This window comes from Microtus pennsylvanicus, chromosome 5 (assembly GCF_037038515.1).
Source record: "Microtus pennsylvanicus isolate mMicPen1 chromosome 5, mMicPen1.hap1, whole genome shotgun sequence".
Taxonomy (NCBI): Eukaryota; Metazoa; Chordata; class Mammalia; order Rodentia; family Cricetidae; genus Microtus; species Microtus pennsylvanicus.
The window spans coordinates 83,555,809-83,624,997 of NC_134583.1; the positions used below are offsets into that span (position 1 = coordinate 83,555,809).

Genomic DNA, 69,189 nt, shown 5'->3' on the forward strand with positions numbered 1-69,189 from the left:
AAGTGTCCATCAGTTTGTGGGGTCCAGGTAAAGAAATTACACCCTTTCCTTGGTGTGGCATGTCTGATAAGTCCTTGGGCTTGGTTTTCTTGATACGATTTTAATACTCTCACTTGTCACTACGGCTTCAATTCACCCCAACATAGTTACGTGTGGCTCCCTTTCTGTTCTCAGGAATAAATCACCTGCCAGTCTGTACCAGGTAGGTGGTATCTGATGAATGGTGCAGTTCCCAAACCCACCGAGGGGTTGTGGTCTTTCTTCTCCATCAAAATGGAGTCAAAAGCAAGGTTGCTTGTGAAATAGTGTCGTCCAGAGCACTGCTCGGCCACCCCTGCTCTATACAATGTGGAGTCACTTAGAGTAGGGCACAACCTGACCTCAACAGAGGCTGGCTAGAAAGTAGGAAAAAAAAACAGCCCCGAGACAAAAGCAGTGGGGGCCTGGAAAGCTCTGCCCTTACTGACCTACTTCTGCCAGAGACGGCCCCTCCTCCCAAAGGCTTCATAGTCTGTGTGGGTAGTCTGCAAGAACATCCTTCAAAATTAGCACCGCAAAGGGCTGGGGGTGTAGCTCAGAGGTAGATCACCTGCTTAGCTTGTTTAAGGCCCTGGGTTTTATTACAACAACAACAACAACAACACACAGAGAGAGAATTTCACTAATTAGGGACCTAGTATTCAAAACAAGAGCCTGTGAGAGACACTTTCGATTTAAACTCTAAGAATGATGAACACATTGCTCTCATTCTAGACAGGTAGAGCAGGCACTGCTGGGCTAAGTGGCGGCGGGGGGGTAGGGTGGCGGGGGTGGCGGGGGGATCTTTGCAGCCTGTCTCAGCTTCTGTGGAACTGGTGACCCCTGTCTTGTAGAAACATCACCGATTTCTGCCTTTTTCCCCCACTGGTGTGTTCTCTCTCTCTCTCTCTCTCTCTCTCTCTCTCTCTCTCTCTCTCTCTCTCTCTCTCTCTCTCGTGTGTGTGTGTGTGTGTGTGTGTGTGTGTGTGTGTGTGTGGTGTGTGTGGTGTGTGTGGTGTGTGTGGTGTGGTGTGTGTGTGTGGTGTGTGTGTGCCCAAATTTCCTCTTTTTGTTAGGACACCAATCATTGGAGCAGGCCCTTCCCCTCAATGACCTCATCCTAACTGGTTACATCTGCAACAAACCAATTTCCAAATAAGGTCACATTCTGAAGTCCTGGGGTTTAGGACTTCAACATATGCATCTTGGAGTATGCAATTCAATCCTTAATGGGAGGGCTCAGCCTCTGCATCTGCCTGGGAAGATGGAGACAGGCCAAACAGTCAGGGGCACCCTCTTTGATGGCTGGGGTCTGGGTGAAAAATCAGAGAAGGCAAAATCTCCCAATTCAGGTGGAACTAGAACAGTGAATGAGGCAGCTCACATAGCACCCACGTGTCCCAGGCATCTTGTGTACTCTCCACTGCTACACAGTACCCCTGAGGCAGGGTGACTTACAAAGAATAAAGATTTGCTTAGCTCTCAGCTCTGAAGGCTGGACATACAGGAGCATGGGGTAACTCCTGCTGAGGCCATCCTCCTGCCTGCCCATCAAATAACAAGACAGCAACCCTGTTAGAGAGACTCATGTTTAAAAAAAAAAAAAGCGTGGAGGGGGGGGTGGCGCACGCCTTTAATCCTAGCACTCGGGAGGCAGAGACAGGCAGATCTCTGTGAGTTCAAGGCCAGCCTGGTCTATAGGAGCAAGTTCCAGGACAGGCCCCAAAGCTACAGAGAAACCCTATGTGTGTGTGTTGGTAGGGCCTGAATTTCCCTTTGGAAGATGCTAGCTGATGAACAGGAGGCCTGAAAATTAGGAAGCCAGCCCAACCTACAGATAACCAATGGCCTCCACTTGCCCATCCCCCAGCCCTAACGCCCAGCGGGCCAGAGGAAGGTCATACATAGTAGTTGCTGAAATCCACATAAAAAGTGTGTGTATATGCCCAGGCCTGTATGTGGAGATCAGAGAAGAATCTGTGGGAATCATTTCTCTCTTTTTACTAAGTGGGTCCCAGGGATTGAACTCAGATTATCAGGTTTGGTCTCACGAGTACCTTTGCCCATGAAGCCATCTTACCAGCCCAGAATTCACATTGACAGCAAAGTCATTTCCGTGATATGACTTGGGTATAATACCCACGCCCTTTTCAGGAGTCCTGCCCTCCACACAGCTACTCTTGGGGCAGACTTTATAACACTTCCGCTTTGGGAGACCCAGACTGGGACTTCCCCTCGGGCAGAAGCTGCTTTTGCAGGCCTGAAGGGTCTGTGCTAGCAGGATATGAATTTCCCTCTGGAAGATGTTGGGTGCTAGATCAGAGGCCCTGAAGATTGGGAAGTCAGTCCAGCATACAGACAGCCTCCACCTGCCCATCCCCCAGCCCTAAGGCCCAGCGGGCCAGAGGAAGGTCGTACAGAATGGTGGCTGGGCTAAGCAGTGGTGGCACACACCTTTAATCCCAGCACTCAGGAGGCAGAGGCAGGCGGATCTCTGTGAGTTCGAGGCCAGCCTGGGCTACAAGAGCTAGTTCCAGGACATGTTCCAAAGCTACAGAAAAACCCTGTCTCGAAAAACAAAAACAAACAAGCAAACAAAAAGAATAGTGGGTGGAATCCACAGAAAAGGTGCCTGGATGGAGGAGCCCCGTGGCAGGCATAGGAACCTATGGGAACCCCTTAAGAGGAGTCACAGCAGAGCCGCCGTCACAGCTCTGTCACCTGCCACATGCGCTCCCAGCCATTCATCAACAGAGTACTTGGGAGGCTCCCAAGGAAGCAAAGTACAAAAAGGGACGGGACAGGAGGCAAAAGAAGAAGCAGGCAGGGGTCTGGCCCAGCCTACTGGACACTGCTCACCTGGGTCTTCTTTGTGTCTCTTCCTCAGGATTGGGACAGAGTGAGCCAGGCTTTGCCACTGTTAAGCCACGTGGGTAAGAAAGGACTCATGGCCTCCAGGCAGGTTTGCAAGCACTGGTCTGCTTCTGGATGCCACTCTAGGGTTCCACTGAGTTTCCCAACACTCCCAAGCTCTCTTCTACACTCTTGTCCCTCTTCCCCTGAAAGACTTCAGAGCTGGGTTCCCGAGTTACCCACTGGCCAGTGCTGCCTGAGATGGCACTGGCTTTTTTCTTTCTATCTCCTGGGCCCACGGATCTGAAGCAGGGAGTCTCTACCATTCTATGACTGCCCCAACTTGGCCCAGTGACACCTCAACCCAAGTCCTGGAGCTTTAGAATCTGGTCTTCATACTCTTCAACATTCCTTGATGACCCAGAGTCCTTTTGGTTTCCTCCCAAAAGCCTCGGTCCATCCCCTGGTCCTGCTACTGTCCTGGTTATCTCAGGATAACTCATGACCCACCCCATCTTGGCTGGGAACATCAACCAACTCCAAGGTTGGTTCCAAATACCTAGAGCACAAAAACAGGATTAAAGAGAACTGAACTGACAGCGCAAGAAGGAGACGCAGGTGTCCGGCAGCTAGGCATGGGGACAGATTGGGGCAAGCTCTAGACCTACAGAGCACCATGTGTAGGATCCTGGACATGGCTGGAAAGCAAAGACGAGTTAAGAGTGTCCAAGGCCTTGAAGTATCAAGAACTGATTCCACCATGTTCTGTGAGCACACATGGAAGCACAGAGAATGTCCATGTAAAGCAGTTGAAAGCAGAGTCCACAGATGCTGAAGGGACCATGGATTCTGGACACTGGGAGAGCTAGCTACTCTCAGAACTGCTGGTAGAAACCCCAGAGAAACACAGGGTGTCCCAGCTACGTGAGCCGGAACTGTGAGGAGCATCCTTACCCACCTCTGCCCCAGCCCTTTTCTGTCACCCCAGGCGGCGCAGCTTGCTCAACACTTCCTGATAAGTGGTTTGGGTTTAGTTTTTTTTCTTCTTCTTCTCTTGCAACAACATAGTCAAAAAACAACACCCCAACCCAAGTCCCAATAGGTTCCAAACCTCAACCTGCTGCCGGAAGGAGGAAGTGAAACCTGCTGGGGTGGGGGCTCTAGGCACGGCCCATCTACAGAGAAGCACTAGGAGCCACAAAGAGTGCACCCACACCAAAGACATCAGGCCCATGGCGGAGGCTGCCAGCGATCCAAGCTGCGAGGAGCAGGAAGAACTGCATGCAGAAGACAGCGAAGGGTAAGTCCCACAGCAGGCAGCTTGCTTTGGGCCAAGTCCTTCAGGGACAGAGTCTTGGAGAGTGGCTACCCACTGGGGCCTTGGAGGTTCTGCAGAAACCCCCTCTTACCCATAGATGTCTGTGTCTCCCCTATCTACCTCTACAGCTTAACTGGCCTAACTGGGCAAGGATAGATCCCTGGCTAGGCTCCATAGCCAGAACAGAAGGGGTAGATGCTTGGTGTGGAAGGAACTGGGCATGCCTAGATGTGGCCTGATCAGTGGGAGAGAGCAACAGTTATGTTGGGAGAAACTGGAGTTGTGAATCCTGGCCAGGCTGCTGACCCCTCACCTGTAGGTTTGTCTGAGGGGTCTGGCCTGCCTTGAGATAATTAGGGGTGGCCGGGTCTCAGAGGTTCCCAAAGCTGCTCTGCGGCGATTCTCAATGTCCCCTTGTGGACCAGACACTGCTATTGGGTACAGTGAGTATGGGAAGGGAATGTCAGAGGAGGTAAAGTAGTCACTCCTCTGCCACAGACACATGGGCCGTCAACTGCCTAAGGGCATCTGTGAGTTAAAGAACTGCTAAGTTCTGCCCTGTGTTGGGTCATAAGCTGGGGGCCACGGGGAAGGACTGTCAGTGGGCAGACATGGAGACTAAGCCAAGCCATGTGTGCCTGCTCTGCTCAGTTGCAGGAACAGGTCTTAGAAGAAAGTGTCAGGTCTCTGGGACAGGCTGAGGCAGAAGGGGACATTCTACAGTCAGGGACGAGAGGCCTCATGGGAGCGGGATGTGGGGGCTGTGGTCCAGGTGTGTAAGAGGAACAGAAAGGAGGTAAGACCTCGGGAGTCCTAGAACCTGATGCTAGAGATGTCAGCCTGTCCAGGAAGGTGTGGTCCTTGAGGTTCACCCACAGGCTCAAGGAGCGAAGGCCACCTCAGCAGGTGTTGCAGAGCCCCTGCAGGCCCCAGACTGCCTTGTAAAATGGAGTCAGGCTCCAGATCTCGGACAGAGTCAGGAATACCTCAGTCCTATCAGATAATGGCAAAGAGGCCTCACTGTGAGGGGTGCATGTTGGGGGCAGAGGGCTAACCTCAGGCTTTCCACTCTCCTTGTGGGCCCTGGTTTGAGAACTGTCCAGGGAACCCTCCAGCCAGGAAAGGAGTCAGAGGCTAAACAGAGACTGGCCTGGCCTGGGTCAGCATCCTTGTGCCAACCTGGGGTTTTCAGGGCCTCATTGTCCCCAGAAAGGTCTGTGAGAGCTGTCTCCTGGGAGGGGGGACATGTATCATGAGGGCCCAAGAAGGGCTCTAAGGACATTCTGCCCAGGCTGGGTAAGGACACAAGCTATCGGGTGTGTGGAACAGGGTGATCGGGCGACAGCTGTGACCCTGTGCAAAAATGTCCTCACGCCAGTGCCCTGCCACCTTGTGCCCATAGAAGGGCAGACACAAGAAGCCCCGCAGGCCCCGCCTTCCTCCTGGGCCCTTCCTCGGCCCCCTCTCTCAGCTGTCTCAAATGCCAAGGTCTAGGCAACACAGTCAAGGGTGCCCACAGCTCTGGCAGGCACAGCAGATCTCTGGACATCTTACTGTAGGACTGGGGCTGGACTGCACCTGTGCCTGTTTGTCAAGAACTCCTGTTCCACAGTCCTAAGACCTCAGCGGGCCTGGGAATCCCCTAAAGATGTCCTTCCCAAAATGGTGGAAGAAAGAGAACAAAGCACACCGCTGACCTTTCAGAATGAAACCGAGACCCAGGGCGAGGTGGAACTGTCCTTTCATAGGGTGACTCAGGGGTCAGGGGATTCTCCTGTTTAAAGTGGTAAGAAGTCCCTGGTATCCAGAGGGGGATATTTGACCTATTAAGTCCCCTCTCAGGAAACCCCAGAAGGCCAGAACTGAGCAGGGTCAGTTTTGGCTGGAACAGATCAGGGGGTCCCCACCCCATGTGTCCATAGAAGACCAGGCATACCAGGCAGAGGCCAAGTCGCGCCCCGGGGTCTCTCTCTCCACCAACCTCCGTGCACCATGGCGCCAAGGCACTGCGGGCGCCCTCATACCTGTCCAAGTATACCAGGGTGAGCATTGTGGGACGCTTATGCATTCCAGGCCCAAGGCGGGCAGGCCAAGGCCAAGCCCCTCTCACAGAGCCCTCAGATGGCTGGAACGCTACTGTGTACCACTCCAGTGTTCCCACTGATATAGGACTACACTCTTCCTCCAGTGGGGTGCTCTCTCTTTGCCTGCCTACCAAACACAGAGCAGCTTGTTCCTGTCCTGTGGGAGCAGGTTGTGGCATCTCCACAGGGCTGCAAATGGCTCTGCTGGGACTGCTGGGTGACACCAAGGGAACGAAACCAAGCCTCAACCCCCCTACAACTCCACTGCACAGCGTCTCAAGAGCTACAGGACAGTCGTGTAGCTCACAGATAATTGTTCAGCATGTCTTCAAGGGCCTCAGAGTCAACCACTACCCCTGTCCTGGAGCCCCAACTCGACATGGAGCCATGGCCCCTCTCACTGGGGGCAGACTCGGGTGGACAGATATCCTCTGCACAGGCCTAGCTCTCTCTACCTGGCTACCGGTTCCCTGAGTTGCATGGCTCATCTGGCCCCTGGCATGTCTGTACCCTGATTCCCTCAGCATATGATGCTGCTTTGCTAAGGGCCCTGCTCCCGGTCACCATCTACCCTGGAAACATTTCTGACCTAATCCCACACTTGCTGACCAATAGGACAATCTGAGGGTCACCTAGGCAGGGTTCCTTCCTTCCTGAATCACCTGTTCCTCTGATCCTCTGAGCTCTAGTCAGAGGGCCTTGCACAATATTGAGAGCCTTGATCCAAGCGGCAGTAGCCCAGTGGAGGGATTTCCTCCAACCTTGCCCTCCCAGGGTGAGCACTGAAGATGAGAAGATTAGGAGCTGAGGCCTGGAGCTCTCTGCACAGATGGCAGAGCTGAGCCAGGCTAGGCCAAGTCAGAGGTTCCTCAAGGCAGAGAGAGGTCAAGCTTCACCCAGACAACATCTTCCTCCTGGTGGATCCTAGGCTTTCTCCCACCTTCCATCCAACTCCTTTAGATCCCCATCTTGGCTTGAAGAGGGGAAACCAGATACCTGGTACTTTTGGAACACCACAGACCTACCTTTGCTGATTCCAGAGGCCCTCATACTGCCTTGTCTGCTTGAGGTAGGCAGTGTTGAGAAAGGCCTGGGACAGATGGCCCAGGACAGGATGGCCTTGGCAAGGTGACATTATTACTGTATCAGTGGTTGCCTCTGCCTCCGTTTCCCTGAGAGGGTTAAGACAGGGTTTGGTGAGCCTTAAAGAAGTAGGGGCTTGCTAGGGGATGAGACCCAGGGGAGGTGGACCAGGCCTTTCCCTCTGGGAAATTGAGCTATTGGGATAGGGGTTGAGATGCCACTTTGAGGTAAGGGGGAGAAGGTAAAGGATCACCATCCAGTGCCTCAGTTTCCTCATCTGCATGGTCAGAATGCAACTGCTCAGGCCTAGCATTCGTGACCTGAGTGTTCTTGCCAAGCTCTTTAAGCATGAAAAGATCTTGTACACCATCCCCCCAAGAGTGGCCCTTTTAGAGATGGTTTACTGTGACTAGACATGCCCTCTGTGGGTTTAGGGGGAGGGACTAGGACCTGGGTTAGACTGTACGAAGCTACTTCTTAAGGTACCCTGGTAAGAATCCCCAGAGTGCACCCACTCTTCTGCAAAGGCAGTTGACAAGGAACTAGTGGTCTTTGTGGGGCCTAGACCAGGTCAGGATGAGGGGTATTCTGCTGGTGGCAAGTGCTTTGTGGGGACATCACAGGCCAGGGTATGAGTGTTCTGTCAGGCACAGTCTAGGCCAGTATAGGCCTGGGTCTCTGCATCTACTCTGGTAGCACTGGACAGCAGAGCTATGGGGTTCTTCTGGGTCTAAGAAGCCCCAGTCTGTCTAAGGACACATGGTTCTCATTGGCCTTGAGGCATCATAAGGAGCTGCCTGGTGACAGCCCAGCCCATTTCCCAGGATTAGGATTTCACTATCCAGACACTTTTTTTTTAAAAGTTTCTCAAGACGGGGTAGTTTCTCTATGTAACTATCATTGCCATCCTAGAACTCACTCATGTAGACCAGATTGGCCTCGAACTCATGGAGATCCGCCAGCCTCCTAAGAGCTGGGATTAAAAGCATGTGCCACCGCTGCCTGATTAGCCTGGCCACTCATACCTATTGTCAAGGAGCTAGCAGAGAGGGGAGGGGCTGTAGGTTTAGAGTATAGGAGTTTGAGAACAAACAATTGGTGGGTCAGGAAAGGCTCTGGTCCTTTATGGTGGCCAGGTCAGTTTTACCAGGCTCCATTTGCTGACCACCTCCAAGTTGGGAAGTTGTAAGTTGGCGGAGAACGAAGACTATCTGCCTCCATCGATTGGCAGGCAATCGACTGGTAAAATTATCTGCAAAATCAAGATGCCTCTGTTCCCTCTGAGCCCCCTCCTCACATCAGGGCTCCTCAGAGGTGGAACAAGTTAGGCTGCCGGCAGTGTATATGGGGTCAGCACAAACGCCAGCCCAATGTGACCAGGTACTATAGAAAGGCTGTCTAGATGTCCAGGAGATCCTGTCTGCCATGGGTGAGATGGATCCTATATTCAACTCTCCTTCCACAGCCTTGATTTTACCAGCTGCCACCTGGATGAGTACATGAGGATGGGGTCACATCCCTAGCAGATGGGATCTCAGGTTCACACCCTTCTATCCTACAGGGAGAAGATCCACCTTCCCATTCCAAGGTGGCTGTACACTCTTTCTTAAGGTAGCCTACTGTGTGTGGTTAGCTTTCGAGGAAAGTCAACACTGCCTCCTCCTGCCGCTCTTCTATCCTGTCCTCTCCTCTTCTTTACTCTCCTTTCTTTCCCCTATTTCTTTTTCTCTTCCCCCTTCCCTTCTCTTTTTCTCTTCCTCTTTCCTCCTCCTTTCCTCTCCTTCTCTCTATTCTCCCCTCCTGTTTCCCCTCCTTCTTTCCCCCTTCTCACCCTTTTCTCTCCCCCCCCCCAGGTCTCCCTCCTCTCCCAGGAACCTCTCCTCAAAAGAGCAATAGAACTCAAGACAGATGGATCTAGCTAGTTTATTCCAAAGAAATCTGGAAAGACTCTGTTGCCCTTTCTCCTAGTCCCAGCTCCAACCACACTTCATCACCACACCCAACTCCCTGGCTCCGCCTTTAGCTCTGGCCCACCAGACCTTGCTTGGAAAGGGGAACACAGGGAGCTGATGAGTTCAGGAAGCATTAGGAGGCATCCCACTATGTAAATCACAGCCACATTGCTATTAAATGCCACTATTCTGGGCCCCTCCACCAGTAGGCTCCCACTGCTTACTAGGTCTTTCTCCATGTAGGCCACTGGTCTGTGAGCATGTTTTCTAGGGGCTATAAAGATGTATGGACAAGAGAATATATCTGAGCTAAGGTGGTGGTGCACACCTTTAATCCCAGCACTTGGGAGGCAGAGGCAAGTGGGTCTTTGTGAGTTCAAGGCTATCCTGGCCTACAGAGTGAGTTCTAGGACAGCCAGAGCTATACAGAAAAACCCTGTCTGAAAAAATCCAAGAGAAAGAGAGAAAGAGAGAGACATAGACAGAGACAGAGAATATCTGTGCTTCCCAAGTTATGTTTATGGTCTGTTATGGGAGGGATCTGACCTCCTGGAACTTTGTTCTTGAGTCATGGATTTTTAGGCTATGTTAGTCATAGAAGAAAGGAAATAAGAAAATAAAAGAAGAAATGAGTGGCAGAGAAATATATAAATACAAGGAAAGGTGAATGAAGGTGGAAATATGAAAAGTGTTAGGTGGGTAGATGGATGAGTGTATGGATGGGTAGGTAGATAGATGGGTGTATGACTAGATATGTGGACAGATCAATAAATGCACAAGTGAATGGATACATAAATGTATGTATGTATTATGGATGGATGGATGGATGGATGGAATAGATGGACTGAATGATGGGTAGGTGGGTAGATGGATGACTAGGAAGTAGATGAATGGATAGATATATAGCTAGGTGGATGAATGTATGGACAGATGGGTGGATGGTTAGGTGAATGAGTGAGTGAGTGAGTGAGTGAGTGAGTAGATGAATAAATGAATGAGTGAATGGGTGAATGTGTGAGTGGAGTTAGATAAATGAGTAGATGGGTGGATAGATAAATGGGTGGGTGATTGAATATTAAAAGTTATATGGGTACGTGGGTGGGTGGATGGGTCAATGAGCAGGTGGAAGAATAGCGGGTGGATGGCTGTAAGGATAGATGGATTGAAAAATGGGTAGATAAATGGACAAATATGTGGGTTGGTGGATTAAGGATGGGCTGATTGATGGATAAATGGAATATACAGATGGATAAATGGGTCGATATATGGATGGGTGTATGGATGGGGCGAACAGATGGATGTGGAGTGAATGAATGCATTGATGAGTGGGTGGTGGGTTGATGAATGGGTCGAAATATGGGTGGGTGGATGGGTGAGTGGGTGGTTGGCTGGCGGAATGGATAGATGGGTAGATGGATGAATAAGTGGGCAGATACAGGAATGGGTGAGTGGATAACTGAATGTTGCTGAATATATGGATGGGAAGATGGGTGACTGGATGGATAGATGAGTGAGTGGGGGAGTGGATGGATGAATGAATAAGTGTGATGTGAATAAATAGAAAGGGATGGATGGATGGGTAAATGTGAGTTGGTAGTTGGATGGATGAATATGTAGATAGGTGGATGGATGGATGAGAGGTGGATGGATGAATGACTGAACAGGTGGATATATGGGTGGGATGAATGACCAGGGAGCATATAAATGGGTGGATGGGTGAGTGAATGAGTGGATGGGTAGATGGATAAATGGGTTGATATATGAGTGAATGTATTGATGGATAAATGGATGGATGAGTAGATGGGTGGATGAACAATGGGTTGTATAGATGAATGTGGGATGAATGAATGACTGAATGTTGGTGGATATATGGTGGATATATGGATGGGTGGATGGATTAGTGAATGGGTAGATGGGGTTGTATAGATGGATTGATGAGTAGGTGGATATATGGGTAGGTGAATGGGTAAGCTGATGGATGAGGGGTAGATAGATGACTTGATGGGTGGATATATGGGTGGGTAGATTAATAGGGGGTGGATGGATGGAAAGGTGAATGGATGAATGAGTAGGTGGATGGGTTGATATATGAGTGAGCGGATGAACGAACAGTTGAATGGATGGACGGGCGGGTAGATATATGGGTGGATGATAGATGGGTGAGTAGGCAGATGGATAGAAATGTGGGTGGTTGGATAAATGTGGGGTGGCTGAGTGTGATGAGTTGTTGGTGGATGGTGTGAGTAGATAGATGAATTAGTAGGTAGGAGGGTAGATGGATGGTTGGATGCATGGATGGATGGGGATTGGATAGAGAGGTGAATGAGTGGGTGGATGGATGAGTAGGGGTTGAATGTATAGATGGATGGATGCATGCATGGGATAGATAAATGGATGCGTTGGAGAATGGCATTTAGGATGAAAGAATAAGTGGATGAAAGAGGAGTAGATAGGACATAGATAAATGACTGGACAGATACAATATCAAGAGAAGCAGACATATGACTGTAAATAAATAATAGATAAATAGATACAATAATAGATTATGGTGGCAAGATAAACAGATAACAAATCAATAAAATGGATAAATTGGTATGGGATGAACTATTGGAGATACAGATGTGTGCAAAGATACCTCTCCATCATAAATGTTGTACTATGTTTCTGGAATACTTTCTCCCACTGTGAGGAAGTCAGTTTCTCTCCTTTTTCTTCTCTCTCTCTTTCTCTCCCCCCTCCTTCTTAAATCAGGAAATGCTTATTCCTTCCCACTAAGCTTTTCTTCCACTTTAACTATCATCCAAAACATCTTGGTCCCCAGTGCTCCTCTTTCCATGCCTGTACCCTGACTCCTACTTTCAGCAGCATTAACCATCATGGGCAATGTGTTGATACACTGTTACTTGTTTGTTCCCACTGGAATGTCAGCATCATGAGTGTTGGAGAGTGGTGCTGAATTCCCAGCACATTGAAAATTATTGTGATTCGATTTGTGTTTCTTGAATAAACATATGGATTGGTGGACAAAAGTGTGGCTAATGGAGTGTGCATGTGAGTGGAAGGATGACAGGGAGGAAGAGTGGGTGATGATGACTGGGTTGGGGGCTGATTTCCCATACATAGTGTATTGACTTGCTTTGAGGACCGTGCATACACTATCACACAAACAGATGTGTGCAACTAGATGTGCAGTTTCCTAGGTGAGGAGATGTCTAGAAAGGCGGATTTATGAACGAATATGGAGAAGATATAAAGAAAAGAGTTGATGGGTTGATAAGTGGTACTTAAAAATGTAAGCACCATAAACACAAGCTGGATGGATGGGTGGCTGGGTGGATGGATGGGTGGGTGGATGAGTAGGTAGGTTATTGAGAGTGAGTTATGGGTGAGTGGGTGTATGAGTGAGTGTATAGATCCGTGTATGGATGTATGGATGAATGGGTGGGTAGGTGGACAAGTAACAGACAATAATGCCAGCAGCAAGTGTTCTGCTCACTTGTCCATACTTATCATGGCTTCAAAGCATTAAATCGTTCAACATCTCTTTGTAGGAACTTCCCCCGCCATTAAGACAGCCCTCCCCTGCCTGGAAACATTCTTCCTCTTTTTGAACCCAAATTTCCCTGACCACATGTCTTTCCTGACTGTCTAGTTGGAATAAGAACAGGGCCGAGGAGGTGGTGAGATGAACCGTGGTGCAGACGCAGCGCAAGCTGGTTCCGCTGGGTGATCTCCTCAGCATGGGCTCACCAGAGGGAGGTTCATCCCGGCCCCATCCTTATTGCTTCAGAATGTGCTGTTTATTATGTCTCTGCGCTGTTGGAGGGGGCAGTGGACTCTGCTGTCTCTGCTATACACTCTGGCTCCATCTCCTCCTGGGAGAGGCTGGGGGAGGGAGATGCTGTAACCGCTGTCTTCAGAACAGCTGGATCTCATCCTGTAGCAAGTGTGGCAGAAAAGGTGGGTAGCCAGCTTTTTGGTTGCTGCAGATTAGAACTGTGGATCCATGGGACACTGTATCTGTGTTGTCACCTTAAGGCACATACCTCCTTCGCACCAGTGATCCGCTCATGAGCCTCCAACTCCCTCCTCTGTCCTCAGTAGTCTTGAGGTTTCTTGCACTCTGACTTCCTGGCCTACCTGGAGGTCACAGTAACCCATGTGTGTCCATTCTTCCAGTATAGAGATGGAGTACAACTGGGGGCCAGATGTGTGCGGGGAGACACGGTGGGCAGTTGTTGGCAGTCAATAGACCCAACTATGGTCTTGGTTCTGCCAGACTCTAGCTCTGTGACCTGGCACAGTGCTGTTGGCCAGCCTTGACTTTCCCATCTGGCTCATGGGTCTAGCAGTACTGCTTGTCCGCAGCTATGAGTGTGAGGGTTCTGAGAAGCCACCAGATGCAAGCTCACTCGCCCAGAACTGGCCCATGGCAACTTCCTCCCAGCCCAGCCACTAGCCTCCAGTGTTCTCCAGTGAGTCACAGTGACTAAGCCCAACCAGAAAAACAATGGGCTGGGCTGCTTGTCCCTGGGTCTGAGCCAGAGGATAGGGTAGGGGGCTGGCTGGTGAGGGCACGGACCACCCGGGTACCCTCTACCACTTTCGAAACTTTGGCTCTCTACACCAACGAAGATGCTCTCTGTGGTGTCTATACATCCCTGCTCTGAATACAGCCTGAGGTTCTGGGGAAGGCAGTAGCCTCCCAGCGAGGCGACCTGGGAAGATTCCTGGGGTGCCCAGCCTCCCCTGGAGGTTATACAAGAGCAGAGAGCTGGGAATAAACAGAGGGAAAAAGAAGACCCAGAGGGGGGAGAAGAAGGAGGGGGAGGAGGGAGAAAAAGAAGGGAGGGAAAAGAAGGGGGGAGGGAAGGTAGGAGGGAGACTGAGATAGGAGTGAAAACGCCAGAAGAGAAGAAAAGGGCAAGGAGGGGCAGTCAGCCAGGTCAGGGGCAGTTGAGGCCCAGACCTGGGAGGAGAGAGCCAGGGTCAGTGAGAGCAGGACTCAGAGCAAGGACCAGCAGCCAGGCAGAGATGGGCAAGAGGCTTTGAGAATGGGGAGGTGACCTATGGGCCAGTCACCCAGAGTGGAGTGGTGGGCAGAGAGGTGGGAAGTGGCAGAAGCTGCCAAGATGGTCTGAGGGGGGCATACCACCATGCTGCCCACAAGCGGGCGTGGAGGTCCAGCCAGGCCCCCACACTGCGGGGCTGGGAGGGTTTCTCTCTGACATTTTTACTAGTCTCGGAAGGAGGAGGAGGTGGTGGAGGTGGAGGAGACCAAGGGGGCGGAGAAGGGGGCTGGGGGACAAAAGGAAAGCAGCTGCTAGGCGTCCTGAGAAAGGAGAGGGGAGAGAGACCCACAGAGACAGGGTCCAGGGACAGTGGAAGGGCCTGGGGCTGCCATCTGGGAGCCAGCCCCACACCCCCGTCCCCAGGGGCTGGAGGGGCTGAGACAGACAGACATCCTTCAGACAGATAGAGCAGACAAGGAAGGGGTGTCAGAGACAGAGAGACCAGACAGACTGACAGGAGACGGGACGAGGGACAAGAACACAACGAGAAGGACAAGGAGAAGAGAGAGGGCAGGGCAGGGGAGAGGAGGGGAGAAGAGAAGGAGAAGGAAAGGGAAAGAAAGAAGAGGAGAGGAGAGCAGAGTTTTTGGGCCACAGCACCAGGAGCCTTTGAAGCTGCAGGCGGTGTCCCCAGGGCCAGGGGTCAGGCCAGGTCACCAGCATCGTCGTGGGCAGGCCCGCAGCATGAATGGCCCCGCACTCCTGAGGAGAAATGCTAGCAAACGGGGCCTGGAGAAGCTGCTGAGGTAGGTCCCTCCCAGCCCAGGCATGGTGCCCACAGCGCCCTTGCTGACAGTGGTACCCCCCTGCACCCAGACTGGCAGATATGTGGCACACGGACTGTGCCAGGCCGCTTATGCACGTGTTACGGGAGGATAGAAGCCCAGCACGACGCCATCATCTTGGTCAGCCAGGCGGCTTCACCTCTTCCTCCCATAGCTCCCTGTGGGTCCTATGGGGACCCACAGGGAATGATCTTCAGCGTAGCTGCACAGGCCTGTCCCCATCATATCTTCTTGCTGCCCTTGGGAACTAACAAGTGACACCCCCACCCCACTTTACAAATGAAACTGGACTTACAGCCATAGGCCCCAGAAACCACTGGCCTGACAGTCCTGGGCGAGGGAGGCTTGGAAACACTGGGGATCCTGATTCTCTGGCCTCTGGACCTCAGGTCTTTGAAAGTCTTCTTCACTCAGCCTGTTGTCTCCTATGTAAAGCGTGTGTGAGAATAGGCAGCTGTAGGCCCAGGCCCTGCAAACCTCAGGCACTTCTAATGATTAACTGCTCATTGTTGCCCTCGGAGCCACCTGCTGTGCCCTTCCTTTTCTTTCCTCTTCCAGCTTTTAAAGCTCTACTGCAGTGCCACCTCCTCCAGGAAGCCTGTCATGGTCTCCCTAGCCAGGAAGGTTTGGTTCCTCGCTCATCTGGTGGCCTGTTCCCTGGCCCACTTCCCTGGCTGCTTAAACCTCATGTTCCTGGAGGGTGGGCCTGGCATTGTTTCTTATGTCTCTGTGTTTTGAGCCTGGCTCTTAGTGGTGAGACAGGGCACAGATGGGATGGTGGGCAGATGCCAGGAGACAGCTACCTCTACATCCCGGCCCCATCATGGTCCCAGCTGCCAACCAAGGTCAGCAAACTAGCACCAGGGTCTAAGCTGGCCTCCCAGCCTCTTTCCACCCTAGCTCCCAGCCGATACCATAGACATGCCCCATGCCAGTCTTTCTGGCTCAGCTCACCCTGCTCAGGGTCCTGATGCATGGCCACCTCACTCAGGCTAAATGTTACCCCATCCTGCCCAGGCAGGGATGGAACCTCCTTTGTCACTGTTCCTCATAGTGCCCTGGGCATTTAGGAGCGCCTTTGATCAATCTTACCAACTCAGCAGTATCCTATAACAAAAAGGAAACTGATTCCAGCACCTTGTGGCTGTGGGGTGACAGGAAGAGCCGCAAGACCCTGCACCAGGCTGCCGTCCTGCTAATCCAGAGGCAGGATGACGGGGCCATGGAAGCTATAGACAAGACATCACTTTGGGCAGGGGTCAGGTTTGGCACCATTCAAAGTCTTGAGCTGAAGAGAGATGGGAGGAGACCCAGAAACCAAGCCCTACAATGGTTAACCAGTGGTCAGGACAGGAGGGCAGGCCCCCGGAGGTCTAAGGGGGTTCCCATGAAGTGAACGAGTGGGTCCAGGGGCTTGTCCCTTGTGATGCCGGAGAACCACTTGTCCACGTGTGGAGTGGGACCACAATGAGTGTCAGGAGGCGATGGCCCAGGGTGGATATTTGCTAAACTGTGCATCTCTGGGAGCCTGGTCTTTCAATGGAACATGCCTCTCATGTGCATTGAGTACACACATATGTGCAGGCATGTGCATGCTACCATCTAATACCCTTCACCCCTGACTCCATGGTGCCCTCTGTCCACACGCCGGCAGCCTCCAACACTGTCCACTTAGCCCAACCTTGGAGAATAGGTCTTTGCCTTGTCTCTGTTGGAAAGATGAGAAAAAGAGGCTCAGAGAGGTCAAGTGACTTGTTCAAGGTCACCCAGCAGGTGACCTACCTCCTATCAGTCGCTGTCTTTGCCCAGACCCTTCCGCAGGAACCCAAGGCTTTCTCTTCACACCTAGTAGCAGAGCCCTGCCAGTCCCTTCTGTGACAAGCTCTGGAAGGGATTGCTGGGTGCCAGCAGAGGCCAAGATGCAAATTGAATCCAGTTTAAATTCATAGATGTCATGTCCCTACAGCTCTCTTCATCTGAGTCTGGGTATGAATTGAGGGCTTAACACAATGCTGGTCAGCCCCCGGCTTACGTCTATTTCCTGTGCTAGGTATTTGGATACCCACTTCTGCCTCAGGGGAGCCAGGTCCTCCCAGATCCACCATAGGTCAGGCCACGGTGCAGGATGGCCACCTCTGCTCTCAGCTGCCTACCTGGTTCTGCAGTCCCGGGGACCTAGATTTAAGAGCAGCTGGGCTGGTCAGAAGTACTTTGGGCTGATGCTGGCCTAAGAGACAGAGCCAGGAGTCACCTTGGCAGGCATCACCAACCAAGCCTCCTTTGGGTGGTGTGAGCTTCTCTCTCATCAGGTTCCAGCACCCATCAGCCAGCAGATAGCAGGGATGGCATCAGTCTATGGCTTCCCTGGGGTATAAGGCTACTCAGGCAGGTTCCCACTCCACATGTGGCCCACTGGGCCTCTGGGGATCCCAGGGTGGCAGAGGGTAGCAGATGGGGCTGGCAGTCTGCTGGGTGGCCCAGTGGGGGGGAGGGGAAGCCAGGCCTCCAACCACAGTGTCCAGGGAGGCGTGGCTCCACGGGCCCATTGGAGGCCGAGATCCCGAGGGTGGGGTGGCCCCACCCTGGCAGGCCGGGTGGCCGGTGGGCGGCACCCCCGCGGGCCGGGTGGTCTGTCTGCCAGAGCTTGTCCTGCCTGGAGCCTGGCCGAGCCAGCAGCAGGGGGTACAGGGACCAAGTGGCCCAGCCCCCTGGGCAGGGTGTCAGGGCCAGAGCCCAGAGGACTGAGGTTCCGGTTCCAGTCCCAGCCGGTGCGTCAGAGCTGGGTAGATCAGGCGGCAAGCAGCAACCAGGGCGCCAAGGCACCCAGAGTCTCACCCACCCCGTGCTTCTGCTGGAGCCAGGAGGGGACACCGTGGGGCTCTTGGGACCCTCGGGATAGCTGCAGGGGTATAGCCTCCAGGGACACTGCGACAGGCCCAGAGCATCTCTCCAGAGAACAATGCCAGGATGGACCACCAAGGTCTCCAGAGCACAGGTGGGCACGTGGGCTACAGGAGGGCAAAGGGCTTCATCTGAGCACAGGGGATGATGTGGGCAAGTGGCTGCAGGTAGCTATAGGAGCTTCGGGTAGTGGTTGGGGTTAGAACCCATTTGGCAGTTCTGTGGGCAGAGAAAGGTTCTCAGGCTCTGGTACCAAGTGAGACCAGACTTGGCCCTCAGCCCATAGAGCTGGCTGTGCAGGTTGCTGTCCCAAGGAGCAGGAATGTGGCTATGAGGGTCCGCTACTATCCACCCAGGGCAGGGGATGAACTAAGACCAGCTGGTAATGGCACTCAGGACATGGAGGGCCTGACCTGGAGATGCTGGTGCCAGGGGAGTAGCACACTGGATGCTCCTGGGGGCTTTGAAAGTTCTCTGAGAGAATATGTCCTACCAGGTAGGAAAGGAGAAAAGGAAGAAGAAGGAGCAAAGAGGTAGGAAGTGAACAAGATACACGGGTGAGGGGAAGGGTCCTAGCCAGCGTTAGAGGGAAGGTACGTCTCTGCTGTCCCCACTTGGCTGACCTGGGCGGGGGGGTGGGTGGTTGGTATTGAAAGGGAAGGATAAAGGTGATGGTGGGAAGCGGCTTGCGAGTCAGTGAGAAAAGGGTAAAAAAACAGATGGGAAGAGCTGTGGGAAGGGAGGAGCTGGTGTCCCCCTCAACCAGGATCCTCCAACAAGGGTCCTGCCCCTCAATTCCTGTGGCTGCCTTGTCTCCTTACATGTAGTTCACAGACAGTGACGAGGACACCTTGCCATGCACTGACTGTGCAGGTCTCCCAGGTCTGGGATGCGGCTCTTTTCTCAGCATATGTGGTGGGGATATTGTGAGAACCAAATATGGTTGTTCAGTTTAGCGCTAGGTGTTGGCCAAGAAATGGCCTTGGGATCAGTGCAGGACCCACTAGCATCAGCTGATGTGGTACCCAGAGGGATGTGTGAGTCTTTCTCAGCCCATGGAGACTTGCCCTTGCCTGCTTCGTGCAGCTTACAGCACTGAAGCTGGCTTCAGCGTCAATGGCTTGTAAGGGATACCTTGGGCTGAAGGCTGAAACAGGTCAACCTGGGATAGACCCCTTCCTCCATGAGAACCCCAGGAATGATCCATCCCTGGGAGTTAGATAGTACCGAGAGCTCAGATGTGGCCACAGGGCCAGGCAGGGTGTTCTCGGACCAAGGAGCAGATAAAATATTGAAATTAATCAATAGGTATCCATCTCCTTGTCTGACCACTCGGGGAGCAGGAAAATTGAGGCACATGGGGCACGCAGAGCCAAGCATAGGACTATGGGTTTGGAGAGTGTCTTGGCTATACACAGTCATCTGCCATGCATCTGTCCAGGTGGGCAGACAAGTTAGACAATGTGTAAATCTGTGACCAGATGAAGGATGAGGCATATGAGCAGCATCCATTAGGAGAGCTGTAGCCAGGCCTTCAGGGCGAGGTGGATCTGGGTACAACCAGCCAGGGAGGAAAGAGGAGGGGATGGCAATCTCAAGCCAGTGCAAGCCATCATCGCATGTCAGAGAGTGTGCCAGAGCCTTGCCTCGTGAGCCCTGTGAGCATTCTGCCAGGGCTGTCTGCTGCTGCAAGCCACGGTCTCTCTGAGCCCAGTCCCCACTGGGAGTTTGATGATGAGTGGGCCAGCCAGAAGACACCTCTGCTCAGCAGAGCGCGGGCACCAGGGAGGTCTCATGGCTTCTGTGTAGTTGGCCCTAGACGCTGTGGCAATTCTGGTCAGTCAGATGGAGGGCACAGTGTGCAGAGCCAGTGAAGGGAGAAAGCAAGCTCAGACCAGCACAAGCCGCCGTCATGACAAGATGTAATAGATGGGAGGTCTAGGCTCTGGTGTCCACCCCTAGGCCATGGGGGTCAGGTGGCCAGGGATGTTTGAGTTAGGAGTCCTGAATGAAGAAGCTGCCAGCAATGGGCTGACCAGGAAGCACATCGTAGGAGGTAGGGTTCCCAGACCCAGGGGAAGGGAGAGGATTATCCGTGGGAAGACCAGCTTGGTTCTAAACCACACTTGGATAGAAGAACCCTAACCCAGCCTCTGAGGGAGGTGTGGGGTAGAGGGGCCTGCAGCATTCCCATTTTTCAGCCTCAAGCTCCTTAAGAAAGGCTCTGCAGAATCCAGCTGTAGACACCTTTGAGGATGTCACACCTTCAGGTTGAGGTGTTGAGTGTGCCGGTTTCTGAATACAGACTTGGAGTCTACTTGGACGGCTTGGGTAATGTGATGGACAGGTGTGGACCACATCTGACTCACCAGGCTCTTCTGAGGGGTTTTGTGGTCTCCAGATGGGTTGCTATTTCACTTCCCTGACGTACGGCTCCAAGATTCATCCCTTCTTTGCCCTAAAAAAGAGATGGTGCCTGCCTGCCCTGAGTGTGCTCAGTTCCCAGGAAGGAGCGTGCAAGTGGCGAGATTCTAAGTGGGTAGCCCCAGCTTGTGGGGTAAGGATGGATGGATGGATGGAGGACAGATGCAAGAACCCCCTTTACATCCATGTAAAGTCCTCAGAGGCCAGGGAGATGCAACAAGATGATTTAGGATGTACCTAGACTCAGGGACATGGGGACAGGAGTACTTGCACCTGTACTAAGGACAGGAAGATGGGAGCACCCTGAAGGTAAGCAAGCTTTGTCATTAGACACCTTCCCCTCCCCAGATCCCCCAAACCATGGTCCCTTCTAAAATGTCTCCCAGATGTCTATGTGTTTATTTGATTTCCTGACCACTCTGCAGCACCCCCCCCCCACCATGCCACCAGGGCAGAATGAGCAATGATGATACTTTGCCTTAAGTACACTATGTCAATTGCATGTCCACACTCACTGCCCCATGTGCCTGAGAGAGCATGTGCTTTCTTCTGTGGCCTTTGTTCTACACCAGAGGGTCAGCGCTGGCCTCTCAGCCCCACTAAGATGCACTGGGGCGGTGGAGAGCTTACCATAGTTGGCACTGGTGGGCAAGGGGAATGCTTAAGAAAGAGGAGGGGAGTGGTTTGTGGGAGAAAAAAGGCATATCATTATCTTAGGAAGGTAAACACAGCTAGTGTAGGGGCAGTAGAGCTGAGAGTAGGTATTGGGGTGTTATTGAGCTGCAGCAGAGTACCAGGCCTTCAGAGACAGGGGTGGTGGCAGAGGAAGCCTTGGTCTCTCTGACTCCCCTTGCCGGAGGTAAGCCCCAGATGCAACCTCAGCTTTCTCAGTCCTCAGCTGCAAGCAAGCAAGAAGGGAGGGAGGAGAGAGAGAGAGAGAGAGAGAGAGAGAGAGAGAGAGAGAGAGAGAGAGAGAGAGGGAGGGAGGGAGGGAGGGAGGGAGGGAGGGAGAGAGAGAGAGAGAGAGAGAGAGAGAGAGAGAGAGAGAGAGAGAGAGAGCAAGCGGGCAGAACTGAAGAGATGCTGGCTGGGTGGGGTTTAGACTCGGCAATCATGCAAGATGTGTGTGTGGGGGGGTGCATAGGCAGAGGAAAAAGCCAGGAAGACTCCCTCCTGGGGAGCAAAATCCCGTGCAAGGGTCTGACGAGCCTGACATGCGGGGATGGCCTTCTCTAAGACGCCTTGGCACTAAACTCCAGACAGAGGCCATCTGGGAAGACTGCAAGTTTGAGGGTCCTGGGTGGAGGCAAATAGATGTCTTCCAATGCAATGTACTTGAGAAAAGACAGAATCATGGGGGGAGTATGGCCTGTGAAGACAGCACAGAGGCACAAGGCCTTAGCTGTCACGGGGGAAAGTGGGTAGTTCTAGGTCAGTTGGTGGAGATAGTTGCCCATGAGTCCTACCCGCCTCAAAATCTTTTTCATTCAAAGGGTACCAAGAGTGGTGGCCACCTGGCCCACCTTGGGCGGACAGCGCCTCCATCTGGTAGGAAAGAGAGAACTGGAGTACACAGCCTCCTCGGAGGCCCTCTGCAGGATGTCTAAATCCTAGGACCCCAGGCTGGCCCCCATGTGTGTGTAAGGTGGGGTGGATGAGTTCCTTCATTACTCCCTTTCTTCCAGAACTGGGGTTCCACCTAACCCCTATCCTTGTTCCCCTGAGACGTGCATCAGTAGGCTTCCCCCAATTTGCCTCCCCAATGGCCTCCCACATGCTTGTTTGTGCCGTTCTTTTCCTGAGGGCAGGAGACAGGTATGCCCATCCTGATTTTGCAACTTCCTCTATGTGACACCCCCATTCCAGGGTCCTCATGATGAGCTGTCCCAATGACAGCAACTAACTCCCCACTTATAATGTCTCCCCCTCATCTGCCGTTTCCTCTCGAGGCAGTGGAAGCTTCCTGGCTCTGAGCATCTCCACTCTCGGCCCAGAACCTTCTGTGATTCCCATAGCCCCAGCCAACCAATCTGCACTTTTTAATCTTTCCAAGGCCCGCCCCTAGGCTTGGCCACCATGAACCTTCAGAACTGTTGCTTGTACGGATACCACTAACCACGTCCCAAGAACGTGGGCTGCTTGTGTGTTTTGAGGGTAGGGCAAACCAAGTACTCTCACAGAATAGAGGGCTTGAATCTTTAAAGTGGGAAGTACTGATCCCAGAGGCAAGCTTGGCTGTCCAGATTACCTGTGACCAAGGGCAGCAGCCTGGGAATACGAGCCACTGGGGCTGAGCCTCTGGTATTAACCTGGGTGTTTTTCTCACAGTGGAGAGAATATAGACCTGGGCAGTGCCCTGGGCTGGAAAGACCTGGGGACCAGGTATGGAAACCCAGCCTTCCCTGTGCCATCTACCCCATCTCCCCACCTCTGGCCTACTCAGGCTGCTTCTGTGGGGCTCCTTAAAAATCTCCACCCTGGGGAGGCATTTCCTACAGCCATGACCTAGTACTGACTGTCTCCAGGGACCCTTTCATCTCGTGCTGCAAATCCAGGCCCCATTCGTTGTCCCTCCCAACTGAGGCCCAGGTCTTGCTGTACATGTCATGGATACTGGGCTGTTCTGAAAGCCACTTCCTGTCCCCCCCATTCCCAGCTTGGCCCAGGCTTGGTTTCTCCCTCCCACTTCCTTCTGTCCTGCATCTCATGCCCCCCACCAATCCTTCCCCACTAGCTCCCCAAATAGAACCAGGACTTCCTGGGTGTGGGATCAACTCACACCTCAAGGGCCACCCTGTGGGTCACAGAGTCCCTCTGGGGCCCACAGGCTTCTTTGTCACGTGACTTTGTGTCACTCTCCTTCTCTTTGGCCTAAAGGTCCACTTCTCTGTTACAGCGGTGAGCAAGACCATGCCCCTCCCTTCTACCAAGTAATTACAGTGCTTTTCTGGGCGGTGGAGACATGGTCTTGCCCAGTGAAATAACCCCTGGGTACATTGACTGACACAAAGAAAATAACCCCACCATGTCCATGCTCTGCTAAAAGATGATGAAGGGGAGGGGGGACTGGATGGGAGCCAGGTGTCCAGAGGTAGGGACCAGGCTCCTCAGTATAAATTGTCTCCCCCCACCCGTTCCACTGAGCACTCACCTACTGACCAGAGGCTCTGCACTCTCATCTGAGCACACTCCACACACCCACCTCCTTGCTTCTTTCCAGAGTGGGTGGCAACTGAGCATTTGTACCCCCCACACCATTCTGTAGACTGTCCGCAGGGAATGGGACCCCTACCTCCAACACTCAATGTGTCCTGCTGATAGCAGCTACAGGGACTGGTGCTCAGAAGTGTGGGACGTGGGTGGTAGCCTACAGCCATCACTCACGGCTGACCCTGAGTCCTACATTCAGAGTTTTGCACCTATCTTTGGGAGCCTGCACCAGGAGGGCTTTCCTTGCTCTGTCCCTTAGCCCAACGCTATGCTGGCTGTCACTTTCAGGTCAAGAGAACCCCTGATGGGCAGTGTTGTGACCTTGGGGAAGCTCCTCCCTGAGGGCAAGAGACCCTGGTGGTCTTAGAGAATCAAATCAACCCCTCTTGGTGGCTACCCCCAGTCCTCTAGCTACTTACAGTCCTCTGGTACCCAGGAGACAGTGGTGGGAGGGGCCCCTGTAATCTGAAGGTCACCTGGGATAGCCTTGCACGATCCCACTCCTCAGTTTCCTCTAGTTTCCCCCTGAAGGGTGTAGGAACAGTACAGATTCTGAGCTCAAGCTGGCTGCAAGGGGCAGTCACATGGGCAGCCTGCAGGGGGCAGAATTGCAACAGGGACTGAAGCCTGTCAACCTTTTGAAAGTATCCTTGGGAGGACAAAGAGGGTGGGTAGCTGGGAAGGCTAGATCCAGGATGGGTTCTGCTGGGCTCTCAGCAGGGTTTAGGCAGCAGGAGAGGGGGCAGGGGTGCAGAGGATGAAGAGGAACGAGATACTGTGTAGGGGTGCAAAAGACGGGAGCAACTGCCTTGAGTTAAAGAGCCCCATTCAGAGTGGGAGCTGGTGGGGGTCTGTACACCCTAGTGCACCTGGGTGGGGCTCCAGCCCAGGCTGAGCTCCAACCCCAGCCCCAGCCTGTGGTAAGCCCTGTAACAGTGTGGGCAGGATGTGGGGGGACAGGGCCCCATTCCTCAGCCCCTAGGCTGAGCCCTGGGCCCCCCGAGCCAGAACAGACTCAGGAAATGGCCTGATTGCGTTTGTACGGGAACGCCAAATCCCTTGCAGCTGCGCGGGGCCAGGGCCACGGGCGGGGCGGCCATCGCCAGAGTCTTGACAGCTCCGAAGAACGTGCCAAGGGGTCTGGGCCGCTGGCCGGGGGGCGCCTTTCCCAGGCCAGAGGCCCCCACCCCACCCCACCCCAGGAGAGCCACCCCCTTCCAGTTCCCAGAACGAAGCCCAGCTGTGGAATAGCGACGGGGTGAGGTCATGGGGAGGGGGCGCATTACTCATTGCTTGAGGCAGGCGGGAGGGAAGAGGCAGGGGAAAGGGGCCCCAGGCCTGCTCAGCCTCAGAGCAGGGTCAGGAGCTGGGACAAGCTTTCCTCCAGCAAGGGGCTGGAGGGGTGATGCTGGTAGACCCCTATCCTGCACCCCACTGTCACCAAGACTTTGTCCAGGGAGGGCTAAGTTAGGGTAACTTTGGAGGGGGTGGGTCCCACAAAGGATGTTCCCAGAAAATACACATTGGCCTCCTGCCAGCCCCAGGCTCAGGCCGGCACCACGTTGTCGGGGTGATGGTTAGGAAAACAGTAAATAGTGAGGCAGGGGCGGCCCCCTGAGAGCTTGGGAGGGAATAGGACCTGCTGTTTGTGATCCCCCGTTCCCTACCCTTGCCTGCACATGTTGGAGGGTGACCCTGTGTACTCATGTGTGAGCACGTGCGTGGGAGGGCCTGTGTGTGAGTGCCTATGTGGCCACATGAAATGTCTGTGTACCCTGTACCCTGCTCAGGAAAGAGCTCTGTTTGGTCCCTATACTTGCTGCAAGCCAAGCCCCCATAGCCCCTTTCCTTGGGCTTTGTGTGTTGGTGACAAGCTATGGTAGCTTGGATTCTCTGCTCCAAGAGTGAAGGACCCTGAGGGGTCCTGCCCACAACTGTGCTTGCAAGGAGGCTGCACCTGGTAGAACAGGAGACGCTCTGGTCCGGTTCAGAGTGAGACCCCCGATTCAAGATATCCATACTCGGAGCTGAGCTAAGTGAGTCCTGTACCCCCGTCTCGGTCTTACACAGCCACCCAAGTGTTTGAGTGCTTTCACACCCACGAGAACTTTGCACATAGGCTCAAACACTTGTACCCCTACCCTGCACATACATAGATTCAGAAAACAAGGACAAAGCCACCGGGGGGTATCTCTTTATGGTCTGCCTCAGAAAGCAGGCAGAGTAGCAAGCCCTCTTTTTCCCATACACTGTACCCTGACATTTGGGGGGGGTCTGCTGGTAAACGTGTGCGCAAGGAGCAATCCACAGCCCCCAGAGCACAGAGTTGTACTTCACCGGGTGGAGAGGGGCCAAAAGCGGCCCCCACATTGGCTGAGGCCACGGAGAGAGCCAGGAGGCCCTCGGCATCTGCCTGTGATGGGAGCCAGGTGTAGGGAATTAAGGGGTTTTCTCAGGCTGGAAGTTGAAGGCCCTTCTGAGGCTGAGGCAGGCAGCTCGGCTTGGGGTGCAAGGTAGGGGCCGTCAGGCAGCTTGCGTGGCTGGAGTCCCATGTGGCTGGCGGGCGGGAGGTGGTGGGGGGATGAGGGAGGAGTGAACCTCATCCTGGAGCCTGTGGAGAGGCCTGGCTTTTGTCTGAGAGGCTTAGGGGAGACCTGGAGAGATTAGATCATGTGCTGGCAGGGCTTCCTGGCCAGGGGACTGAGGCCCAGAGGGGAGCGGGCTGTGGGGTCATTTGGCGGACACTGCCCGGGAAGCACAGAGACCCCAGAAGGGAGACTCGACTCTGAGCAGCTCAGGCACCTTGGTCCTGGGGCAGTGGGAACTGTAAAACAGAGGACCCGACCCCTCTCAACTCCAGACAAGTTGGAGGGGCTGTTGGGGGGAACAGTGGCCAAGGCCTGCAGTATCTACTAGATACCAGCAACACAGGTTTGCTGTATAGGGTCTCCAGACCCCCTGGGCCCAGACCAGCCTGATTCCTCTGACTGTGTCTGGCTTAGAGAAAGGAATTCTAAGGAGCCTGAGTCAGCATACTCTGAGGGCTGCAGATATTGCTTGCCTCAGTTTCCCCACCTTTGACATAACCCAGAGAGACCTCTGTGGGGAGGACCCTGAGTTGAGGTTGGGGTGCTCTAAGGTACCAAAGTGCAAAGCAGAGAGAGAAAGGAGCTGAGTGGATGCAAAGAGAGCCTGAGCCTGACCTGGTGACTTCTAGATGCAATCTCACACTTGGTCCTTGTATGGTGGCTACTGTCTCCCAACATGCCATTTTTTTTGAAGACAGGAAGGAAGGTTCCAGGTGGAGATTGTAGGGGTAGCTATCTGGTGCCATGTCTAAGACTCTCTGAACTCATTGTCACCTTTCCCAAAGTCTTCTTGGTCCCCACGTTGAACAAGGTGACTATGTTCTAACATAGGAAGCAGTCAGCATGACAGGACAGTTGGTCACAAGCCCCAACATCGGGTTGCCTGAAACCTATGTGGACACCGATGTCTCCTCTCTTGGCAGAGGCTCACCTATGTGTACAGAGCCCTGGGATTACCCCCCCTTGGACAAAGGCACTTTCACAACTGCTTTGCACAGCCTTCATCTTAGAGTAAACTGAGGCCTGCAGACCGGTCCAGGGATTTACCCTTGCCTGCCAACAGCAGGGCTTGTCCATTCCCCTCACCATCCCGCTCATCGCAAGACTGTCTCAGTCGTGTGGCATGACTGTCTCTCTGGGTCTGCTACTCCAGGCTCACAGCTCAGTGGAAAGAAGAAGACCAAGAAGAGGCTGCCCGTGAACAGCGCCAAAGGGAACGAGAGAAGCAGCTGCAGGACCAGGACAAAGATGAAGAGGAAGGCGATCGTTCCCTGGAGCAGACAGGACAGCAGACACTGTAGGTTGCTGGGTCCTGGACCCCTATTTACTGCCACACAGGACCTGGGAAGAAGCACGTACTGGGGGGTCAGGCCTTGGACTTAGAGCCACAGTGTAGGAATTAGAGGAAGGGACCAGCTCCTGGGACAAAGGTCATTGCAGTCTCCAGTAAACACCATCTGTGGGATGCTGACTAGCCAGAGGGTCTATAAAGTTATGTGAGGCCCTCCCCTTCCAACCAGCCTCCAGGGGCCCTGACTCAGGCTCTGGACACCCTGTACATCTCCAGCCCTGGCTTGGACTGGTGCTGACCCCAGCCATGAGGCCCTGGCCCCCAAGCCCCCCGCCCAAACTCCTGGCTGCCAGTGACTCACGGAGGCCACGTCCAAGTTGGCGGCTACGGGCCGGCTCGTTTCCTCCTCGGGCCCAGGAGGCCTCCGCGGCTGGGCTGGGCTGTTTTTCCAATAACTCTCCCCTTCCTCCTGGCCCTGTTTTGTTCCATTTTCTCGAAGTCAGCAGCTTTGGGCGGGGTGGGGAGCTGCAGGGGTCATGGCCTCTCAGTCAGGTCTTTAGTTACTGGGTCCTTGCTAGCCCCCAACCCTTTCTTGCCCAGTAGCTTACCCTAATCCTTGAAAAAGGCTGTGAGAACCACCCTGAGAACCACAGCAGCCTCAAGGAGCCCTAGATAGACGGGGGAAGGCACACCCTCTCTCCTGCAGTCCTAGACTGAAGAAGGAAACAGAGCTCTCTTTTTGGGGAGCTCTAGATTGTTGAAGAAACACAGTCCTGCCCTCAGGGAGCCCTAGACTGTTGAAGAAGGCATTGCCTAGTCCTTAGGGAGCCCTAGCTTGGAAGAAGAGGCAAAGCTATGTATATTCTTAAAGAGACCTAGATTGGTGGAGGAGTGATATCTCTGCTTTCAGGAAACCCTAAACTACTATGAGCAGTAAAGCCTGGCCTTAAAAGAGCCCTAGACTGACAGGGGAAGGATAGCCCTGCTCTCAGAGAACCTTCTACTGAAGGAGGAGGCATAACTCTGTTCTGGAGGAGTCATGGATTAATGAGGTAGTAAGAGTCTGTCTCTCAAGGAGCGCTAGACTGATGGTAGAGGCATAGTCCTACTCTCTGGGATGTCATAGACTGAAGGAGGAGGCACATCTCTGCTCTCAAAGAATCCTAGACTAATGAGGAAAACAAAGTCTGGCCCTTAAGGAACATTAGACTGATGGTGGAGCCATAGTTCTGTCCTTGGGAAGCCCTAGACTGATGGTGGAGCCATAGTTCTGTCATCATGGAACCCTAGACTGATGGTAGAGCCATAGCTCTGTCCTTGGGAAGCCCTAGACTGATGGTGGAGCCATAGCTCTGTCCTTGGGAAACCCTAGACTGATGGTAGAGCCATAGCTCTGTCCTTGGGAAGCCCTAGACTGATGGTGGAGCCATAGTTCTGTCCTTGGGAAGCCCTAGACTGATGGTGGAGCCATGGTTCTGTCCTTGGGAAGCCCTAGACTGATGGTAGAGCCATAGTTCTGTCCTTGGGAAGCCCTAGACTGATGGTAGAGCCATAGTTCTGTCCTTGGGAAGCCCTAGACTGATGGTAGAGCCATAGCTCTGTCCTTGGGAAGCCCTAGACTGATGGTGGAGCCATAGCTCTGTCCTTGGGAAGCCCTAGACTGATGGTGGAGCCATAGTTCTGTCCTTGGGAAGCCCTAGACTGATGGTGGAGCCATAGTTCTGTCCTTGGGAAGCCCTAGACTGATGGTGGAGCCATGGTTCTGTCCTTGGGAAACCCTAGACTGATGGTAGAGCCATAGCTCTGTCCTTGGGAAGCCCTAGACTGATGGTAGAGCCATAGTTCTGTCCTTGGGAAGCCCTAGACTGATGGTAGAGCCATAGCTCTGTCCTTGGGAAGCCCTAGACTGATGGTGGAGCCATAGTTCTGTCATCATGGAACCTGAGACTGATGGTGGAGGCATAGTTCTGTCCTTGGGAAGCCCTAGACTGATGGTGGAGCCATGGTTCTGTCCTTGGGAAGCCCTAGACTGATGGTAGAGCCATAGCTCTGTCCTTGGGAAGCCCTAGACTGATGGTGGAGCATAGCTCTGCCGTCATGGAACCTGAGACTGATGGTGGAGCCATAGTTCTGTCATCATGGAACCCTAGACTGATGGTGGAGCCATAGTTCTGTCCTTGGGAAGCCCTAGACTGATGGTAGAGCCATAGCTCTGTCCTTGGGAAGCCCTAGACTGATGGTAGAGCCATAGCTCTGTCCTTGGGAAGCCCTAGACTGATGGTGGAGCCATGGTTCTGTCCTTGGGAAGCCCTAGACTGATGGTGGAGCCATAGCTCTGTCCTTGGGAAGCCCTAGACTGATGGTGGAGGCATAGCTCTGTCCTTGGGAAGTCCTAGACTGATGGTAGAGCCATAGCTCTATCCTTGGGAAGCCCTAGACTGATGGCGGAGCCATGGTTCTGTCCTTGGGAAGCCCTAGACTAATGGTGGAGCCATAGTTCTGTCATCATGGAACCCTAGACTGATGGTGGAGGCATAGCTCTGTCCTTGGGAAGCCCTAGACTGATGGTGGAGGCATAGCTCTGTCCTTGGGAAACCCTAGACTGATGGTGGAGGCATAGCTCTGTCCTTGGGAAGCCCTAGACTGATGGTGGAGCCATAGTTCTGTCATCATGGAACCCTAGACTGATGGTGGAGGCATAGCTCTGTCCTTGGGAAGCCCTAGACTGATGGTGGAGGCATAGCTCTGTCCTTGGGAAGCCCTAGACTGATGGTGGAGCCATAGCTCTGTCCTTGGGAAGCTCTAGACTGATGGTAGAGCATAGCTCTGCCATCATGGAACCCGAGACTGATGGTGGAGCCATAGCTTTGCCCTCGGGGAGCCCTAGACGGACAGGAAAAGCACAACTCTGCTTTTGGAAAGCTGTAGGCTGCTAGAGAAGGCACAGCTCTACCCTGGGTGATTCTCTGACCTCAGACAGAATGTAGCCATGGAGAGCCATCTCTGAAGCAGATGGTGGCTCACTCTGGGAGTCCGGGTCTAAGGAAAGAGACAAGGAAAGGAGCATAGGCTGAGGCGTCTTTTCCTAACCCTCTTTTCCTCTGTTCTTTCAGCCTCAGGATAAAGTCCTCTGAACTGGATGAAGATGAGGGTTTCGGTGACTGGTCCCAAAAAATAGAGCAGCGACAGCAAACCTGGGGGAACGAGGGGACTGCAGAAGGTAGTGAGCCCTCTCAAAGTGAGAGTCCAGAGGAAAAGCAGGCAGAGGACAGGCAAGTGTGGACCAGGCCGGGCAGGGCACTGGCTCTTTCTGAACCCAGCCTGGGCCTAGACAATTCCTTTCTGTCTGCTCTTCCCCAAAAGACCCCCAAAATGCTCAGAGGTTGTGAAGCGGTTAGGGAGGTGGGAAAAAAGGAGATAGATGGCAGGGTGGCCAGTGAGGGGGCTACAGGGAGAGAGCAATGAAGATATTGCATTCCTGGGTTCCCCAGGGCTGGGGGCCCCATCCTGACCAGCTGCGGCCAACAGGGGTGGGGGGCTGCCACATCAGCACACAGCTGCGGCCCACTTACGTAATGTAGGCGCTGCAGCCCACGCCCGCCCGCCCGCCCTCCCCAGGCTGGCTGAGCTCCATTCCCACGAAGGGGAGCAGGTACTTCCAGATGTGCGCCTGTGAGGCGGCCCAGGGGACACGCTTTCCAGATGTGTGGACGTGTGTGCCTGTCTAAATCAGGACAAATGGGGGTCCAAAGCCCCCTTGGGTCCGGAGATGAAGGATTGCTGATGGCATCTCACCTTGCCTTTCCCCCCAGATCAGGGCCAGGTGTGAAGATAAGTCTGCCTCTCCCACCAGGCCTGGGTAGTGAGGGTCTCTGGCCCTGCTAAGGAGCTCCAAAATTGGAGGCCAGAGCCCCCATTGCCTTGAGTGGGCCAAAGCCAAAGGCTGAGCTGTCTTTGCTCAGTGATTCAGCCCCATTCTGGCCCCTCAGAGGCCCCTGGGCCAGCAAGAACTCAGCTCAGCTCTTTCTTGTTCTCATTTAATGAACTTCAGTTTCAATCACCCTCTGCATTCCAAAACCCCTGTTTTTCTGGGGCCCTGGTTCTGAATCTGTCCACTGCCAGCTATCCTGGGTCTGCCCATTGCCAGCCTCAATTTCCCCCTGTGTGCCTATGTGTTTTGTGTGTATTCTGGGTTTCTAGGCAGGGAGCTACAGCCCTGCCCTCAGCGCACTCCCTTCTCGGCTCAACAGCAGGGGGCACTTTCGATCTTCAGGCAGAGCTCTGGCCTTGCAGCCTCCACCCTACCCTCAAACCCGCCTAGCTGCCTGGTCCGCGCCAGCTCTTGAATGGCCCCTCTGTGTGGCTGCTGCTGGCTCCAACCCCAGCCCACCTTGGGCGGTGGGTTTGGGTTTTGGCTGGCACGTACACCAAGGGGCCTGACATCATGGAAAATACAAGAATTTACTATCTTCTCCTCCAGGTTCAGAGCCACTCGAATGCAGAGTCACGCCCGGCTGCCCGTTGGCTAGCTGCCCCTCTCCAAGGCCCCTCACCTCAGTAATGCAGTCCCTTCCCTAGCTTCTTCCACCCGCTAATCCAGCACCCTCAAACACTCTGGGTCTGGGCCCCCAGTGGCCATTCCTCAATGCTGTGTTCTGCTGATCTATTTGCCCATATATGGGCAAGGCAAAAGCCCCCAGAAACTGGACTTATCCAGAGAGAGGGCTGCAGGACGTGTCCAGCTTCAGCAATTGGGCAGCCCTATTCAGTGAGTGATCAGTAGCTAATGTCTTCAAGGGAGCCTTCTAGGGCTTCTCGGCACAGAGGCCCTAGGACAGTGCTGGCTTTGAACAAAGCCCTACATATCCTTCTATAAAAGTGCCTTGGCTAGACCTGTGAGATGTTCCGTGGCTAAAGGTGCTTGCCACTGAGCCTAGCATCCTGAGGTAGAGACCCAGGACCCACATGGAGGAAGGAGAGCTGACTCCCCCAAGTTGTCCTCTGAAACACCCCTATCTCTTTAAATAAACCCTAATGTTTTTTATCACTGGGGTCTTAAGAGCCTTGTGGACCAACTCAATTGGACTGCTCCCGTTTTACAGATGACACACCTAAGGCTTGGAACTGGAAGTTGCCTAGAACCAAGTTACAAATGGTCTCCTACAACTAAGTTTGCCTCTCTTTTCTTCCACAGTTCTCACCAAACCAACGTTCACCTAGAGAAGTTGTGCCTGAGCCAGGGAGAGCATAATCCAGAGGATGCTGTTGGGAATTCTGGGGAGACAGAAGAGGTAAGAGATGAGGGCTCCCTGAGGGGCTAGGTCTGTGATACTGCAGGGGTGCTGTGGTCTCCTAGATTGACCTATAGGAGACGTCACTCCCTGACGCTGTCCTTGAGTCCTTCCAGAACACTTTCTTGGAGGGTGGAGAAGCTGGTGACCCTCTGGGCAAGTTCCTCTCTGATGACCAAGAGATTCTTCCCAGCAGCTGGAGATTCCAGAGCTGTAGCGTGTCAGGGCCAGACTAGTCCTGAGGCCCCAGAGGCCTCAGACAGGCTCTGGGTGGGGTAAGAGGGCACAGGAGAGGTCATCTAAGCTGTTTTTTGTCCCTAGCACCTGACAAGTCATCAGACCAGGACTCCCAGCCCTTTGGCTTTGGAAGAGACTGTGAAACTGAGTTCACCTCCCCTAAGCCCCACCACCAAAGTAGGTGAAGCCTGAGTATCCCCTTTCTCCCTGCTTGTGTCCACTGTTCATGTTTTCTTCATCCATCCCCTGCTGTACTGGTAAACCCCTGTGATAGGGAAGTGGGGCTGGGTCAGTGGGGAGACTCACTGAGAGATGAAACTTGGACCTCGTGTGTCTCTCCATGACCACACTCTGCACCCTCCACAGCTGGCAGATAGGACGGAGTCCCTGAATCGCTCCATACAGAAGAGGTGTGTCTCCCTTCTTTCTGGCATTCTCAAAGACACGGTGGGATAGCAGCTGTGGACTGAGATCGGGGGATGTGGTATCCTGGGAGGGGCTTTGTTTGAATAGGCTGGGATGACACTGGAAAGGAACATAAGACTTATCCTTTCTTCTACCCCCAGCAACAGTGTGAAGAAGTCCCAGCCAACCTTGCCCATTTCCACAATTGATGAGCGCTTGCAGCAGTATACCCAGGCCACTGAGGTAAAGTATACTCAGTTCTCCGAGGCCAAGTCTCCTCTTTAATAGCCATTATCAGCCATCCACCTAAGCTCTCTTCATCCCATCATACCCCTCTCTACTATACAGTGTCTTTCCCTCAACTCTCATTGCTCTTCCTTCTACTCTAGGTCTCTCACATCACAGTAGGAATGCCTCTGTCCTGTCACACACCCACTCCACCAGTGCCCCTCCCACCATACAACACACCCTCATGTAGCCAATCTTCCCTCAGTCTAACAAAGTCCATGTACCTCAACAACATCCCTCCATCAGCCCTGTTCTTCATGTGATACCCCTTCACCTAGCCAGCACCTCCCATCACACCAAAAAATCTTCTCCATCTAACCCATAAACTCCATCCAAACAATGCTCTTCCAGCCCCCAAATGTGTAGCATGAAGCAGAACCCATATGACCTTGTATCTCCCATGTTCTTCAGAAGTAAGGGTAGCTCATGGGGCACCAAATGAAGGCTAGCACATCTGTCCACAATCCCTACCTCCAGCAAACACAAAGATGAGGAAAGGCTGCTGGTGCCTACCATGGTGACTGTCTTGGGGCTCTGTCTCCTCTGTAGTCTGCTGGTCGAACTCCCAAGCTGTCCCGACAGCCCTCCATAGAGCTGCCCAGCATGGCTGTGGCCAGTACCAAGAATCGTTGGGAGACAGGAGAGGTACAGACTCAGTCGGCTTCCAAGACACCCTCCTGCCAGGTAGGATTCCTCTCCAGGCAGACCAAACTGGGGGGGCAGAGCATGGGAAACTGGCCATCGTGGGGGTGGGTGGGTGGTTCCCTTTTGGGGTAGGTGGGTGGTTCCCTTTGGAAAAGCAAACCTGGGGTAGCCAAGGTGAAGTGTGGATGTGAGGCTTCAGGACTCAAGGAAAAATCCACGTTGCCCTAATAAACAGGCAGTAGGACTCTCTTTTGATGTGAGGCGGGCAGGTTCTCGACCTTTCAGTCAGTTAATGGCAGGCAGAAGAAAAGCCCCTTGGCCCGTAACTGTCCTATGACAGACCCTGCCCTGTGTCCATCCCCAGGATATTGTAGCTGGAGACATGAGCAAGAAAAGCCTGTGGGAGCAGAAAGGAGGCTCAAAGACCTCATCCACCATCAAGGTTAGTAAGCCAAGATGGCGGCGGCTACATCCCATCCTCAAAGACTTTCTGGAGACAGCAGCATTCCCCTTCTATAGCTATCTCCTTGACGCTTACTCTCACCTAACAGAGCACCCCATCTGGAAAGAGGTACAAGTTCGTGGCCACTGGACATGGGAAGTATGAGAAAGTGCTTGTGGATGACAGCCCAGCGCCATAGATCATGTATGTATCTTGGTGAGTCAAAGGACCAAAGCATGACAAAATGGGTCCCCCCGGGAGCATACTGGCATAGATGGGCCGTATCTTAGGTCTTGAGGGCTGAAGACCTGGCCTTAGAGTTGCTGTGTTTTCTGTCTGGCTACCAGCTGTCTTCCTGGCTCTCTGAAGCCTGGAACACTCTCCCCTCAAGCAGGATCAGGTTGGCCCAGTACTGTTCATAGGAGACTCAAACTCTATTTAGGAACTCCTACCATATCCAGTGAGTCTCATGATATGTGAGTCGGCCCTAGAGAAACTGAGTGTGGCACAGCATCCAAAAGTGTGGGTTACCATACATCCAGTAAAGGAGATGGGACCTTGGCTTGTCCTCCTGCCCTGCTGAAGACCCCTAGGGACTCTGCTGCATTCCCCATCCCATGAAAAACACAGAGGTGATGCCTGTATGGGTATACATACATTTATTGGTAGCTCTGTCCACAGCCATAGTACCCATCATATTCCAAGCAGGACTTCTAGCCCAACCCCTGCTGAACCCCGTTATGGTGGCTGTGACGGAGAGCCTCTCCTGGCTCTTCTGGGTCCCTTCTCTCACAGCTGATGTTCTGTCAGAGTTGGGGTGGAGTCCCTCTAGTGCCTGGCCCCTGCCTCTTTATAACCCTCTGGTTTGACCTGTCCTTACCCGACTGTTGAAACTTGGTTATGATTTGTAGTAAGCCTTGCCCTCAGTGTAGCCCTACCCAGTAAGCCCTTACTGACGGGAATCAGAAGAGACACATATGAGACCACAGAACATCCTTTCTCCACTGCCCAGTCCTATGTACCTCTGAATACCTCTCACCCAAACCAGCTTGCACTGGGCCTAAAGCCGTCTATGAACCCTGGTCCTGAGGTCAGGCTCCCATCATCCATAAATATTCTCCAACTTGCATTCTCCTCCACCACTCCAAACTGCCTCCAGACACATGCTCCCTGCTTCATCCACATCTCTCACTTGCCACTTCCGCTCCCACCAACTCGTCTGTATCTATCTAATAGGTTCCTTTGAGCAGCCAGCAGCCAGCTGCCATGGCCATGGCCATGCACTATCCTGACCCATTGTGTTCACTTGTGAGGACTGAGACCCTCTCTCTGTATCCTCAGCCTCAGTCGGTCTCTGCCCACCCCAGTCCAGAGTCTGTGAGGCCACTCTGGCTACATTACTGGAGTCTCCAACCTGCTGCTGTCCGGTTGAAGTTCTTGGGCTGGGAGTGTAGCTCCAGGATGGGGTACAGTGTAGGAGCAGGCCGGACAGCCTCCTGTAGTTTCCGGGCATTGAAGCGAGGTCGGCACAGAAAAGGCAAGCGACCGAGGCAGGCTGGGGGGTGTCCCCCATCTCCGGGCCCCACAGGGTGGCTTCTACGGGACTCAGTCAGTGACATACGGTACAGCACTGCGTCCCACATCCTAGAGGCCCTAGAAGCAGGGGGCTGTGGGACCGTGGGGGCTGGCACCTCTGGTTGCATAGACTGCACGCTCAGCTCCGCCTCTGGAAATGCAGGCTGCTCTGCGTCCTCCATCAGTTGCTTCTTCAGGCGTGTCCAACCACTAAGGGAGGGCTTGGGTGCAACTTTGGGAACAGGGCATTGGGGGAGGCCCGAGGGACCTGAGGCTGCTGGGAGGCTGGAGACATGCTTGGGCTCCATGGCAAGCCTGGCTGTGGGCAGCTCCTCTAGGTGTTCTGCTTCGGGAGCTGCAGGAGCTGGGCTATAAGGTGAGAGTCCAGATGAGTGGTAGGTAGGGGCTATGGGCACCACCACTCGAGCACCTGACTCTCTGGATGCTGAGGCCTGAAAGCTGGGTGGTGGTCTTGTTACAGGGGGCTCCTCAGGCCCAGGACTGACTGCCTGCATCCCGGTGGGCAGTGGGCGAATGTGTGCCACTGGGATGAGAGGCTGGGTATGAGAATTACGCAGGCTTTTATCCCCATCCAGGGCCACCCTGGGGGACTCAGATGTCCCAGTATGCGAGGATGGTGACAGCCGGATATGCACTTGGCTGATATGGGTACCAGCTGCTGTAGGGGCAGATACATGGGCAAAGCCATTGTGGGGCCAGGCAGTTTCTGGGGTTGGGGCTTCAAGCCTAGGCGGTGCCTTGAAATGAGTTGCCAGAGACCTTTGCTGAGGAAGACTGAAAGAGACAGTGGACTTCTGTAGGGGCGAGGCCACGTGGTGAACAATGGGGATATGTGGTGAGCTGGGCAGGGGGACCACCAAGTGAGGGGCTTCAGTAGGACGCTGGACGGTGGTCTCCAGGTCATGACTGGCCTCACTCACAGGGGACAGGGAGGTACGGAAGGCCCCAGGTGGGGCGAGGGTTGTTCCCACCATCTTCTTCCGAGCGGCTTTTCTCAGTAGCTTCTGAAGTCTCTGGTTGTCTTTTCCAGGTTTGGGCAGCAAGGGTGGTGGAGGCCCATGGGGGGCCTCAGGTCTTGGGCCACATGCTGCCTGGGGTGTCGACACAACTGAAACAAACATCTCTGGTCTGGGGTAGAGGAGAGAAAGAGTGGTCAGGCTGGGCCCCCTCCCCTGCCCACAGGAGGGGCTGCTAGGTGGTTTCATATGCCGAAGTGGGAGAAGGTGCAGAGTCAGCTACTAGAAGCCTTCTTCCCAGGCTCTCCCATACTGCAAGCACCTTCTAGCCTTATGCATTAGTCGCTGTGGGTTCCTTCATCATACCCTGGTGTGGAGGTGAACTTACAGTGGCTCCAGGTCACTTGGTGGGTGACAAAGCCTAGAACCTGCCTTCAGGGATCTGTCCTATATGACAGCCTGCATAAAGCTGGCCTTACCTCCAAGTACCAGCTGAGGCCCAGACCTATAGTAGTACAGGATGGGAACAGAGACCCACTGATGAACTGCAAGCAAACTGCCTGTGCCTGGCCAGCTGCCGGACAGTGGTGGAGGGCAGGCTGCCTGCAGACACGTGAGGGCCGCCATGCCGTCGCCAGCTTGACCACAGGCGCGTCCGTGTGCTTTGAGTGGTGAGGGGTGGCAGCCAAAAGGCTCAGGCAAGCTGAGGCTGTATCCTTAGAGGTAGATTAGCAGAAAGACGAGAGCAGTTTTTGCTGAGCTATGCTGAATGGGATATCCCCACAGCCCTCCTGCCAGGGGTGGTCCAGGCCGAGCTGCCTGTCTTGGTTTCTGGGCGCCACATGTTTGCAAGGACACTGACAAATGGCATCTGGGCCAAACTGGAGGCCATCTGGTTTGGGGTGGAAGGAGGCGTATGGCTGCCGCAGTTGGAGCTGACTCTGCTGGAGCAGAAGCAAACACTGGCAGGGGGCTGGGGTGGTCTTCCCACACTTGCTCCAAGCTTCTGGGTTACCTTTAGGAAATTGGGACTTGAAGAATTGGGGTAACTTTGGGTTTGGTTCAAGAGGGCTGCCCCAGTGGGTAGTCAGTATTGCCTCCTGAGCCAGCCTAGGCCCAGAATAGATTTGAGCCTGAGAGCTGGTCTCCTAGGTGACTGACCACTGTAAGCAGGAGCCTCCCCAGATAAGGAGGGATATGGTAAGGTCTGATGGACACTAGGAAGGTAGGGTCATAGAGAAGGACAGCTTGTGCCGCTTCTTCAACCCCAGCCTAATACACCCCATACTCTTGCCTATGTTTCCAGGAGAGACTCCAGTCAGAAGCCACTCCCAGCCCTGACCAAGAAGTTGCTTCCCGTTGCCAGTCTGGCCTGCTCTTGTGCCTCCAACAACCCAGCTGCCACTCCCCCCTCCTTTTGCTCCTGGACCCTCCATCTTCCATGCCCTCTTACTCTTTGATCAACCCCCCCACACCTCTGCCTCTCACCATCAGCTAAAGGGACAACTCCCTAGAGGAGCCAAGAGCTCCCACGGAAGGATGGAGGAGAGAAGGCCAGCATCCCAGCCAGATCCAAGGGGTACCTGTCCCCATGCTGAATGTTCAGGACTCTGAGTCCCTTTTTGTGTGTGTAATAAAGCATCTTGAATGGCCCCATGCACTGGCTCTCCTGTGCTCACTTACAGGGAACAAGGTGAATGATGGATGGGTGATAGATGGATGGACAGGTGGATGATGGGTGATGGAGGAGTGGTGAGCTCATGGGTAAGTAGATGGATGGATGGACAGAGTGTAAGTAGATAAATGGATGAATGAGCGGAAGGATAGATCATTTATGGGTAGATAGAGGGACAGGGAGATACATGAGTAGCTGACTGGCTGGCTGGGTAGATGGATGGGTAGCTAGATGGAGACGTGAATGATAAGGGGTGAGTAGATGAATAGCGACAGGTGGAGGTGTTGATGGTTAAGTAGTTGAGTGGGTGGGTTGATGGATGGATGAGTAGATGGATAGGTGGGGGAGTACACAATGGTGGAAAGGAGAGAAGAAAGGAAGGAATGGAAGTAGAAACTGAGAGCTGATTGTGAGGGTGAGTGAGTGTATAGTGGCTGACCAAGTGTGTAAATGACAGTTGAGCTATGGGATGTTGTCCTTGGGGTCTCCTGCCCCTCACAAGCCTGCCCCTTGGCCTGACTCTAAACCCTATTGCCTCTGGACTCTGGAGATCCTTGACTAATGATGAGCTAAGCTTGACCATGACAACTACCTAGACATTCAGAATCTTGACTTTCTGAAAGCTTCCAACTCCACTGGTGGGGACACATAGCTCTGGAATATTAACGTTCACACTGGCCCCAGCCTGCTTACAGCCTCACCATAATGTAGATGTGGAACTCTACTCTGCTCCACGAGAAGCTTTTCCCAGGACACGGGACACTCCCTGCCCTTTCTACTCAGATGAGGAGGTGGCCAAGGGCAGAAGCTGTTTCAAGGTCCTTAAGGGACAGGGAGCAAGATACTAGTGTAGGACCAGAATGGGTATGTCAAGTGACAGAGGGAAAGTGTTTATTGCACCATGCTCCCCTGACTCACCTCGGGAGGAGAGTGCAAGGTGTGCTAAGTACAACTCCGCTAAATCTTGTGTGGGTCTCAGGTATAGAGTCTACCCCCTGCTATAACACTGCCCACCCTGCCCAAGACACAAGGACACGGCCCTTCCATCTTCCTGCCTGACTCCTGAGGGATCCAATAGCTGGAGTTTCCTCCTCAAGGTCCTGCTCAAAGTGAAGTCCCTTGGACCCAGAAGTGCCCTAATACCTGTCGAGCCAATCTGTGTTTTTAAAACCTGGAGGAGCTGTCATGCATGGAGGCAGCTGGTGCCCGGATCACAGCGGCTGAGTCCCAAGTGCCACGTCAGCCAGTCCTATCCTGGGTTTGGCAGAGCTAGCCACAGTGGGTCAACTAGGAGTACTGGGTAAGGCTCAGAGTCCAGGGGCTCTTACACTCCCAGTCTGGATGGCCTCTGAGCACCCCACTATCCTAGGAGTCGCCCATATTGGCTACTGGAGCCAAAACACTGGAAAGACAGGCCCTTCTCAACCTCTTCTGTCCGCAAGGCTAAGTTCTTCATTCACCAACTTTGAGGGATCCTTCACAACCAGTCTGTGAAGCCTCAAACTCCACTGCTTCTCAGTCTCCTGGGTAGAAGTTCAGCACCCATCCAACAGACTTTGTCCCCCACCTCCACCAGGGTCTCCAGTCCTCTCCCAGATCCCCAGGGAGCCTTTTGCTCTGTCTCCCCTGCTCACTGAGCCCCAGCCAAGCCAAGGAGGACCTGCTGTGTATTACCTGGCGTGTGTTACCTGCTCAAGTCTTTAGTGGCAGCAGCAACAGGTCCAGCAGTGCCCACTCTATGCTGTCCTCCTGTACCTTGGGCCTGGTCCCCTGAGAAGGAGATGACTGTTACCCAAAATAAGACCTGCCCTGTCTCTCTGACCTCACTGCGAGTGCCTGCCAAAGGCTTCTGAAGTGAGCAGCCACCCTCCCCTGCTGGCCATAAGGAGCCATTACAGAGACAATAGTATACCCTCCTACAGACCTCTAAGGACCCCCATTCCTCTCAGACAAAAGAGCTTCTGGATGCAGGACTTCAAAAACTACAGACTGGACCAAATCCCTCGTGTCTGCTCTCTGTGTTCCTCAACTGAGGGATGTGCTTTGTTTCGGTTAAAACCTGATGAAAGGGAGGCTGGCCTTAGCACAGAAGAGATTTAGAGTCCCCTTGGCACCAGTGTGGGGCTTCATAAACTCTACATGACCTCCAAGGGCAGATTGAACTGGGCATCTGTGTTATTTGGAGTTCACTGAACCCTATCTATCCAAGGACATGGATGGCTGTGGAAGGTTGGGGTAGCCCAGCAACTCCAGCTTTGAGGGACCTCTAAAGGGCAGGTGCTTGGAGCAGAGGAGAGCAGGAGAGAGGCCCTGTTCTGTGAGCCCGCAGGCTAAAAGACTGGCTCCACCCTGCTTTTGACAATAAGGTGGGTCTTGTGTGTCTCTGCTACTCTATGGCCCATCTCCGACATGTAGGAAGTGGTTGGTGGGTCAATCTCAACCTTCCAGAAACTCAAAGATCCAGCTTGTCTCTAACCCTAGGATGCCAAGAACAGGAGCCCTGTCTGTGTCCCCTGGGGTTCACATTGACTTTTCCCCTGAACTGGACAGATCCATGGGCCATACCTGTCATGCCCAACCCCTGGGGTCTGGGAGAATTGAGGAAATGAGTAGGAAGTGCCAAGTTGGTCTCTTGCTACTTGGTGCTTTAGTTTCCCTAAAGGCAGTGCTATCCAGGCACACAAGGCCCAGGAGAGGTGTCCATGGTTGGATGGTGCCCCCTGGAGTCTTGAGGAAAGAAAGGCCAGGCACATGGCCAGGCCTGCTCAGAACCCAATAGAGCCTAGGTCTCAACATCTTAGGACAGAACCCCTGGACCAAAAACAGGCCCAAACATGACCCAGCCTTCCCCAGTCACTGGGGAAGATCGACAACCACCACAGGGTTTAGGTCATCATTTCTCTTGTTATATGTTCCAATGGTGTCCACTTGAAAAAAATAGACCTGGTTTCTAAAGGGTTTGGTGCGATACGGGCCAAGGATCCAAGGTCCTTCATTCTGTGGGTGTTTTGAGCTGTCTCTGTGATGGAGGCGTAGGGCCGAGCTACACGTGCCACATGGAGTTAGACCCTATCTTGAGCACTCCTACAAGCCACCTTGGGCAGAGGAGCAGGGGGCCAAGGAACTTGAAACCCAAGCTCTGATGACCACTCCCCAATACCAGCCTGGCTCAACACAGTCTTTGGCTCCATCTAATCCATTCCTCCTCCCTCCGTCAGTCCATCAAGCATGTGCCCATTGCCGGGGGGGGGGGGGGTAGGTAAAAATAGCAACTGGCACCTTTCTAGGACAGTTGGGGACCTTGCCTCCTCCTCCAGGCATGTCTCCTCCATCCTTGCCTCCTTGGGCCTCCTCCTCTGGGGCATTCCTATACTTGGTCAGGGGCCTGCTTGGGCACACCCTCCCCCTCCCCATGCCCCAGCCACCCATCTGCTGGCCAATGGGCTGCCAGGGAAGATCAGATGTCACTATAACATGAGGGGGTGAGGCTGTCAGACAGTGCCTGCTGCTGCTGGTCCTGTCCACAAGGAGCCCCCAGCCTTTCTCAGACTCAACTGCAGGTGGGTATGGATGTGAACAGCCTGCCTAGGAGTGGGTGACTGTGTCAGGGTTTGGGTACCTAACATCTAAGGAGCACTCAAACGGGTCCTGGGCCTCATACTGTGTTATGTATTGATGACTAGAAACATGGCGGCTGAGCCTCGAGATGACTGGCGCCAAACCAGAGTAAAAGGACCTGGGAGAAGGGAGGAGGGGAGATGCTGGGGGCCTCAGGGGTAAGGAGCCCTCCTAAGGTAGGATCTAGGGAGAAGTTCAGAGAGTGAGATAAGGATCCACTTAGGGGACATTACCCAGAGCTCTGAGATTGCCTGCTGTGATATAGCAGGGTGGGAGCCTTTCTGGGGCTGTGTAAGAGTGACCTGAGGGAAGGAATGGAATTTCAACTCATTCCTGGAGCCAGAGCTCTGAGCCCTAAGCTACTCTTGCAATTTTGTAGATAGGGCTTATCTCAGGTCATCCTAGGAAAGAAGGCAACGGGAGAGATATCTGGGCCCCCCACCCCAGAGCCAGATCTTAAGGCTCAGATCAAGGATAGACAGGAGCCAAGCAGAAACAGGACAGAGGGAATGGGAGGGTCTGGGCCTAAGCAGATCTGATCTTGCTTATGGCTGGGAGAATAGGTGGTCCCAAGAGACCCTAGCCCTCCAGGCCTCAGCTTTGCTGAAATCTCCAGGTTGGGAACCCTACCTTCCTGAGTGTGAGCTTTCTGGAAGTCCTTGGGAGTCCTTGGAGGAGATAGGACCAGACAAGGTTGATCAGAGGGTACTGGGCCCAAGGCAGGAAGTGATCAGGGTCCCATAGCAAGTGAGTGGCAGGGCCTCCGGCCCCCCCTTTGAGTTTTGTTACCCTTGAAGAAACGGAGGTTGGCATGTACCCCCAAGGAACCTGACCTCACTGGCTATTTTCATAAATCCCTTCTAAGGCCAGAACTCTCCACGGACAACTGCTTTCCCTCTCAGTTGTTGATTGGCCAGCCCTGTCCCATTCCTGCCACCCTACCTCTGCCTCTCCCCAACTTACAGGGATATTGAAATAAGGTGTAGAGATCCAGATCTGCTCAAGTGGGCCTTAGGGAACTCTAGAGGACCAGTAGCCTCAGTTTCCCAACCCGGAGTGAGGGCCACTGCTACCCCACTTTGGAAGGGTGTAAGGCAGCTCTTGCTGGATGCCGGCAAGAGCCAGGAGGGGAGCCAAAATGGCTGGGTTGCTCTCAGTACCCTGCCCCCCTGCCATCTTGGGTTTCAGGACAGAGGAGTCTTGCTAATTTTGATGCCTATTTTTGGACACTTCAGCTGCCACTGGCTCCTTATAAATGCACAACCCCCCCTCCCCCCTCCCTCTGCGGCTGACAGGTGTGTGGGTCCAGTGGAAACTAGAGGCGGGAGAAGCAAGGTGGGGTCTCAGTGACACTGCTCTACCCCACAGACTTTCCCACCCCACAGAGTGCCCCTGGGGGATACAGAGGGCAGTAAAGGGGGAGTTAGAAGGACTGGTAGGGATCAGAGCAGGTTGGTCAGCTCTGGCTGGGTGTCTTATTTATGGTTGACAGACTCTCACACAGAGGCTTGGGGACAAGGCAGGGCTCAACCTTGTGCTTAGCCAAGAACCTCCCAGGTATCTGTGGGTTAATTTTGCAGGAAGTTTCAATAGTTCTGGGAAAGCTAATGTTATCAACAGGGCTTCGAAACAGCTCCCACCTCAGCATTAAGCTGCTGGTGCATTAATGGGGGCGCCAGAGCTATTGTCTTCAAGTCAGCTGTGTTGTGTTGTTATGAACATTGTTTGTCAGACCTTGAGACAACATTGTGATACAGTTCTTTGGAGGTTCCCAGGCCCTAGGCACTGCAGGCATGTACAGTGACTAGCTCACAGGAACCATCAAGTTCTCTGCCCTGGTAGCCACCATACCCGAACATGTGTATCCAGTCCCAGACGTAGTGCTAGGAGATCTGAGGTGCTCAATCCGATCAGCACATGCGTGTCAAATTCAGGCTTCCCAAAGAGAAGTTTCTCAGACCCACCCTGGTGAGTTCAGTCTCCGTGGATTTCAGGAGAAAGGAGACAAAGAGACTGAATATGCTTATGGGCTCTGTGATTTGAAAGGGTACCTCAGAGGGCTCCAGAGAGCACAAAAGAGGACCTGGGGTACCCCAAAAGGAACTTTGACTCTCAAGAAAAACATGAGGCACAGCATGAAGTTGAGGTTCACACAGGAAAGAAGAGCCAGCAACAGAGAATGTCTGTACCCTTGGAGCTGGGCTCCGTCATCTTGGGGTGATTCCCTAACCAGAGGCTATCAGCTCAGATCAGCAGGGTGTCCCCAGATCCAGAGGGTCCTGTAGCTCTTACCTCTGACCTGAGAAAGTCTCTGCACTTTAGATGACTTTGCATGAAAATCCTGTAGAGGAGACATCTGTCCAGAGTGGAATGTATAATAAACCTCCCAATAGTCCGACAGTTAGAGAGTCTAAGTTCCAGGCTGCAGCCAGGGAAGGAAGAAGGGCGATCAGAGTCATGGGGAGAAGGACCAGTCAGGGGGACCAAGAGGTGACCCTCAATTGTAATCTATACACATCCCCTCTAGGCCCCGATCTCTGAAAGCCTGCCTCCTTGTGAGGCTTCTAAACCAAGGCAAGTCCTAACTGTCCCGTCTGTTGTCATTCCCTTCCAGACACAACCCACCGCCACTATGTCTGACGAGGAAACGTGAGTACCCTGCTGTATAGTAGCCTCCCTTGCTGGTGGGCTGGGACCCCTGGTACCTGCAGATATCTGTCCCAGATCAGAAGCTCAAGCTCATCTCACTTTTCTTCTCTCTCTACCCCCTGCCCTACCACCATGACAGTGAACAAGTCGAGGGTAAGTGTCTTCTCTGTTTTCTCTCTTTTCTTCCGTCTCTAGATAGAAGAGTCACCGTTGGTGGGGGGTGGGGCTTTGACTATTGACATTACTCATCTCTTGGGGACCCCTTGCCCAAGAGTCCCAGACAAGCTAGATCAGTCATTGGGCTTCAAAGACATCCCTATCCCAAATTGTCTCAGATCTCTGGCATACACTTTTTTCCTGCGCTGTTCACACCTTGACCTTCCTCAACCTATATACCTGCATGTCTGTGATGCCTTGAGGACTCAAGAGGCAGCTCTCTGTCCTTGTCACCTTTTGTTACTCACATGGCTATAGCAGGACATGACATCTAGAGACATCCTATGTCACCCTCATGGCTGAGACATTTCCTCCTCTAAGGCCACAAAGCCTCTGGTGTGTGTGTGTGTTGTGTGTGTGTACAGATGTGTTCCACATGTTTGTATGTGTAAGCTAGAGGTCAGATTTGGATGTCATTTCTCAGAAGCTGTCCACCTTGGTTTTTTTTTTCCAAGATGGGGGTGGAGAGGTTGGGAGGTAGAGAGGTTGGGGGGCGCTGAACCTGGAACTTGGTGATTAGCCTAAACTGGCTGGCCAGCAAGCCCCGGGGATCCTTCTGTCTCTAGAGTGTGTAACCACACTTGGATTTTTATTTGAATACTGACACTCAAGTCCTTATGCTTATATGGCAAGCACTTTGTGGACTGACCATCTCCCCAAGCTACCACACAGCCTCTTTGGACTGAGGATCTCAGACCTGATCCCTAGCCAGTAGTGGTACCCAACTATCCAGGGACAGAACAGGCTGGCCCTTCCATTCCCTCGCCATCTCCAGTCCCATCTCTGCTAACTGAGCTCCTTTCTTTTGTTCTATTCTAATACAGAACAATACGAAGAAGAAGGTAACTCAGGAAGCCACAGGCCTCTCCATGGCCATCCTTGGGAAGGCCTTCGGGGATCCTCCCTGAGCTGACAATTAACTGTCTACTTCCCTCATCATTAATGCACCATTAACCATCAAATTAATAATTCCATTATTTAATTAATGGTCAATGGTTTGATCATTAATTAAACTATTAACCCTCTACCTCTTCAACTGGTTGATAGATACTCGTTAACCACTCACACATGTTCTCTGGTCACTGTGTCCATGGTGTGTGAAGTGGGATGTGTTCTGGCCTCTAAAACTCTCAGTTCATTAATAACAGGGGTCTTGGCCCCTGCACTGTAGTCCCTCAGAGCCACTGTGGCCTCTCTTCTCTCTCCCTATCTGTCTATTTCTTTCTCTGTCTCTGTTTATCTCTCTTCATCTTTCTCCCTTTCTCTGTTTCTGTCCTTGTCCCTTTGTCTCTCTCTGTCTCTCTTAGCATCTCTTTTTCGCTGCACCCTTGGGCTGCTGGAGACCCCTCCCTGGCTCTGTCGTGCCTAGGCAGGTGTGGGCAGGCAAAGCACTGAGTACCAGTGCACCTGGGAGCAGCCCAGCACAGCAGTTCCCAGGCCTGACAAGCTGTCTGCTCCTGGCATTTGCTCAGCTGAGGGAGGCTTCATGCAGCTCATCAGACAGGCCATCCTGCAAGGGCTGCTGGGTGCTGTGTTTTCAAAATATTTTGAAAAATAGCTGCTACCTTAACAACCTGAGCAAATATCTTGCTGCCAGGAGCAGAAAGAGCTGGTTTCTGAATGAGATGTGGCCCTAGGGGGCTGCACTTTCTTAGAGTTGGCCCGAAGGGTCCTGTGTCCCCAAAGCACCTTGACGCCATCCTTTAGTTCTGACAGCTAGATGGGATTCCCTGGTTGAGAAATGCTCTGAGCACAGGGAGTTTCCCCAAACCATGTGGGCTTTGTCCTGGCCTTCCCTTCAGCGTCCTGTAGAGCAGAATCACAAACACCCAGACATGGGATATAGGGTGCAGAGGGCCAGGCCTGAGAAAGGTAGAAGCTTAGTGTACTGGCAGGAACAGCAGTGGCTGATGCTCCAGGGCCCCTGCTCACTCTGGCTAGCTGCTGTAGGCCAAGCATGGGAATCTGGCCTGCTCATCATGTTTGGTCCAAGAGAATCCAGGAAAGGCCCCGTTCCTAATGTCCTTGTCTGTTCTCTCTCTTACATGCCATCTCTTTGTCACCTTCACTTACCCTCAGAGGAAGCCCAGGAAGAAGGTGAGTTGGCTTAGGGCTTGACCCCCATTTGCCCTTGTCCTCCGCCCCAGTGATGAAATTGGTGTAACCTTCCATCTTATAGGGCTGTGACCTCAGCCCCTGTTTCTAAGGGCCTGCTGTGTGCTCCTTTCTAATCCTATCCTCTCTCCTCCCTGACACCCTGCACTCCCTGGCATTCCTCGGCTGCAGAAGTCCAGGAGGAAGGTATGAGGATACAGGACTTCTGGTCCCCATGTGGAGCCTAGGGTCTGGCTGGAGCCATGTGGTGTGGGGAAGAGGGCCGGGAAGCAAGGAGGCGCCAGCCAACCAAGAAGCCCCCCATGTGGCCCCACATAACCTACTAACCATGGCCAATGCTTGACCAAAGAGAATGAGTACTCCAAAAATCCCCACAAACAACATAAGTGCCCCAATCTGTATCAGATGCTTTCAACGCTAGAGAAGGCAGCCTAGTACAGGAGTGGGGGGGGGGGGGGGGACTATAGAGCAAGGTATAGACTGAGTCCCTTTTCCCAGAGAAGTCGGTGAAAGCCCACAGTGGTGACTAAGACCTTTACTAGGCCAGATTCACTAAGCCAAACGTCAGAAGAGCTCAGATCTTAGGAAGAGATGCAAGAGTAGCCAGAGGCCCTGCTATAGTGCCTGATGTGAAGACAGGCCAAGGCCTCCTCCCTAGTCAGTTCCCCTAGCCTGTGTCCCCCACCAACCCGATCACAGTCCCAACCCCCCAACCCTCCTTAGGGGCTATCAGACAGAGAGGCCCAAGGAATGGGCTTTTGTACCTAGCTCTGGGATGGCAAGAAAAGAGGTGTTTGGAGCAAGCCTTGGTTCTGCTCCCCTTGGGTACCAGAGCCTCCAAGTGGGCTGCAGCTCTAGACTGATCCTGGCTGAGGGCAGGCAGGGGGTGGGTAGATGAGGGAAGAAACCAAACGAGACACTGCCCCAAAAGCAAGAGCCAGATTCCCAACCCTCATCTCAGTTTCCCCACTTGTGAGGAAGGACAGATTGGGGGTGATTTCGGTTTGCCTCAGCCCATCCTATTCCCACATTCCGAGTGGGTCCCAGAATCTGGGGTGTGGGGCCAAGGGTGGCAGGACCACCGCTAACTCTAACAGTATCTTGCTCGCTTCCTGCACGTATCCCACCCCTCGGTGACCGGCTGTGTCCTTTTAACCTGGATCCCTTCTCTGACCTCTGACCCGCGGTTTTGCCTCTTGTTCCGTGGCCCTCCTTAGCCCCTGAACCAGGTATGTGACATGACTTCAATGCCATATGACATATGTGGCCATGGGGGTATGTGTGCAGGAGCCAGCCAAGAAGGAACAAGAGGGTGCCGTGTAATTCACTCCATCTCCCCTGTACACCTACCTGTCCCTCCCTCTGCCCCTCTCCCACATGCCCTCCACTCATTCACTCTCTCTCCTCCCTCCCTCTCTTCTCCCCTGGTGCTGCTCCACAGAGGAAGTCCAAGAAGGTAGGTCCAGATCTGCCTCACAGCCATGAAGAGCCTTCCCCTCCTTCCCTCCCCTCTCCAACTGCCTGCCTCCCACCCCCTTTCCAATGTACCCACCGCCAACAACTAAGCCCTGCTGGCCTCTGGGCTGAGGACAGAGCAGACTAGGGAAGCTAACCCAATCTGCTGGCCTAGGTGGCTGACAGTGGCAGTCCCAATCACAGTGTTTAAGGGCAAGGAGCAAAAAGGCTTTTCTTAGCCCACCATCAGGAAGATTAGGTGGAGCGTATGGGCTATCCTGGGTCTACAGAGCCAGCTTTAGAAAAATGGCGCTGGAGATCCCCTGGGACTCTTGGGGGCCTCATCAGGATAGGTAGAGCAACGCAAAAACGTTGGATAGGCAGCCTCCAACCTACCCCAGATATCAAGCCAGAGGGAGGAAAGAAAGGAGGGGTGAGGCTGAAGGGAGGGTGGAGGGGCAAGTGGGGTGAAGCGGAAAGTCAGGCTGAGGCCCAAGGTGGGGATGTCAGAGACCTGGAACAGCCGGGGGCCATGCATGCAAACAGGCAATCAGTCAGATCCCAGCATCCCACCCAGTGCCTGGGCCTGAGCCAGACACACCCATCAAGCAGAACTGACAGGGGTTGTCGGGGGAGGGGGGGCAACTGTCAGCCTAGCAGCAAGGCTGGTTACACTGGGGAAGGGAGGAGGGGCTGAACTCAAGAGGCCCATTTCAGCCCCTCCATTTCATACTTGCAGGCTTCTGGTGGCTGGGCCTGACAGGAAGTACCTGGATAATGCTAGGAGCAGGATTCAGGATGTTCTCAGGCCACACATCTTAGGTCACCAGGCCTCCCTGGGGCCAGAACTGAGACTGACTGGGACAAATAGACAGGCAGGAGGGTAGGGAGAAAGTGCAGGGAAACCTTACCTTGCCGCTATGAAGCTGCCTCTCATGCAATTAATTCTAGGGAGCACCCCATCCTTCCTGGTCCCCAGAATATCACAAGGGGAGGGTGAGTCCACCAACCCCTTAACTTCCTTCCCCAGGCCACTCCCCTAGACCCTATGCAAGAGAACTCTGCAGCACCCCACTGCTCCCGAGGTCGGGTTAAGCAAGAGTGGCATCAGGCTTATGGGCAGATTTAAGCTACTATTCAGGCAGCGCTGCCACATGCTTTGGTTGTTAAGTCACCCCGTGTCTTTTGGAGAGGTGAGAAATAGGTGTTCCAGAGGAGCACTGGTCAGAACCTGCAGGCAAGACCCCCACCCAAACCTTAGATGGGGCCTGCTGGCTACTGGCCAAGTGCAGAGTTGCTGGGAGTCCCAGATGCTTCCCCTGCCAGGTCTCACTGTGTTCCGGGCAGACAGAGTGCACACGTGGCAGTGGATTTGCGTCTGCCTAACGCTAGAACAGGGGCTACAGGACCATGCACGGAAGGGCGAGGCTGAGCAGCTGCAGGCCCTGACCAGGGTCAACACCAGTCCCAACCTCTGCAGGAGTGGGGCACACTCAGGAAGCAGCCCTTCCTCAGGACAGCCAGCTTAGACGAGGTTCTGAAGAAGAGAGGCCCCACCGAGACTCATGGGAAAAAGCCTCTCAGAGGTCAGAGAGCAGGTTCCCAGGATCAGGAGGCCCTATCCTAAGGGCTGAACCTGTCAAAACTCACAGATATAAATGAGCCAAAAATATTTTCTTGATTCTCAGGCAGGCTCTATGAACAAAGACTTTTACAAAGGGTTTGAAATAAAGCGACTATCAAAACCATAGTATGTGCCCAAGTAGAAGTATATACGTGGTGGAAAGTAATGGCAGGTTCCGTGACAGCTGGAAGGGAGAGCAGCCTCAGGATTTCCCAGGGCCAAACCTAGATCCCATCACCATGTGCATATTGGGCAAGACAGGTCCCCACGCTCTCTACTCATAGCCCAGCCTCCTTGCCCAGCAAGCACAAAGCCCTGAGTTCAAATCCCAGGACTGTATAAACAAGGTGTGGCAGAACATACCAGTCATCACAGCACTTGGGAGGTAGAGGCAGGAGGAGGAAGAGTCCAAAGTCATCCTTAGCTATATTGAGAGTTAGAGGCCAACCTGGACAGCAAGGATCCACAGAGGGGACTAAGCCTTGGGGAAGGTGTAGGAGCTTCCCTGCCACCCTCAGGCACGGGGACCTGTGCGTGCCTGCCTCCGCTGTTCATGTGGCCACTGCTGCTGTGTGGCCTCTGCACTTCTGCAGTTGCGCGGCTTTTTTCTTGCATGTGCGCTTGCGCCCACGCCATGAAGATGCTGTCGCCGAGGAGGAGCAAGAGGAGGACGAGGAAGGTAAGGCCTGCCAGCCGCTGTTGCAGCCCCTTGCTCCACCTGCACAGGACTCTGGTTCTGCCTGTGTGAGGCGAGAGGAGCCATTGGTCCAGTGTCTATATTGCTCACTCTCCAGCCCTTTCACCCCATCTGTCCACATGTCTGTCTGTCTTCCTTTTTTCCCTGGCATGGAACCTCAAGATGCTGAGGCTTTATGTACATTCGCCACGAAGTTAGAGGGCCAGGGCCAAGCATCTGCCCACTCAGAGGCAGTTAGTTGGTCAGTGGAGATAAACCAGCATCCCAGATGCTTCCCAGATTTTCCAGAAGTGTGTCCTCTAGGCCTCTTGTCTTCTACCTTTCCCACCCTCCCAGTCCTCTGGGGACACATATGCCTTCCTGTGGGTTTCTCCCTTCATCTCCACACCCTAAGTCCTTCTTAGAGCCCATGGGGAATTTCACAGGCTTCCTGCTTTTGAATAGTTGAGGGGTCTGGGTGGGCTGAGTAGAAGTCCCCGGCCTGGTGGTTCCTGTGGCAGGAAAGACCATCCTATCTTACCTGATTTCTCTTTCTTTCTCTCCCCATGCTGGCTGTCATGACTAGAGGAGAAACCAAGACCCAAGTAAGTGGGGGATTTAGGCAGTGCTATGGGGGTGCCAGAACAGGGCAGGGGAAGAGGCCTGGAACTATTTTAAAAGAAAAGTCCAAATGGCAGAAGATAATAGAGACTAAAGTTGAGAGTAGGAAGGAATAAAAAGGCATTAGGCTGCTCTTCCCCATCAGCCAGTGCAATCAAGGAGGCCACTGGACATGGACTAAGGCTCAGAAGTGGGACTGAAGGGTCACGAATCTTCCATGCCTGGCTATGCTGGGAGATTATTCAGGTCTCCAGATATTTAAAAAAAAAATGGACTTGAGGGGTGAGGATTTCCTGCTTGAGGTGAAAACCCTCTCTGGATTGACCTGATCCTAAAAGGGTCTGAGCCCCCTGTGAGCCACTCTGCAGAGGTTTTTACCCTGGCCTTGCTTGCTCACTTGGGAGTGCACCAGGGGGTAGCTGAACCCAGGATCTTGGACTTGGAAGTCCACAACCCTCCATATACAGCCCCGTTTTGTCCCTTTAAGCCTTTCTGTCTGTTCCACACTACAGCAGGTTGAACTTTTGGCTCCTGCCCCTTGTTCCCTCCCCATCCTTGAGAGAAGGGTAGAAGCTGAGTGAAGAGTGTGGCTGGCCCACACTCCTCCCTTGAATGCTGTTTTAAATCAACTTCACATAAAGTAATGCAGAACTGTGAGATAGTTTCTCATCTTAGAAAAATTATTTATGTTCTCAATATGAAAATAAAACACCTCATTAAGAAAATTTGGAAAATACATAAAAGTCAAATGAAGAGGGGAAAATATCCATCCATAATTCTCCCACCCACCCACCAGCCAGACTGTGGAAGGCACCAGAGAGGGGGGAAAAGGTCTTTATTTCTTCCTGCTCTTTTTCTACACGAAGTTCTTGGAAAATAAAGATCTTGACTATGTTTTTTTAAGCACGGGACTGTCTATACAGTCTTGAATTCTGTTTTTAAAAAAAATTTAGCACTATTCATAAGTATTTTTCCATGTTTTTACATAGTCTTCTTAAATATTTTGAATGGCCACATAATATTCCATCAATTGGACAAACCATAATTTTCCTAACCATTCCCCGATCACAGGCTTCCCCCAATATTTTACAATCATAAATAATGCTGGTTGGAAAGCATTTTCCATCTTGAGGGCTGTTTGCCTAGGCCACATTCCCAGAACTGGAATTACTGGGTCAAAGAAGACCAATGCTCTGAAGACTTTGACATTCACTGCCAAGTTGCTTTCCACCAAGGCCCAGCCAAGGCGGTCTCCTAAGTGGGCTGTGAGCAGTCTTGTGTCCCACACCCTCCGCGCCCAAAGGCGGGAACGAGTGTCTGCCCCTCACCCGTTGATGAACGGCCAACCACATCTCATGGTTGCCTTACATTCCTCCGATGGCACCACCATGAACTGTCTATGTTTGTCAACTGGTCGTCTTTCTTGCGAGTCAGTCAGTGGCTTGTGCCCCTTGCTCGTTTTTCTCATGGGCGACACGTCTCCATGTTTGCTTAATCGTCCGTTCACTCAGGGATATAAATCTTCTCTGTATTTGCTGAAAAGTTGTTTTTTTTTCAGTCTGGTTTTTCCCGCTCTGCGTTTCGATTTTTGCTCTTTTTCTCCCCCCCCCCTCCACATACATAAGTTTTTCATTTGCACAACATCATCTGTACAGCTTTCCCTTGGAGGGAACTTTGGGGCTTCAGAGCTTAGAAAAATCCCTTCCCTCTCCAGGTTTTGATCGCTATTCAGCTCCCCTTTCTTCTGTGGCCTGCTTCTAAAAGCCGTGGTTGTCTGGGCTCCCTGCTCCATCTGGAATGTGTTGGCAGGAGGAGGGGGTCGCACAGCCAGCGGGCTGGGGGTTCCTTTTCCCCTTACAGGCGCTCCTTCATTTAGGCGCCCAGAAAGAAAGATTAAAAGAGTGTCCAGAGCCACAGGACAGGTCTCACCCCAGAAGCTGATGCCAGTCACTGCCCCGGGAGGGCTCATAGTGGCCACCCTGCCTTCTGCCAGGGCTTAATTATATTTGTTTATGTGCCTGAGAAAGGCAGCATGAAGCAGTGAACGAAACAGAGGTGACAAAAACAGGGTGACGCCTTCTAGGAAGGGACAAACTACTCCTGGAACACGAGTTAGAAACCCAAGAACAAAGAGCCAGGCAAACCTGCTCTAGCAGAGACATGCTCTGTTGGGTGCCAGGGTGCAAGAAAGAAGAGGAGGCCAGCCTAGATTCGAGGCTGGCTGGCCTCTGCTGTGGGAAGGTTCCAGTTGTCCGTGCTTATGAAACAACTTCTGTGTCTCTTCCCCAGACTCACTGCTCCTAAGATCCCAGAAGGGGAGAAAGTAGACTTCGATGTAAGTGTATGGGGCCCAGAACACCCTCATCCCAAGCTCCAGTCTTTGAACTTTAGGCTAGGCTTCAGGTTATGTCTTCCCAAGCAGCCAGAAGCAAGGTAGCCTATCCACACGCCCATAATTGGCTCATAGACCCAAGGAAACAGAGATCCCTTCCCTTCTCCTCCATGCATTCTTGTACCCGCCCATCCGTCCACTAATCCACCTAGCCTTTCCCTCAACCGTCTCTCTTTTCATCCACACCTTCATCTATCCATTTATCTGTTCAAATACCCATCCATGTATGCAGCAAGTCAGTCTCACAATCTCCTCTGTGTTTGACCCAAGAGGACATCTCTGAGGATGAAAGAGTCAAGTCTGAGACAGGTCACCTCAAGGATGGTACTGGCTTCATCATTAGTCAGGACCTGGATTTCTCCACAGGAAGGGCGTTATCTCAACCCTGGGCTGTCCAGACTGGGTCACTCTGGGTCTCAGGAAGACTGCAGATGTAAAGACTTGGTAGAAAGCTTCCTTAGCTGCAGATGGGTCTCAGGCTGGCCAGGAAGGGTAGGAACTTTTCTCTCCCCAACCCCCCCCCCCCCGCCAGGATATCCAGAAAAAGCGTCAGAACAAGGACCTCATGGAGCTCCAGGCCCTCATCGACAGCCACTTTGAAGCTAGAAAGAAAGAGGAAGAAGAGCTGATTGCACTCAAGGAGAGAATTGTGAGTCCGCAGCCCTGGGAGGGTGCAGGGTGCTTCTGCAGTGACTGGGCCTGGCAGGGCAGGGCTGACCATTTTGCCCTCTTGGCTTCAGGAGAAGCGTCGTGCAGAGAGGGCTGAGCAGCAGAGGATCCGCGCTGAGAAGGAGCGGGAACGCCAGAACAGACTGGCGGTAAGGACTATGTCATCCTGCTGCCTCCAGCCTGTGTAGCCAGGGAAGCAGATGATCTTAGGCCTTCCTCTCACTGTGGCCCTCTGTTGGGCCAACAACCAGAGCCAATTAACCAGGAGGGTTAATGCCTCCTGCTCTACAGAGCCCCTCCCCTCCCCTGCCGAAGAGCAACCTCCTTCTAGAAGTTGCTAAGTCCAAAACTAGTCTTTGAAGCCTGCTCAAAGGGCATCCCTTGAAGATCTTGGGGATGGGGTCTCCACAGGAGGAGAAGGCCAGAAGAGAGGAGGAAGATGCTAAGAGGAGAGCCGAGGATGACATGAAGAAGAAAAAGGCTCTGTCCTCCATGGGTGCCAACTACAGCAGCTACCTGGCCAAGGTAAGGAACATGCTCAGAACCCTGAAGGTGGCCTTCAAGTGGGGCTGGTATTTGGGTCAGGTACCTCCTGAGACTGGGCTTTTCACCACCTCTTGCCTCCCCAGGCTGACCAGAAAAGAGGCAAGAAGCAGACAGCCAGGGAGATGAAGAAGAAGATTCTTGCAGAGAGACGCAAGCCTCTGAACATCGACCATCTCAGTGATGACAAGCTGAGGTAGGGTGGCCCTCCCATATGGCACTGGGCCCTTCCCCAGAAGAATCAAGTCACAACTCTCTGTGGTGGCTGGAGGAGGAAGTAGGGTCTTAGGCCCTGCCTCTCTGACACCATCCTGTCAAACTTCCTCTTTTCCATCTTCTAGGGACAAGGCCAAGGAACTCTGGGATACCCTGTACCAACTGGAGACTGACAAATATGAGTTTGGGGAGAAGCTAAAACGCCAGAAATATGATGTGAGTCTAGCCATCTCTGGTTCTTGGGCCTACAAGGTCTCACTCTCTTCGGGGGTCAGCTGTCTCCCCATAACCCAGTTATACTCTGGTCTGCCTTCACCTTGAGACCTGGCTCCACTGCCCAGTGGGGATCCACCTCTAGAGCTTGTCCTTCAGGGGAGGCACTTGAGCGATCAGCCTGACCTACATCTGACTTGGCCAACGGTGTAGCTAGAACTAGTATGCGTTCTCAAACTGCTGAGGTTCCCATGACATCTTCAGGGTAGGCAAGCAGGCAGGCAGGGTGACTCACACCTTCATCTGAAACTGGAAAAGGGGGTTTAATGCTGTGTCTCCTCTGGGGGTCTGAGAATCTGGAATGGTGTGAGGGAGAGGTAAGGGGAAAGACAGGGCAGGGGCTTGGGGGACGAGTTAGAAGCCGAGCTTGGTCCTGCTCACCATGGATGAGGCCCCTGTCCTGGTATCCACTGTGCTTTACTGCAAATGCAAACACATTAGTCTCACTGGCATAGCTGTACTGTCTTCCCCACTTGTCTACCCACTGCCAGGTAAAGAGAGAGGTGAGAACTCATGCAGGGGCATCTCCCACAACCCTCAAGATAGACAATCCACAAGCTCTGGCTCCTTCTTACAACCTCTGGGTAGATGAAATGGGTCTTAGATGTTCAACTTTGAAGAGCCTTGGTCTCCATACCTTAATTATTGGCCATTTCTAGAAAGATACTCATCCCTCAGCCTCAAGGCCACCCCAGGAGCTAGCTCAGAGAAGACTCCACCAAGCAGAGACCAGACCACTCTTCTCAGCAACAATACTAAGTCAGGAACCCATAGCCTCCAGATATACTCTGCCCATGTCTGGTCTCCTGGGTTTGCAGAGCCTGGTTGTCCATTAAAAGACTGGCCCCACTTTTATCAGGGCCTTGAATCCTCAACTGCCCACCCAACCTGGTAACCATCTTGATTTTTCTAGATCATGACTGTTCGGGCCAGAGTGGAGATGCTGGCCAAGTTGTGAGTAGGCAGAGCCAGGCTTGTGAGTGTGCAATGCTCAGCTAGCCTCTCGCATGGCAAAGATCTGGGTTGTTGAGGACACTGATGGCAAAGGGCCTTTTCCTTCTGCCACAACTCCTCTCTCCTGACCTCATCTGGTGGCTACGAGGCCGGCCTGACGCCCTTGTTGGCAGATGAGAAAGGAAGGATCTTGCCTTCCCAGAGCTCCGTTTGGGGCCAGGGCCTCTAGGCCACCAAGTCAGGAGCAGGCACCGTGGGTCAAGGAGCAGGAAGGAGGGGATCAGGAGTCAGAGGTGGAACTTTGGGAGGTCTGAAGGCCTCAACTCCGCCCTGTCCCTTGCCCTACCTGCATCCTGCCACAGCCACAAGGTAAGTGGCCAGTCGGGAGCTGCTGTGTGTGGTAGCTAGAGAGAGCAAGTCAAGACGCAGCCTGAGGACAAAGCAACAGTGTCTTCTCACAAAGAAACCATGAGACAGTAAGGAAAATGGCACAGGAGACTGTCCCTGCCATGAGGATACAGTGGAGAGGCCACGGCTGGCCAGTCCCGTGGTAAAGACTTGTGTACCCTGGCCAGTGCCCTGCTGGGCTTCCCAGGTCTCTGTCACAGTAAGTCACCTGTGTTGTTACAGATCACTACTCTCAGGAGCCGCATTGACCAAGCCCAGAAGCAGTAAGTAACCTAGCCCGTTCTCGCTCTGTGCTGGACCCAGAGTCCCCAGGACCAGCCACCAGCAACCCTACCCAGGGCCTAGACATTTTAGCAGCTGGTCCCTGAACAAGGGCTCTTGGTGGCTGGCCCTTAGCAGAGCAATAACAAGACTAACAGGGCCCTGGGACCCAATGGTTCCTTCCTCTTCTGCATGCAGGAGGTGCCAGATGGGGTTTGTTAGTGATACCTTCCAACTCTATGATGTGCTGGCCAGCAGGAAGCCTGTAACAGGATGTGGTAATGAAAACCTACAATCCCAATACCTCTCCAGAGTTGGGAGCAGGATCAGGCATTCAAGACCAGCCTGGGCTACATAAAACCCTATCTCAGCTAACAACAACCAAAAGAAAGGAGGAGTGGGGAGTAGGGGTATAGTTCAGTTGATAGAGTGCTTGCCCAGCATGTGCAAGGCTCTTAGTTAGACCCCAGTACCTAAGCTGGAGCACATCCATAAATCCCAGCACTATGGGAAGGATGTAGAGGCAGGAGGATCAAGAGGTTCAAGATCAGTTGAAGAGTAAGTTCTAAGGCTAACTTGGGATATTTAAGATGGAGAGAGAGAGAGAGAGAGAGAGAGAGAGAGAGAGAGAGAGAGAGAGAGAGAGAGAGAGAGAGAGAGAGAACTGACTCCACAGGAGGGTAACCCCTCCATTCAAGACATCAGGTCCCGCAGGACTCCAGGGCCTGTTGCTATAGTGACCCCTCACCAGGTTCTGAGTTTGATAATTCTTAGCCTGGACTTGGGGTTGTCACACTTCAAGGACAGAATCAAGGGGGGGCTTCTTAGATTTCCTGTTTCTTAGGAATTTCCTCCTTCCTTCCACACATTCCTGATGCTCAGGGAAAGATGGCTGCTCCTCCAGGGAAGAGGCTGTTGGCTTGCATCTCTCTTGGGTGGGCTGGAGGGTCGTGGCAGGCTAATTTGACGAGATGCCATGGGCATGTGAATGTGTGTGCACACATGCTAGGATGCTCAGGAAGCTCTGTGAGGACACAGCATTGCCAGCCCACGGTCCCACTGGGTTGACTTCAGAGCTCACACACTTTTAGCCTCTGGTCAGCCTAGACCTTCCCACAGTGCTCATCCTGCTTCCAACTTGCTGGGGTGCAAATGGCCTCCGCTAATAGGGTCCCAAGTCCTTTGGAACAGGTACCCTTAGCTGCCATCAGAAAGGCACAGGCCTTTCAAAAACAATAATGTCTGAAGCGAGGGTGGCATGGGTCTGTCTGCAGTATTCCCCCTGGCCAAGGCAGGAGAAGAGAAGGTGAGCCCAGGTAACCAGCTAACCCTGTCCTAACCACACTAGTGTCCAGGCCCTGTCAGGCCCTCTGCAGGTGAGTCAGTTCCTACTGCTCAGGTTGGAACGAGGTGTGTGCAGTGGAGGTGGGGGCGACAGCTTGGGGAGACAGGAGCCAAAGGTCTCCACTGGCTGGCAGGACACTCTGACCCTTAAGCGCAACTTGCTTCCCATTTGCAGCAGCAAGAAGGCTGGTGCTACAGCCAAGGGCAAAGTCGGCGGACGCTGGAAGTAAAGGAGCCGAGCAGTGTGCTGCAGCAGAGACCTTCTACCCTGACTCCTGCCAGCTCTGCACCCTCCAACCCTCACGCCCAGGCTTCCTCTGGAGCTCAGGGCCCATTCTGCCTCAATGCCCTCACCTTCCGGGGTCTGGGAATAAAGTTATCAGACTCCCCTCTACTGTGTATATGCTGTCATGTATAAGGGGCCTGAGGAGAGTGGGAGGTGGTGTTGCAGGACAGGAGCACTATGGGAGCATACCCCAGAACGGCCCTGGAAGACTCCGGGTATTTTCCTGCTGCTAACAACCATGGCTCAACTGCACACGGTGCTTTGCTCTACTGTGCCTCCAGAACTTGCTGTTTCTATCAGAGGCTTTTTACTTCTAGGGCACCCCTTTTGTCCCCAGCACCAGGGCCCTCCATGTTAGAAGGCTGCCTGGGCAGCCCAAAGCACTGTTTAAAGAAGAAACAGCCCAGCCTTGGGAGGGCTAGGGAGGAAGGCTGGCTGCCTGGAGACGTTGCAGACACCCCGAAAGGGGGGAGGCGAGGGGGAGCTCCAGCTAGCACATCAAGGGGGGAGAGGAATGCAGGAAAGCACGTTTCCCACGAGGGAGCAAGCTCGGCAAACAGCGTTCTCCTATATTACAGGGAACACAGAACACAACTGTGCAATAAATTTGAAAGTCCTGACCAAATAGAATTATGGAAAATATAAATCACAGAAATTGGATCAAGACGCGGAGCCCTGCACAGCGAGGTATTCATAGAGGAAGGGGCTTATGCACAAACACCTCCGGGAAGACTGGGGAGGCAGGGCAGCCGCAGCCAGTGCCCTGAATGAAAGACAGGGAGTGTAGTCAGCCTTTACCAGCCCCCTGAGGGCAACATAAACCCCCTCAGAGAGCACATGTACCCCAAGAGAGAGCAGTGAGAGCCCCATCTGTGCACACACCCTAACACACACAGTGATATAGACTCCATCTTGTGTGCACCCCAACACACAGTGCTACAGACTCCATCTTTGTGTGCACCCCAACACACAGTGCTACAGACTCCATCTCTGTGTGCACCCCAACACACACAGTGCTACAGACTCCATCTCTGTGTGCACCCCAACACACACAGTGCTACAGACTCCATCTCTGTGTGCACCCCAACACACACAGTGCTACAGACTCCATCTCTGTGTGCACCCCAACACACAGAGTGCTACAGACTCCATCTCTGTGTGTACCCCAACACACACAGTGCTACAGACTCCATCTCTGTGTGCACCCCAACACACAGTGCTACAGACTCCATCTCTGTGTGCGCCCCAACACACACAGTGCTACAGACTCCATCTCTGTGTGCACCCCAACACACAGTGCTACAGACTCCATCTCTGTGTGCACCCCAACACACAGTGCTACAGACTCCATCTCTGTGTGCACCCCAACACACACAGTGCTACAGACTCCATTTCTGTGTGCACCCCAACACACAGTGCTACAGACTCCATCTCTGTGTGCGCCCCAACACACACAGTGCTACAGACTCCATCTCTGTGTGCACCCCAACACACACAGTGCTACAGACTCCATCTCTGTGTGTACCCCAACACACACAGTGCTACAGACTCCATCTCTGTGTGCACCCCAACACACACAGTGCTACAGACTCCATCTCTGTGTGCACCCCAACACAGTGCTACAGACTCCATCTCTGTGTGCACCCCAACACACAGTGCTACAGACTCCATCTCTGTGTGCACCCCAACACACACAGTGCTACAGACTCCATCTCTGTGTGCACCCCAACACAGAGTGCTACAGACTCCATCTCTGTGTGCACCCCAACACACAGTGCTACAGACTCCATCTCTGTGTGCACCCCAACACACAGTGCTACAGACTCCATCTCTGTGTGCACCCCGACAGAGAGTGGTGGAGACCCCATGTGTGTGCACTCCAGTACACGTTGCTGTGGTTCCTTTGGGAAACACACGCACACACGCATGCACTCACATTTGCACCAACTGTGCAAATTTATTAAATTTACTAATTTACCAAAGGGTTGTAAGCACACTGTATGACAATGTAGCTGGACGCTCTGTGCCCAGCATGTACACAGTACTAATGAAAAAAATTGTTCAGTGGCCCTGACTGCAGTCCAGTGGGGAAGATTCTATGAGCCACCAGGCTGGCTTCAGGGACAGCAGCACACCTCACAGTGGAAAAAAATGGGCTCAGTCAGTCTGGAATGTCCAAAGGGCAGGAGTGGACAGTGATTGAGACATCAGGGCAGAGGACTTTGGCTAAGCAAACCTCACATGATGCTGCTAGGGGATTAGACATTGCTCAGATGGTATCTTCAATATGGTAAGTGAGAAACAGAGACAAACATGTTTGTGTCTTTCCACAATGTCAGAATGTATTGATTAACAGCGGTATATTCACAAGGTAAGGCTGTTTCAACGGCAGCGTTTGCCAGATAATCTGCTTTCTTTGATAGCCTGGCTGCGGCAAACACAGGTTCTTTCATTCCAATCTTAATTACCAATATTGACTCTCAGATCACACACCACACAGTAAATACATCTATCTATAGCTCTATCTATATATGTATGTTACATAATGGCTACAAAGGTCTGAAGAGGCAGGAAGTTTCAAAGAGTCCCCGAGAAGCCAAAGCTGGGAAATTGATAGGGCCATAAGAGTCTCTATTATTGATAAGATAAAGAGCAGAATGGAGGGAGCTAGAGCAGAGACTGGAGAGACTGCAGTGGTTTTCATGGAGTCAGGCCTGCTGTATGGTCAGAGCAGAGCTGCAGGAGTGAGGTGAAGTGAAGGGCAGGGCTGGGTCCAGATGAACCAGCGGGTCGACAGATGAATGGCAGGGCCAGACAAGGGAGCAGAGGATGGCAGTTGAGTAAACCACATCAACAGTGGGCACCCAGCTAAGCAGGAACCCCTAGGACAGCTAGATGTTCTCTGTCAGTTCTTCTCACCACACCCACACGCCCCCTACACACCCTACACACACCCTACACACACCCTACACACACCTTACACACACACACACCCTACACACACATGCATACACACACCCTACACACACACACCCTACAAACACACACCCTACACACACACCCTACACACACACCCTACACACACACATCCTACACACAAACATACTCTACACACACACACCCTACACACATACCCTACACAGACATACACCCTACACACACCCTACACACACACACCCTTCACATACATGCACACACACCCTACACACACACACCCTACAAACACACACCCTACAAACACACACCCTACACACACACACCCTACACACACACACCCTACACACAAACATACTCTACACACACACACCCTACACACACACATACCTTACACATACACCCTACACACACACCCTACACACACGCATGCACACACACCCTACACACATGCACACACACCCTACACATACACACTCACACACACCCTACACATACACACTCACACACCCTACACACGCTCACGCACACCCTACACACACACCCTACACACCCTACACACACCCTACACACACCCTACACACACCCTACACACACCCTACACTCACACCATACACACACACCCTACACACACACACCCTACACACACACACCCTACACACAAACATACTCTACACACACACCCTACACACACACACACCCTACACACACGCATGCCCACATACCCTACACACACACATACCCTACACAGACATACACCCTACACACACACACACCCTACACACACGCATGCCCACACACCCTACACATACACACTCACACACACCCTACACACGCTCACGCACACCCTACACACACACACACACCCTGTTTGGGGCAAGGAGTGGGCATTACCATCCATCCCTGTACTAGGGCTCTACCTCCTTCTGAAGGCTGGGTGGGGATTTCTACCTTTTTCTTGGTCTGGTATGTCCGGTGGGTTCTTGAGTCTGGTTCTCTAGTGTAAATTCAATCTGCCCATCTGCTCCTACAGTCTCAATTCACTCTGCTCAAATCTTAGGGTAGCACCCTTTCTACTCCCAGTAGTAAGGTATTTATTAATATGTACTTCCTGTATGATGTTGGATAGATGATATCATTCCTGTGTCCACCTAGGCACACAGTCACCGTCTCTCTTCAAAATGGAGTCAAAAGCTACTTATAAAATGGAGTGTCTCAGGGCAACTCACAGCCTGAAAAAAAAAAAAAAGAAGCTGGGTGTGGTGGCTCATACTTTTAATCCCAGCATTCTGGAGGCAGAAGCAGGTAGATCTCTTTGAGTTCAAGACCAACATGGTCTACAAAGTGAGTTCCAGGACAGCTAGGGCTCTGTTACACAGAGGGGGGAGAAAATGAAAAAAAAAAAACAGTTTTGAACAATATGAGTCACTTATGGCATAACTTGATCTCAACAGATGGGGAGCACCCTAAAAACACTTGGGGGTGTTCGGGTGTCAGAATAAGGGCTTACTGACCTGGCTTAGCAAAGTTCCTTCTTTTGTATGAGAACTTCAGGGACAGGATGAGAGCAGGAGCACAGGAATCTGGATGAAGGGAGGCCAAGATCTTTGTCCACACCAAATGTGCGCATACTTCAATGTGGTCCAAAACCCACACATGAGCATATCCACAGCCCTCACAGATACGGCCTCTCACATGTGTGGGTACACTTCAACAGATACCCCGGCCCACAAATCCTCATCCCTTCCTATACACCCCACACCCCCTTACAGCCCTCTCCTATATGTGTAGATTTAAATATACCCAGTGTGATCAGGCACTTTTTTTACATTTTTTTAAAAGAAATACATAGTTGGAAAAACTAATACAAAGAGCATTGGGCCCCATAGGTCCAGGAACCAATCTCATCTCCTTGTTCTGAAAGGCAGCTGAGTAGCCAAGAACTGCCTGGACAGAATGGCTAAGCAGAGGGCGGAATGAATGGTTCATTACCCTGGCCAGAAAGGCCTCATATACCAGGAGCTGGCTGCGGTTCAGAAATGAACGGGGAACTGGGAGCCCCAGTAAGCCCTGGTTCTGAGCACGCCACTCACAGTAATGGTGGATTAAGGATCAAAAGAGCAGGTTGGGAGAAGGTGTGTGAGATTGGAAACAAGAGGCTATTGAGCTGTTCCTACCAGCCAGGGCTGCACATGAAACATACAAAGGCTGACCTCAGCCTAGGACCCCAAAGCACACTCCAACAGAGACAGAACAGAGAGGCCCCAGCCCAACAAGAAGGGGACTCTTTTTCAGTACGTCTTGGAAAGGAACTGAAGAGCTCTGAACCCAAGATGAAGTCTTAAAGGGCAGCAGGAAGCACTCGGGGTTGAAGGATAATGGATTACAGTGCTGAGGAATGGGAGGGACACCAGGGCAAACGATGGGGCCCTTTGCTTACAGTAGGAAAGAGAACACAGCCTCCACGTCGGTTTGGTGCACGAGTTACACGTAGGGCTTGAGAAATCGACAGGACAGCCAAAAACTAAATGAGAAACAGAGAAGCGAGGAGACCATGATAAACAGAAGTTAATAAGTAGGGACTTGTATGGGAAGGGTCACAAAGGCCAAAACCTGGTCTGGGAGGCAGGTGAGTGGCGCCAACTGCCAGCTGATGGAAAGTTCAGTGGCCAGAGGGGACAGATAGAGATAATAGGAAGCCGGAAGAGGTCTGTAACTGCAGAGATGGCCCAGACTTGATTGCCTGTAAGAATGTCACAAACACATTGCAGCAATCTGTCTGAAAACCGGGAAAAACAGCCCAGTCCCCGGGGGAAATATGACATGCAAACAGGGCTAAGGTGAACAGTAAACCTTGAATAAACCAACTCTTTAGAAAGGTGCTGACGCCACGGCTAAACCATGCCCTCCAACACTGCTCTTTTCAAAAACACTTTTCAAAAACAGTATCGTGCCCATAGCAACCATGGCTTTACATCAGAAGCCAGAGTGGTGGGATTTGAGTGTACACCACATAAAAAAAGTGTAAAAGTCTCAACGACATGTTGAAGACTGGCACGTAGCTCAGTGATAGAGCATTTGCTCAGCATGCAGGAGACCCCTGGAGCTGCAAAGGTCCAAAGCTCTTTTATAGTAGCCCAAATCACACCATGGTTCTGGAAAGCTGGGCATGGTGGCCCTTGCCTTTAGTTCCAGCACTTGGGAGGCAGAGACAGGCGAATCTCTGGGAATCTGAGGCTAGCCTGGTCTGCATGTATAGTTCCAGGCTAGTCAGGTCTACACCATGAAAGCCTGGCTCACAATAAGAAAACCAAAAACAATGATGGTTTCAGTATGAAAGTCAAGAAAGCTGTCTTCCAAAAACCTACAGAAAAGCTTCGCCCTGGGAAGTGGATGGCTGAAACATTCTCGTTATGACAAAGAACCAAACAAGAGCCTACATGATGACATGTATCTATGATCCCAGCACCTAGGAGAGTGGGGTAAGAAGGTTGCTGAGAGTTTGGGGCCAATCTGTCTAGGCTACAGACAAAGAACATGTCTTAAAAACACACACAAAAATAAGGGGAGTAAGAACTGGGAACGGTGACTCACAATTGCAGTCCCAGCACTTAGGAGGCTGAAACAGGGTGATTTTGTGAGTTTGGGACAAACCTAGATCACGTACGTAGCAAGTTCCAGTCTGGCCTTGGCTATAAAGTAAGAAGGTATCTCAAAAACTAAAATAAAATAAAATAAACCAAAATAAAGCAAGGCTGGGCTGTGGGTAAGTTGGCAGAATGCTTGCCTAGCATATGCAAAGCCCTGGATTCCATCCCCAGCACTTAGGGGTCGAGGCAGGAGGATCAGAAGTTCAAGATTCTCTTCATCTAGTAAAGAGCTTGAGATCAGCCTGGACTACATGAGACTCTGTCTCAAAAACAAACAAACAATAAAAAAACTAAGGCAAAGGAGCAAGAACGTCAGCCTGTACTTCAAACAGACCAGATGTCCTAGTCGGAGCCTGAGACAAGATAAAGGAATGTTTTGAAGAGGGATTTGCAAGCAAAGAAAAACTCTGTTATCATTATGAACAGCTGAACCAAGGGTTCTGAGCCGTCAGAAGTGCGCGAGATGGAGCCATAGAGGCTCCCTTGGGATTAGAGCAGAGCTGAGACCTGATGGCTTGAAGATGCTGTCCAGGGCTGGCTAGGGTGGTGTGCTCTGAGAATCCCAGCAACTGTGGAGGCTGAGGCAGGAAGATCATGTGGCCAGGCTGGACTACACAGTGACACTTTATCTCCTCCTTCCCTCCCCAAAGAAAAGTATATCATTCAAAATGGAAATTTTTATTTTTAAAAGCTAATTTATTACTATTATTTGTGATTGGAATGTGTGCTTGTGAGTCTACCATTTTACACATGTCAAGGCCGGAGAACAACTTTTGGGAGTTGGCTCTCTCTTTCTCCCATGGAATTTGGAGATCTCAGGTGGTTGGGCTTGCATAGCAAACATTTCTGCCCACTGAGCCATCTTGTCAGCCTCTAAATTGAAAAATAAAATCAAACATGATAAAAAATAATCCAATGAAAGACTCACAGGACCATTCTGCAGAATGTATAAAAATAAAACCTGTCACTGAAAGACAGTCAAGGGCTGAGGGCTACTTACTGGTCTTGTGTTCCAATCCTCAGTTAAAGAGGAAGTCTGGGAACGCCATGTAAGACCATAATGGTAGCCACAGGGACCCATTGGGTCCACACAGTGGGTAAAGACAGGCTTAGCCCCGTGGGGTGTGGGCAGGGGACTCAAGCCTTGGTGCAAGGTAAATTGTGAGTAGCCGAAGGCACAAGGCGAGGTGCCTGGGATGAGGAGCACCCTGACCAGACACCAGGGGGTGCTCAGGTGTCAGATTGGAAAGCCTGAAGACTTGACTAACAGGATTCTTTGTTAATGCCTAGGGATGGGCTCAGGGGGAAGAGCAGGAGCCTGGCTGCAATGTGGCTAAGCAGAGAATCTTGCTAAAATAAGCAGTATTTATCGTCCACAGAAAACTCAAGGCAGTGCTAGGAAAAAGTGGCAATTGTACCAAATCAGAAACCTAGGCTGAGTGTGGCAGCAGGTAGGACTCGTGTGTGGTCCTAGCACTTGGGAGGGAGAGTCCAAAGAATTCCAAATTTGAGACCAGCTTGAGTAACACTGTGAGTTCAAGACCAGCCTGGGCTACACAGCAAGACCCTGTCTCAGAAAACCAAAGGTTGGGCAGGGTGGGCGCAGGGAAAAGAAGAAAGAAAGAATTCTGAACACTCACCCATCAAGGACCAAAGATCAGGCTTTGGTCATAAAGAATTCTACACCACTGAAGCATCTGACCCACAACTCAGTCACTGAGACAAAGCCCAGAAGGTACAGGCTGGATAGAGGGGAGCAGCACAGAAAAGGGGATGCAGCAAGATACCACCCCCCTTACAAACTCAAACCATTTTATATGGAAGAGGTGGACTGGGCTGGGTGAGGGTCAGTGGTAGCACACTTGCTTCATTATGCACAAGGCCTTGGGTTTGAGCCCCAGAAACTCAAAAAAAAAAAAAAACCTAAACTAAGCTAAAAAATTTATCATATGTGCTTGGACTTGCAGAGCGTGGCAGAATTCAGATGAAGGGTCCCTGGAGCCCTGCAGGGGAGGGAACATGCGGGCCAAGGGGCCACACAGAGCCTAGGGGTGCATTCCTTACGTTCCTTGTCTTGCGCCAGCGCTGGACAGGCGGGTGGAGGCTTTTCCTGTTTTAATTATGCCTTCTGTACGTCTCAACAGTTAAACAGTTCAATAATTACTTTCTATGGAGGGAAGGACATCGCAAAAACTCTATCTTTATATTCACAAGCAAACAGAACAAAAACTCCAGTAACTAGGGAAAGCCATAAATAAACCCTATCTTTGTCTGTCCAGCCAGTAAAGCCCTGAGCCCCCAGCTCAGGCAGGAACCACGCACGGATGCCTGCTTTTGCCATTACGGCTCTACCCGGGTCTGAAAACCCAAGACAATGCGAAAAGATGTTCAACGGAAATAAGATGTATAACTTCTGGAAAGGAGGAGACCGAAATACCACATTCTTGCGGCCCCCAGAGAACCAGCGGAAGAGTTCTCAGGATGGACGAGGGGTTCAGGGAGCAGTCAGATGCAAAGTGTGTATTGTAAATCAATATATTTTATTATTTTCCACCAGTAACCAGCCAGAAGATACAGAAGAGGGGAAAAAGTTTCCGTTTAAAAAAAAAATCATAAAAACAACAGCCGAAACCAAAGGCATAAAAGTATTTAGACACGATCCTCCTGAGAACTGTTCTGGTCTACAGAAAGAAAATTTCAAACTACTAAAACATGCTAAAATGAAACTTAAGGAAAAGATAAAACCAGAAAAAAATCATGCTTTTGCACAGAGAGCTTGACTCTTAAAATGATCATTTATTTTTCCAAAATTAGTGCATACTGTATGACTTACCAGATTTTTAATCAAAATTATTTTCGATTTGATTGTCTGCTTGTTGGGATTCATGTAGTCTAAACTGACCTTGGACTCATTACGTTGCCAAACCTGCCTCCACCTTCCAAGCGCTGGGATGGTAAGTTAGTGCTCCAGTGTTCAGGATCAAGCAAAATCTGAATAGAGTTTTCTTGAGGGAAAGGTTGAGCCAGGGGTAAGATAGCCTTTGTAGTCACAAATCTAAGACTCAACACAGAGGAAACAGGCAGATGCAGCGGAGAAAGCGCAGGGTCCAGTCTCCTAAGGTGTGTTCCCTGCCTGCTGCGATGCACAAAACACCCTTGCTCTTTGTCTCC

At 52.5% G+C, this 69,189-nt stretch overlaps 3 protein-coding genes across 20 annotated transcripts; 2 read left to right on the plus strand and 1 right to left on the minus strand.

Moving 5' to 3' along the window:
• Positions 1-4,005: 4,005 nt before the first annotated feature.
• On the plus strand, positions 4,006-39,097 carry Lsp1 (lymphocyte specific protein 1). Of its 3 annotated transcripts, none has more exons than XM_075972832.1 (11): positions 4,006-4,171; positions 27,442-27,585; positions 30,693-30,851; positions 32,774-32,870; positions 33,192-33,284; positions 33,474-33,517; positions 33,674-33,755; positions 34,350-34,484; positions 34,810-34,887; positions 34,997-35,103; positions 38,746-39,097. In XM_075972832.1, exons 1-10 carry the CDS (start codon positions 4,104-4,106, stop codon positions 35,084-35,086), a joined length of 990 nt encoding a protein of 329 aa, XP_075828947.1. In that variant the 5' UTR covers positions 4,006-4,103; the 3' UTR covers positions 35,087-35,103; positions 38,746-39,097. The 3 variants fall into 3 exon arrangements, with proteins under 3 accessions (XP_075828947.1, XP_075828946.1, XP_075828948.1); XM_075972831.1 differs by having other exon boundaries at positions 4,009-4,171; positions 34,997-35,091; XM_075972833.1 differs by lacking the exon at positions 4,006-4,171 and adding an exon at positions 14,193-15,126 and having other exon boundaries at positions 34,997-35,091.
• Prr33 (proline rich 33) lies at positions 35,530-42,412 on the minus strand. 2 transcript variants are annotated; one of them, XM_075972828.1, is made up of 3 exons: positions 42,394-42,412; positions 40,803-40,884; positions 35,530-37,611 (listed from the first exon to the last, which is right to left on the minus strand). In XM_075972828.1, the coding sequence occupies exon 3, from the start codon at positions 37,602-37,604 to the stop codon at positions 36,285-36,287; it is 1,320 nt and encodes a 439-aa protein (XP_075828943.1). In that variant the 5' UTR covers positions 37,605-37,611; positions 40,803-40,884; positions 42,394-42,412; the 3' UTR covers positions 35,530-36,284. The 2 variants fall into 2 exon arrangements, with proteins under 2 accessions (XP_075828943.1, XP_075828944.1); XM_075972829.1 differs by lacking the exon at positions 42,394-42,412 and having other exon boundaries at positions 40,789-40,884.
• Positions 42,413-42,575: 163 nt separating this feature from the next.
• Positions 42,576-59,542, plus strand: Tnnt3 (troponin T3, fast skeletal type). Of its 15 annotated transcripts, none has more exons than XM_075972835.1 (16): positions 42,576-42,674; positions 45,347-45,381; positions 45,521-45,534; positions 46,422-46,439; positions 47,677-47,694; positions 48,930-48,941; positions 49,154-49,168; positions 52,054-52,072; positions 54,378-54,423; positions 55,013-55,129; positions 55,221-55,298; positions 55,561-55,674; positions 55,779-55,888; positions 56,034-56,124; positions 57,095-57,135; positions 59,324-59,542. In XM_075972835.1, exons 2-16 carry the CDS (start codon positions 45,365-45,367, stop codon positions 59,376-59,378), a joined length of 765 nt encoding a protein of 254 aa, XP_075828950.1. In that variant the 5' UTR covers positions 42,576-42,674; positions 45,347-45,364; the 3' UTR covers positions 59,379-59,542. The 15 variants fall into 15 exon arrangements, with proteins under 15 accessions (XP_075828950.1, XP_075828949.1, XP_075828954.1 ...); XM_075972834.1 differs by lacking the exon at positions 57,095-57,135 and adding an exon at positions 57,766-57,806 and having other exon boundaries at positions 42,577-42,674; XM_075972839.1 differs by lacking the exon at positions 49,154-49,168 and having other exon boundaries at positions 42,577-42,674.
• The last annotated feature ends 9,647 nt before the right edge of the window (positions 59,543-69,189 follow it).

Coding starts and splice junctions, on each gene's coding strand:
- Prr33 (XM_075972828.1), bottom strand. CDS start 37,604: ATGTTTGTTTCAGTTGTGTCGACACCCCAGGCAGCATGTGGCCCAAGA.
- Lsp1 (XM_075972832.1), top strand. CDS start 4,104: ATGGCGGAGGCTGCCAGCGATCCAAGCTGCGAGGAGCAGGAAGAACTG. Junction 4,172..27,441: donor CATGCAGAAGACAGCGAAGG/GTAAGTCCCACA, acceptor CTGCTACTCCAG/GCTCACAGCTCAGTGGAAAG. Junction 30,852..32,773: donor GAAAAGCAGGCAGAGGACAG/GCAAGTGTGGAC, acceptor TTTCTTCCACAG/TTCTCACCAAACCAACGTTC.
- Tnnt3 (XM_075972835.1), top strand. Junction 55,299..55,560: donor AACGCCAGAACAGACTGGCG/GTAAGGACTATG, acceptor GGGTCTCCACAG/GAGGAGAAGGCCAGAAGAGA. Junction 55,889..56,033: donor CTCAGTGATGACAAGCTGAG/GTAGGGTGGCCC, acceptor TCCATCTTCTAG/GGACAAGGCCAAGGAACTCT.